Source organism: Coregonus clupeaformis, unplaced genomic scaffold (genome assembly GCF_020615455.1).
Source record: "Coregonus clupeaformis isolate EN_2021a unplaced genomic scaffold, ASM2061545v1 scaf0885, whole genome shotgun sequence".
In the NCBI taxonomy this organism is placed as follows: domain Eukaryota; kingdom Metazoa; phylum Chordata; class Actinopteri; order Salmoniformes; family Salmonidae; genus Coregonus; species Coregonus clupeaformis.
The window spans coordinates 156,371-219,700 of NW_025534339.1; the positions used below are offsets into that span (position 1 = coordinate 156,371).

At 42.8% G+C, this 63,330-nt stretch overlaps 2 protein-coding genes across 3 annotated transcripts in view; one reads left to right on the forward strand and one right to left on the reverse strand.

Moving 5' to 3' along the window:
• slc1a4 (solute carrier family 1 member 4) overlaps nt 1–1,865 on the reverse strand; it is a 27,855-nt gene extending 25,990 nt beyond the window's left edge. The window contains exon 1 of the mRNA XM_045217008.1: nt 1,232–1,865. Within this exon, the coding sequence (XP_045072943.1) occupies nt 1,232–1,743 (512 nt within the window). The 5' untranslated portion in view covers nt 1,744–1,865. The remainder of the gene's footprint in view (nt 1–1,231) is intronic.
• A 24,539-nt stretch (nt 1,866–26,404) lies between these two features.
• LOC121566163 (butyrophilin subfamily 2 member A1-like) lies at nt 26,405–59,159 on the forward strand. 2 transcript variants are annotated; one of them, XM_045217007.1, is made up of 15 exons: nt 26,405–26,578; nt 31,381–31,473; nt 32,232–32,582; nt 32,727–33,008; nt 39,621–39,737; nt 39,903–39,935; nt 42,097–42,117; nt 43,054–43,083; nt 47,041–47,061; nt 47,199–47,231; nt 48,513–48,533; nt 49,099–49,119; nt 51,049–51,069; nt 51,961–51,981; nt 58,888–59,159. In XM_045217007.1, the coding sequence occupies exons 2-15, from the start codon at nt 31,404–31,406 to the stop codon at nt 58,923–58,925; spliced, it is 1,080 nt and encodes a 359-aa protein (XP_045072942.1). In that variant the 5' UTR covers nt 26,405–26,578; nt 31,381–31,403; the 3' UTR covers nt 58,926–59,159. The 2 variants fall into 2 exon arrangements, with proteins under 2 accessions (XP_045072942.1, XP_045072941.1); XM_045217006.1 differs by having other exon boundaries at nt 26,408–26,578; nt 31,399–31,473.
• Nucleotides 59,160–63,330: the final 4,171 nt, after the last annotated feature.

The following is a 63,330-nucleotide window of genomic DNA, read 5'->3' on the forward strand; positions in this document are numbered from 1 at the left end:
AACAACAACACAGAGTTACATATGGGGTAAAACAAAACATAAAGTCAAAAATACAAACAGAAAATATATATACAGTGTGTGCAAATGTAGCAAGTTATGGAGGTAAGGCAATAAATAGGGCTATAGTGCAAAATCCAGGATACCTGGGCCAGGTCAATTAGGAAGGCATGCTCGCTAAAGTGTTTTAGGGAGCGTTTGACAGTGATGAGGGTGGTCGTTTGACCGCGGACCCGTTACGGACGCAGGCAATAAGGCAGTGATCGCTGAGATCCTGGTTGAAGACAGCGGAGGTGTATTTAGAGGGTAAGTTAGTCAGGATGATATCTATGAGGGTACGGTTGTGATATATGGTTTTGATATATGGCTGTGATATATGGCTGTGATATATGGCTGTGAACATGCCTGTGTAGGTGACATACGCCAGCTGTGGTGTAGCTTGGGATTCCCTGCAAACAACTTTTCCTTGTGCAGAACGGAATCCCTGGTTTAACTGCTGTCAGCTTTCCCTCAGACACAGACAGACTGACAGGCAGATAGTTGGACACGCAGACAGACAGACAGACAGACAGACAGACAGACAGGGAGGGAGTTAGGTAGGCAGACACAGGCAGGCAGACAGGCAGATATAGATAAACAGACAGACAGACAGACAGACAGCGAGAGAGGCAGATATAGACAGACAGACAGACAGACAGGCAGACACAGACAGGCAGGGAAGCAGGGCATTAGGTAGGCAGACAGGCAGGCAGACAGTCAAGCAGGGAGTTAGGTAGGCAGACACAGACAGGCAGACAGGCAGATATAGATAGACAGACAGGCAGGCAGGCAGACAGTCAAGCAGGGAGTTTTTTTGCAGTGATTCTTCCTGTCACCGTCTGGTTATTTTTCTTACTGCTTTATCTTGTACCATTATGCATAAACGAATCAAGTAAATGAAAAACATATGTAGTCTAATTCCCCCAAAAATATTGATCAAAGATCATTTAAATCCAGGCCTAGGTCTCTTGATTTCTGAGTGCCATGTAATTACATGTCAGTTACTGGAACAAGCATGCGCCTGGGCGCTTATGTGTGTAACCTATATACAGTATTGACCCCGGGGGAATGAGTGGAGCATGCATCTACTCCACCCCCTTCAGCCATGCTAGTTTATTTCCTTTCAAGAAACACTCTTTATCAGAATACATTTATTAGCCTATTGAAACAATAACCTCATCCCCGTAACCGTTACCTTGCAAGATCTAAAAATGAATCCGTGGTCTCCTTGTTGGTATTGACGCTCTCGAGACCTAGGTTATTGGTGTTCAGAGCCCCGGCACCGACTCCCGGTTTAATAATGAAGGCGAGGGACACACCGATTCCCGAAGCGATGAGGGTGGTCACCAAGAAGTAGGAGAACGCGATGCCTCCTAGTTTCCCCAGGGAGCGTGTGTCCAGGCTGGCGGCGCCGGAGATCAGGCTGCACACGACCAGAGGAAGGATAATCATCTTCAGCATCCTCAGAAGCATCTCACCGGGGAAAGCGAAATAAGTCATCTGCGCCCGGGTTAGGTTCATATTCCGAACCATCATTCCGAGCCCGACGCCTACTAGAACCCCAGACACCGTCATTATCACCAACATATTCCTATTCAAAAATCTCATAAACTTGTCTTTCCAGCTTTTCTTCTTCTTTCCACTCTTCTCCAAGATGTCGTCGGTGGAGACCGAATTGGTGATTGTGTATCCGTTTTTCTTCTCCATTTTGATGGAAATTGTCGGCTAGAACTCTGAATAACGGTAATTCGTGAGAAGATTGCCCGTTCCTGGAGCAGCGTGGGTGAGCACACACACTGAGTAGCAACTGCGAGGAGACTGATGCAAGCGTTATTAGTCCTGTCAAACGCAACGTGTTTCTCCACCAATGGTGAGAGAGGGGCTACACAAAAAAGAGGACATGCGCACTTTCTCCTTACACTCAATATTAAGTCCAACTGATGCAACACTGGGAGAAATTGCCTGGGTCTGCAAGTGTGCATTTCAATGTAGGAAATTTGAGAAAAATTAGAACATTTCAAATTACTTTATTAAGCATACTGAGTGACACAAACTCTCCATGAATGTCATTTACTTTAAGCAGTACCTATTTGGTGATGGTGGGTGAATCATACCTATAGGTTATTAATTAATGAAACATTTGAGTGAGACAAACTCTCCATGAATGTCATTTACTTTATGCAGTACTATTTGGTGATGGGGGGTCTGAATGGGGGATCTGAATCAATAGGGGTCTGAACCTATGTGGCTCTGGTAATGTGGTGATGGGGGGTCTGAATGGGGGTCTGAATAATGCCTATGTGGCTCTGGTAATGTGGTGATGGTGGGTCTGAATGGGGGTCTGAATAATGCCTATGCGGCTCTGGTAATGTGGTGATGGTGGGTCTGAATGGGGGTCTGAATAATGCCTATGTGGCTCTGGTAATGTGGTGATGGTGGGTCTGAATGGGGGTCTGAATAATGCCTATGTGGCTCTGGTAATGTGGTGATGGGGGGTCTGAATGGGGGTCTGAATAATGCCTATGTGGCTCTGGTAATGTGGTGATGGGGGGTCTGAATGGGGGGTCTGAACAATGCCTATGCGGCTCTGGTAATGTGGTGATGGTGGGTCTGAATGGGGGTCTGAATAATGCCTATGCGGCTCTGGTAATGTGGTGATGGGGGGTCTGAATGGGGGTCTGAATCATGCCTATGTGGCTCTGGTAATGTGGTGATGGGGGGTCTGAATGGGGGTCTGAACAATGCCTATGCGGCTCTGGTAATGTGGTGATGGTGGGTCTGAATGGGGGTCTGAATAATGCCTATGCGGCTCTGGTAATGTGGTGATGGGGGGTCTGAATGGGGGTCTGAATCATGCCTATGTGGCTCTGGTAATGTGGTGATGGGGGGTCTGAATGGGGGTCTGAATCATGCCTATGTGGCTCTGGTAATGTGCAAGCTATTGGGATGGGGCATACAGTGCCTACCCCTTGACTTTTTACACATGTTGTTGTGTTACAACCTGCATTTAAAATGGATTACATTGAGATTTTGTGTCACTACCCTACACACAATACCCCATAATGTCAAAGTGGAAGTATGTTTTTCGAAATTTTACAAATTCATAAAAAATGAAAAGCTTAAATGTTGTGAGTCAATAAGTATTCAACCCCTTTGTTATGACAAGCCTAAATACGTTCAGGAGTAAAAATGTGCAAGTCAAAATAATAAGTTGCATGGACTCACTCTGTGTGCAATAATAGTGTTTAACATGATTTTTGAAAGACTACCTCATCTCTGTACCCCACACATACAATTATCTGTAAGGTCCCTCAGTCGAGCAGTGAATTTCAAAGACAGATTCCACAAAGACCAGAGAGGTTTTCCAATGCCTCGCAAAGAAGGGAACCTATTGGTACATGGGTAAAAAATAAAAATGCAGACATTGAATATCCCTTTGAGCATGGTGAAGTTATTAATTACACTTTGGATGGTGTATCAATACACCCAGTCACCAAAGATACAGGCGTCCTTCCTAACTCAGTTGCCGGAGAGGAAGGAAACCGTTCATGGGGTTTCACCATAAGGCCAATGGTGACTTTAAAACAGTTACAGAGTTTAATGGCTGTGATAGGAGAAAACTGAGGATGGACCAACAACTTTGTAGTTACTCCACAATACTACCCTAAATGGCAGAGTAAACAGAAGGAAGCCTGTTCAGAATAAAAAATATTCCAAAACATGCATCCTGTTTGCAATAAGGCACTAAAGTAAAACTGCACAAAATGTGGCAAAGAAATTACCTTTATGTCCTGAATACAAAGTGTTATGTTTGAGGCAAATCCAACACATCACATCATTGAGTACCACTCTTCATATTTTCAAGCATGGTGGTGGCTGCATCATGTTATGGGTATTCTTGTAATCGGCAAGGACTAGGGAGTTTTTTTTTTTTTAGGATAAAAAGATCCTAGAGGAAAACTTGATTCAGTCTGCTTTCCAACAGACACTGGGAGACAAATGTACCTTTCAGCAGGACAACAACCTAAAACACAAGGCCAAATATACACTGGAGTTGCTTAGCAAGACGAAATGTATTGTTCCTGAGTGGCCTAGTTACAGTTTTGATTTAAATGGGCTTGAAAATCTATAGCAAGACTTAAAAATGTCTGTCTAGGCAAATATCAACAACCAACTTGACAGAGCTAGAAGAAAATAATAATGTGCAAATATTGTACAATTCAGGTGTGGAAAGCTCTCAGAGACTTACAGAGAAAGACTCACAGCTGTAATCACTGCCAAAGGTGATTCTAACATGTATTGACTCAGCGGTGTGAATACTTGAGTAAAATGAGATATTTCTGTATTTCAATTTCAATAAATTTGCAAAGATGTCTAAAAACATGTTTTCACTTTGTCATTATGGGGTATTGTGTGTATATGGGTGAGAACAGAAATACATTGAATCCATTTTGAATTCAGGCTATAACACAAAATGTGGAATAAATACTTTCTGAAGGCACTGTATATGCTGGGTGGTAGTCCTATTGGCTATAGGCTAGGCAACAGTTCTTAATCATATAGCCTATCTTGGATACAATTAGGTGCTCCTAAAATCTGTGCATTGATGCGTACTGTCAGACCATTCTCTCATAACTCCTATGTGCTTCATGTTGTCATTGAGACCGAAATACTTTGTTCCCAATCCCAAAATAACACGTGCAGTTGCTAAAGGAGTGGAGGGGCGGGTTTACCGCACGCCTGCTTTCCAGTCCCCCTGGCCCTGCTAATAATCCATTCAACACTGTACAGTCGTGGTCAAAACGTTTTGAGAATGACACAAGTATTGGTCTTCACAAAGTTTGCTGCTTCAGTGTTTTTAGATATTTTTGTCAGATGTTACTATGGTATACTGAAGTATAATTACGAGCATTCCATAAGTGTCAAAGGCTTGTGTTGACAATTACATTAAGTTTATGCAAAGAGTCTTCTTTTTCAAGACCTCTGCAATCCGCCCTGGCATGCTGTCAATTAACTTCTGGGCCACATCCTGACTGATGGCAGACCATTCTTGCATAATCAATGCTTGGAGTTTGTCAGAATTTGTGGGTTTTTGTTTGTCCACCCGCCTCTTGAGGATTGACTACAAGTTCTCAATGGGATTAAGGTCTGGGGAGTTTCCTGGCCATGGACCCAACATTTCGATGTTTTGTTCCCCGAGCCACTTAGTTATCACTTTTGCCTTATGGCAAGGTGCTCCATCATGCTGGAAAAGGCATTGTTCGTCACCAAACTGTTCTTGGATGGTTGGGAGAAGTTGCTCTCGGAGGATGTGTTGGTACCATTCTTTATTCATGGCTGTGTGTTCTTAGGCAAAATTGTGAGTGAGCCCACTCCCTTGGCTGAGAAGCAACCCCACACATAAATGGTCTCAGGATGCTTTACTGTTGGCATGACATAGGACTGATGGTAGTGCTCACCTTGTCTTCTCCGGACAAGCTTTTTTCCGGATGCCCCAAACAATCGGAAAGGGGATTCATCAGAGAAAATGACTTTACCCCAGTCCTCAGCAGTCCAATCCCTGTACCTTTTGCAGAATATCAGTCTGTCCATGATGTTTTTTCTGGAGAGAAGTGGCTTCCTCGCTGCCCTTCTTGACACCAGGCCATCCTCCAAAGCCCTTTTTGTGCAAAGCAATGATGACGGCACGTGTTTCCTTGCAGGTAACCATGGTTAACAGAGGAAGAACAATGATTTCAAGCACCACCCTCCTTTTAAAGCTTCCAGTCTGTTATTCTAACTCATAGACAGAGTGATCTCCAGCCTTGTCCTCGTCAACACTTTCACCTGTGTTAATGAGAGAATCACTGGCATGATGTCAGCTGGTCCCTTTGTGGTAGGGCTGAAATGCAGTGGAAATGTTTTTGGGGGATTAAGTAAATTTTCATGGCAAAGAGGGACTTTGCAATTAATTGCAATTCATCTGATCACTCTTCATAACATTCTGGAGTATATGCAAATTACCATCATAAAAACTGAGGCAGCAGACTTTGTGAAAATTAATATTTGTGTCATTCTCAAAGGTTTTCGACCACGACTGTATGCGAGCGGACAGGCCTTTTAAAGGCAGAGTAGTCTGCGTAGATCACAGTAGTTTACATCTTCAGATATTATGTAATGTCAATTATCCTATAAAATTGAAAATTGCAGCAATGTTATTTTATAGGCCAAACATGAATAAAGTGTAGGCTACAAATCGATCTCTGGTGATCTTGTGTTGTGTCGTGTATATTATGTTGTAACCATAGGCTATCATAACTTGCTACATTTGCACACACTGTATATATATTTTCTGTTGTATTTTTTGACTTTATGTTTTGTTACCCCATATGTAACTCTGTGTTGTTGTTTTTATCGCACTGCTTTGCTTTATCTTGGCCAGGTCGCAGTTGTAAATGAGAACTTGTTCTCAACTGGCTTACCTGGTTAAATAAAGGTAAAATAAAAATAAATAAAAATAATGAAATGTGAATATGGCACACAGTGCCATGACAGACGTAATGCATGATAACAGATATAGGCTAGGCCAAATAGCCTGCAGTAACTTCAGTGTATTGCCTGTAGGCTTTTTGTGAATGATTGATTATTCAGAGGTTTTTTATCTGGACTTCTGCCTACTTTGAGTGACACAGGGGCAGACTGTCATCACTCCTAGAACCCCACTAGATGGCGCCATAATAACGGTTATTATTGGGAAACGTGTGCCTTTTTTCTCAGAGTCAGTGAGATTCCTGTTCTCCTCCCAATATTCCTACTGCCAGTTTGAAAAGTTTGAAAACATGCTGCAGCTCTCTAATAAGAAGAACTAGGCCTAAATAACAGTCACTTATATAACAGAAAGTCATTTTGTTACCAAATCTGTCAGTTAGCTAAATGGCTAGTGTGGTAGGCCTACATTACTTAAATGAATGAACAAACTGAATAGGTCATTTTGATCTGCATGTTATATATTTTATATGAGACAGTCATGTTGCCTATAAATCACCTTCCAGATTTACACATAGATCATCTTGATCAGGTTGGCTGATTTATCTCCCTGTCTGATGATCATTTTTTATGTAACAGTGATTTTGTTATTTCCATATCCACTTTATATTGAATATTCATAAAAATGTAAACGCTTTATATTCCATTGTGAAATCCCCGCTCACACCCAGGCCTCTGGCGAGCTGAAACTAATACACCCTTATAGACTAGTAGGGATGGATGTTGGAATCTACAGTTTGAACTTGTGCCCTAAAGCAAGTCTACAGGCTACTACATACTGCACTGTCTTTGAGGCTACATTACATCTAGCCCTGGATCATGACTCTCAGTTCCATTACATTACACATAAGAGTCATTGGAGGAAGGTGTCTTCTGTAGGGGAGAGTTTTGTTAAGATCTCTGACACTCGGTCTGAACATTAACATGCATCACTTGTGGTACGGTTTTGAAAGCATGAGGACCTTATCTTTCATATCAGCAATAAATTATTTTCAAAAAACAAAGGGTTAAATTGATACACACCTTTTATAGGGTTAGGGTGAGTGTTCCCACTCTGCTATATCTCCATGTTACAGCACGTTTATGGATGACAGATGGAAGACAGAGGGACCACCTGTGCTAATTATCTATCTAGCATGCTTTGAACATCTGTGTGTAATGGAAGAAGGTCAGCAGAAACATGTTGTCACTGAAAAATACTGTTGGCTGCAACTGTGATAAAGCCGGTTAAAACAGTGTACTGTACGTGTATATTTAGCATTTGTGAAATTATTTTATGTGACATGACAGTAAAGGGCTTTATGTTTCTAGAACCGTATCGCAATTCAGAATCGATTCATGTTTAGATGGAGTATTTGGCCGTTTTGGCTGCCAGTGCCAGTCTGCCTCTGAAAATAACATATACTGAACAAAAATATAAATGCAACATATAAAGTGTTGGTCCCATGTTTCATGAACTGAAAATAAAAGATCCCAGAAATGTTCCATTTGCACAAAAAGCTGATTTCTCTAAAATGTTGTGCACTATTTTCTTTACATCCCTGTTAGTGAGCATTTCTCCTGTGCCAAGATAATCCATCCACCTGACAGGTGTGGCATATCAAGAAGCTGATTAAACAGCACGATCATTACACAGGTGCACCTTGTGCTGGGGACAATAAAAGGTGACTCTAAAATGGGCAGTTTTGTCACACAACACAATGCCACAGATGTCTCAAGTTTTGAGGGAGTGTGCAATTGGCATGCTGACTGCAGGAATGTCCACCACAGCTGTTGCAAGATAATTGAATGTTCATTTCTCTACCATAAGCCGCGTCCAAAGTCGTTTTAGAGAATTTGGCAGTATGTCCAACCGGCCTCACAACCGCAGACCACGTGTAACCATGCCAGCACAGGACCTCCACATCTGGCTTCTTCACCTGCGGAATCATCTGAGACCAACCACCCGGACAGCTGATGAAACTGAGGAGTATATCTGTCTTTAATAAAGCCCTTTTGTGTGGAAGAACGAATTCTGATTGGCTGGGCCTGGCTCCCCAGTGGCTGGGCCTGGCTCCCAAGTGGGTGGGCCTATGTACTGGTCGCGGGTTGTGGGTTGTGATCATGGTCACAGCTCTATCGCAATTGCCAGCTGTTGTTAGAATGCATTAGATTGACGGTAACAGTCAGTCAGATTAGGATACAGGTTTAAAAAAACTTACACTGGCTGATGTTGTCAAGCATATTCAGTTCATATTATTAATATTTGCTCAGTGATTGCAATTACGACCCCATCCTCAGTAGCCTATTCCAGCAGGCTATTGGACAACACAAATAATGTGTACCTCTAAATTGCCTTGCTATCCATGTTGAATAAAAGAGTCTGTCAATTTTAACTAAGCAAGTTGCTAAATCGTTCAGTTTACATCTTGCCTAGGCTGCTGTAGGCTATCTTAAATGATATGTAGGCCTATCAGGGGCTATTGGCTTCCTGCATCTAGCTAAGCAAACCATGGCAAAGTTTAATTACAATCATAAACCCAGATTTGAGTCAGTAGCCTATGTCTATTGAAATTACAAATCAGTCTTGCAAATAGACTTAACGTCTGGCAAATAATAAGTCACAATTGCCAGAATAACAGCCTAACATTCGTTAGGCTAAGTGTTTCTTGCGCAGAGATTTCGAGATCCTGTCCAACTTTATTCACTCAAACTCTCCTGTCGGATTTAGTTATGTACATGCCAAAAGGGATGTATTTACAATCATAGCATTCAAACAAATTAAAATGAACATCCATTGATGGAAAATTATCAGGTGAGTTTAATAAGGGCAAATTATATTTTCTCTTGCGACATATTCACATTCCTTCATTACTTCACACTAGCTCGCAATATTGATTATTTAGATGGAAAACCGAATTTTGATAATTACGTCGTTACATAGATATTCCTTCTTAATTCTCTGTATTATGTTATGGAAAAAGGTTTTATTGGGTTTAATGTGTCAACTCCTCTCTTGCTGGGCAAAAACATTTGGCCTAGTTTTCAGGGCTTGTGGGCAGGTTTTGACATGTCATTGGGCAATTTTTTTTGCTAGACTTGGCAACCCTTGAACTTCACAGAAGGATACATTGAATCATAATCTAAATTGCAGGGGGGTATTGGGGATTTTACATGCTGTGTAGTAATAGGTAATTATCACTATTTACTTCATGTTACTTAGAGAAGTTTCAGCCATATGTTCTACTGCACGGTTGTTAGCAGAGGCGCAACTTTCACTCGGGACAGGGGGACATGTCCCACCCACATTCTGAAATTGCATTCTTGTCCCCCCCCCAGGTTTATAATTGGAATGTGATAAAAAAAAACGAGGCAACGGTGTGCTTTAGGCTAAGGCGGACGCCTCAGAGCGGTCGGGTAGGCTGTTTGGAGTGTTTATCCGACTGAATAAAAAAATGTATGCCCCCCCCACTTCTAAAACCAAAGTTGCACCCCTGGATGTTAGTATTCTTTAATGTTAGAGTTGCCAATGCTGCTTTGCCTATTGTTTATCATATGTAGTAGTATTCCATACTGCCATAAGTGTTATTATTGCATTGGTTGCACAAGTACTTTTTCAGAAGTGGTTTTAATTGTTGAATTGATAAACGTAGACTTTTGCATGCACACGCTGCCACAGCATTTTCCATTGTGGCCTATATTAAGGTGTTTTATTGCTCTGCCGTGGGCGAGCTTCTAGAGTCATCCCAGACAGTTCTTGGACCTTGGTCATGCACAGGGTAATTTACGACCCTGGGTGCCAGGGCAGATCTGATAAGATCTCAGCCTGGCAAATTCTCACACAAGGCTGGAGAGAGAGGGTGCCATAGATCTTGACACTTTGTCAATCCAAGTAATTTGTTTCTCTCTCTCTCCAAGAGGTGAATGTTTGAGTTAATGTTTATATTGATGCTGTGTTTATAACCCTGTTATAAGTGTAATGCCATTTGCCATTTATTCATGTACATACATGTTTATACAATGGGTGGGTCTAATCCTGAATGCTGATTGGTTAAAACTGCATTCCAACTGGTCTAATCCTGAATGCTGATTGATTAAAACTGCATTCCAGCCGGTGTCTATTCCACAAGTTGCCACAGGCTAAATCTATGATGTTAAAATGCCTATATAGTATCTGAAGATTATGCCTTTGTTAAATGTTTTTCATGAAGAAATGGAATGTTGTTTGTGTTAGTAGCAAGAGGGAATGTTTTGGGTGTGACGCCAAATACAACAGACCGGAAGTGTCTTGTAGACAGGGGAGACTGGGGATTGGCCAGAAGAGGGAGTTTCATTGTTTATAAATAGGGGGGTTAGGCGAGGAAGACGTCAGAACGGCCATGGCAATCGGAGGAGCCGTTCTCCGGGTGTCATGTCACCTGTCATTTATGCTGTAACCTCGTGATTTTAATAAAAGCCTCTAACACGATGCAGCATAAAACGGACTCTTTGTTGACAGCAATAATGGCCACCATTCATCCGATACGACATAATGGCGCCCAACGTGGGGCTGGGTTTGCGTCTCTTCCTTGTTTCAGTCAACCGCCAGGCTAACCTGCTCTGAAGCATGGCCAAAAATGGTGAGTGTTTCTTACCGCTTCGGAGTTTGTTAGATTGGATACGACTTGTGTACACTGAAGAGATGTACCATTTCGACCTTGCCTCGGGTGGTGTTGTTGCTGTTGACTAGAGTCTGCTAAAATGTTATTCCATTGAAACGGCAGATAATTGGAATGTAGAGCATAAAACGGTAGGATTTAAGTATTGAAGTGTACGATTAAGGCAGATATGCGCATTCTTTAGGGCACTGTACCATTTAAGACCTCCAGGGGGGCCATTTTAGATGTTGGGCGGCAATCCGTTTACACGATAGAATGGGTGGACGGTGGGTTTTTTCTTTTAAAGAGAGCTCGGATTAAGGAGGTTTATCTGATTGTGATTATGATTTGACTCTCGTCCGACGGGGTGTTTGATTGGGTCTGATTTCTCGGTGTAATGGTCATTAGTCCCGGTAGCAAAAACGGTAGGATACATATGTTTAAAATTGATAGGGCAGTGCAGGTTACTTAGGGCTGGGTAGGCCGCAGTTAGCTAGAGGCTAATGCTAAATGCTAATTGTGTTGTGTGCTACATGCTAACGTATCCTTAGAGATTCCATTGCGATGGATTAAAGTCTCTTAAATTTGTCTCTGTGTGTAAGTCAGGTTATATGTTTTGTGAGCGCTGTTAAATGTTGTTTGACTATAAGGGGGAACGGGAGTTACAGCTGGAGTGTTATTCTGTCTGTTTGGGGAGAGAGAGTAGAGAATCTTCCTTCCACGGTGAAAAGGTATTTTTGAATGGATGTGCGCATGTGCTTGATTTTACGGGGCTAAAACTACGACATGAGGTTGTGCTAAGCCTACAAAACAAAATGGTGGGTACAGGTCATAGGTCCCATTTGGCGTTACCCTGCAAGGGGGAAATGGACACAGACAAAAGAGGAGAGATTTTAACACGATTATTCTAGTTTAAACTGCGATTGGTTAAAGATGAAACTTGTTTTGTAACCTATTGAATTTATAAATTAGATAATTAAATAACGGATTAAAATAAAATAATGTTTTTGAGCGATCTATTTAGTTCTGAGTTTAGTCTTAGAGTGAATAATGTAGAACGAATGAATATTGAATGGTTGGAAATACTCAGTGATGGCATTAACTACTAAAAGCTGTTTCTGTGTCTTTGTCCCTTGTCATGAGAGACAGGAGAGAGGGGGAGCGAGGAGATACAGGAAGTGATCACGTGACGCGGCAGAGGATCAAGTCAAAAAAAAAAAAAGGTTACTGTTACAAGATATGTGATGTTATGACGATTTTACATAGGCTTGGCAAATACTATTTTATTAAAGATTGCATTTTGGAGGCTCTGTGCCTCACAGGGGTTTGATGGGGGTTGTGTTGGGAATCAAAGACTGACATTCTTCTGTAAATGATAATTAGGGGTATATGATAATTAGGGGTTATAGAGCAAGGAGTTACAGGCTTTGTTTTTGGGGGATTGCTTTGAAGTTGACTAACTACATTTACTTGCATTTGATGGGTTGTGGTAAGAGAGTCAACACTAATTGATAAATTGGTGACATAGGAATAAAAATTGGTTTTAATTATTCATGATTTTTAATTGATTTATTTGGAGTTTATTTGGATTTATTTGGAGTTGTTAGGTTTATATTAATAATTTAAGGGGGGAAGCCTTAGGCTATACAGTCTAAAATAAAATAATTCACGATAAAGGAATATAAAAGGGTTTTTACAATGGGGAGAAAGGACAGCAAGGCTAGATGAAGGTGATTACACCGATTGATATAGGGGAAAAATAGTAATCCTTTAACTAAAGGAGTGTTAGAAAGTAGTGTTAGAAAAACTAATGGCAGATGTTAGTACACCTTTCTCACATACGGATTCAGCAAAAGACATTCACCTTATGAGAAGGAAGCTTTCAGTGATCATCCAGGAGGGTGATTGTTACATCAGAGATGAAGACGAATAATAGATAGAGGACAAGCAGAAACGACGATGAAGATGAATTCAAAACTCCAGAAGGAAGAAAATGTGATGTATGGAAGAGAAGAGTGAGGTTAAAGAAGACGAGGAGGATGAAGATGAGAGTGATGATGAAGAGGTCATGCATGGGTGGATATGACTCTGTGATCAGATGGAAGTTGAAGGAAGAAGGATACACGAGATTTGATCTCTGATGGAAGTTGAAGATGAAGAAAAGAGGGAGATTAAGGGTGCTTTATGTTCAAGAGGATTTTATCCTCCAATGACTGGCGAAGAAGAAATAGGAGATATAGATCGATGCTTATCATGCCTGGATAAAGCAAATAGTTTAGAAGTAACACAGCTGAAGATACAGAAGAGGAGAAACTGCTGAGAGGAGTCCAAGAATTGGAGAAGAAGAAAGAACAGGACGAAGAAACTCTGAAAACTCAATCATACAACGGGTGGAGAAGATAAGTTTTGGTTATGAAGAATCAGAGTGAACCAAATCAACAATCACTGTTACAGCTTTAACTGAACAATATCAAATGCAATTGTACCAGCCAAGGGGGTACCAGGTGATTCATATCCAAAGCCAGTTTCTGGACAGACACAGAATTGACGAGAAAAATAGAAGGAGGAGGAAGATTTCAGCTACACTTTCAGCAACTTTCAGAAGACTGTTATAATTGTGGACAGATTGGGTACTTTACCTGTGATGAAAATGAGTCGGGAGGAAACAACAGAGGAAGAGAAAGGAGCAAGTGAAGATCACCTGTTAGTGCCTAGAAGAGACGAAGGGGGGTATCAGTTGAGAGCATCGATTAGAGAAGAAGAGAAAATAGCTAACAGTTGAAACAACTGACCATTAGAAGTGATAGTGAATAGGGGAAAACTTATCTGGGTTCAGCCTAAAGAGGTTAAACATCTCACTAATTGATAACTAATTAGGATAGGGATTTGAGGTAGTAAAACAGTTACTTACTCTTAAGGTACTAATATTAGAAGATATTGTTATTGCAGTGTTGGGAAGAGATGCATTGTTTAAATTGAATTGTACAATAAGATGTACACTAGACGACTGGGTTTTTGGGAATCATTTGCTTAAAAACGATAATATCATAGGAAGGATGATAATCTATTGTTCTGTCTATTAGACAATCTGTCTGGAAAAATAAAGTTAAAAGGGGTGACTATTATTCTGGGTTACATTCTTACACTAAGAGATTTCAGGCTAGGCTAAAAGGTGTTTAGTCGTTTGCCAAGTGTGTGTAATGAGTCAGAAGCAGGTGGGGAACTTTCCAATCACATATTCTGAAATTTGGTGGTAAAGAGATTTTGTGGATAAATCAGGGGAAAAAGTTTTAAATGTTATGAGAGAAAACATTAGATTAAAATAAGTTAGGAGTAGATTAGGGTTGAAGGAACTCTGAGACAGTAAGCTAAGTTTCAAAGTTAGTAGTAAGAGAGAGAACAATGGTGAAGGACACTGTAGAGTAGGAAGATCAAGGTAATTATAGGTGTATTTTGTGTAATCAAAAGTTTGAAAGTCAGGGATTTAGAGAAAGGACTGAGATTTGGGGAAAAAGTGACACTAGTGGTGATAGATGGAAGTACAAGCAGAGACATCTTTTCTTTGGGGAAAACTAGGAGTAACTAAGGACATTAACACTTCAGTTTATTAGAACAACAGGGAGAAGCAATTTAACTCTTTCAACATTGATAGTTATTAAAGCCATAAATATATCGCATTTGATTATAAGGGAACCAATACAGCACCAATTTTAGGGAAGAATACTTATTAGTGTTAGGATGGGGACGTTCCTCCCATATGGAGAATAATATTGTTATCAGGACCAGGAGTAGAAGCTGTTGCACCTAGTCAAAGGAGGGATAGGTTGTACAACGATATGAAGTGGAAGAGGTTAGGAGTGACGGTTCACTTATTTTGCGTAATGTTACAGAGAAAGGTCAGGGAGAATAGATGTATACTTATCTAGTGCAAGCATTAAAATTTGTTCCGGTTAAGAATTATTGGTTAAAGGGCTATGTAATTCGTAAAGTGATGCCTATAATGGAAGATTTGAAATCTGTTGAAGTTCCACAGTCACCGAGGGAGTTCAGGAGTAGATTACAGTAGTCACTCCAATAGTAGATAATACACATAGGATATCGGTAGCTTTCCTACTAGAAAGAATTAAGGATAATACATCAACTACTTTAATGGTAACTTTGGAAGGGATTAATGATATGATGGCAATAGCAAATGTAGGGAGACATCGACAACAACTTTTCTGAAATTAAATGGGGAATTTTGGACTCATGGGTTATGTTACGGATGGAGAGTGCTGTCAAGGATAGTACGAATAGGGTTAAAATAGGAGAACAGATAATAGTAGAGAGAATATAGATTCATCATGGAGATACAGGATGAGGTCTTTGATTTTAATGACAGACAAGGAGAGGTATCTGATCAGTACCGCTTGTTCTTCTGTTGTGGAAATTAGAGATAGATTAACTCATTCTGTAAGATCAGTGAGGAATCTTGAGGGTCCATGTCTGTTGAGAATTCCAGCACCAGACATGTTAGACGGTTGCGCGGCCTCTATCAGGTATGGGTCAGTCTTATGCTTTGTCATGACTGTGGTATTGGCAACAGTCATTGACAGATAAAATAATGTCGTTGTCAGAACAGTGGTTTAAGCCTAGGTTTAATTGTTCTTGGTTAAATGAATTACCCTATGGGAATTGTTAAATGGGAAAGGAAAATTAGGTAACAACGGAACCCTGAAGTATTCAGGGGAAACATTGAGGGCTAAAAGTTGTTTTTGTTCTAGTAAAACATATGAGGTAAAGGGTATGTTTATGGGAATATCAGATTGTGATGATTATAGGATGACTTTGGATAAGCATGACCTTAAGGGTAGTAATGAGAAATATGTTACTTTTTATGTACCAGGTAGTAGGAACAGCAGGACTTTGAGGGTTAAAATATTAGCTTTTGCCTGACAATGTGACTATGGAGAATTTTAGAGATATTTGGTGGGTTTGTGATGATAAAATATATATTCTTACATTATGGATGGAAAGGATTTTGTTACATGTCAACGTTGAAGCTTCCATATGAGGTTTTACCATTATAAGAGGGATAGCACCGGACACAGCTAAATCTAGGGTTAAAAGGGTGACATGGCGACATGTCATAGTCTTCAAGCCTATCATTGAAGGATAAGTCTAAGGGAGAAGGGGGGACTTTATTCATGGTATGGTGTAACATTTGGGAAGATCATAGTGATAAATATTAGTTATACTTTCAGATAATATCACTGGGGTTAAATAAGGGATGCATTTGGAAGACTTGGTTGCAAAATCAGTTAGGCCCAGTAGGGGCAGTGATGGGTCAGATTTTAGTTTCAGCTTTGATAACACTGTGTGATGTGTAATTTGTTACTGACCTTTGAGAAAGCTATGATATTGAGATAGGTTGGAGAGTGATTCCTGGAGACAACACTCAGATGCCGGTGTTGACTGTTCCTGATCTGGATAAAGATGGACAAGTGGAACTGATGGATAAATATCATTTTGATTATTTGATGATTTAAAAAAAAAATATATATTCTCAATATTAGGGTGATGTTGGTATGATTTATGAATCAAAGGGGGGAATAGGTTTATGTGATTCATGCATCATTTATATATCATTGTTATATTCCTAGTGGATATTGATGTTTAATTTGAAAGGGTTGTTTTGCAAAAGATACTGTTTGGTCGTTTCTTTTCTTTTCATTCCAGAAGCATTTGGGAGAACATGTGGAGATTGAAATACTCAAACAAAGACAATATGAAGGGACAAAATGACTGGAGGAGATGAAACAAGGAGGGTGTGGCCGATTTCATCATCAACAATCCATTGGAAGTCAAGACTACAGGGAGATGAAGTGTAGTGGACTACATTCCAGTGTCTGCAATGAAATATAGACATGTGTAATACATAATTGTGTAATAGTCTCAGGTATTAATTTTTGTAGAATGATGTTTGATGTTATTGAACACATGTGAGGATCTTAGATGTTTTTGTTTATTTCGGTGAATGCTTAGGGACAGAAAGTCTAGGTAGGGAGAGTTCCACTTTTGGGGTCCAATGGGTTGACCAGCCTTTAGAGTGGATGTTTTTGGATAGGATTTTGTTTGCAGGGGCTTACATGTGTATTTAATTGCATCATAGTTTCAAAATGCATTTACATGGTTTATGAGGTTATCTGGAGTACCGACGGTGGTTGCCTGGGGCAGAGGGACCGTGAGAGAATTTTACTGTCTTGATTGATGGATGGATATCTGAAAAGATGGCTGCCGGACAGTTTTTCGCTCTTACACTCCATAGAGATTTGTTCATATGTCATAGTAATGTATTCACACTTCATAAACAGTTATTGCATAGAAAGGTATTTACACTCTAGAGGAGAATGTTTTTGGTTTAATGTTAAAGATACTCAATAAGATAAATTGTTACTAGTCATAATCCTATTCTGTTTGTTTTCGAGACGTTTAGTTCGTCTCGAAGGGGGGAATATAGTATCTGAAGATTATGCCTTTGTTAAATGTTTTTCATGAAGAAATGGAATGTTGTTTGTGTTAGTAGCAAGAGGGAATGTTTTGGGTGTGACGCCAAATACAACAGACCGGAAGTGTCTTGTAGACAGGGGAGACTGGGGATTGGCCAGAAGAGGGAGTTTCATTGTTTATAAATAAGGGGGTTAGGCGAGGAAGACGTCAGAACGGCCATGGCAATCGGAGGAGCCGTTCTCCGGGTGTCATGTCACCTGTCATTTATGCTGTAACCTCGTGATTTTAATAAAAGCCTCTAACACGATGCAGCATAAAACGGACTCTTTGTTGACAGCAATAATGGCCACCATTCATCCGATACGACACCTATTTACTCTGTTCCATCTGACTGCTCAATCCACTGTCTCATCAGCCCAGCCTGGCAACTTATAAACTTGATCTCCACTATAAAAAGCATCTAGACATTATCTCACATTTCTTTTAGACTAACATGTTGTTTTCAACAGCAGAGATTTGTATAAACCTTGCTGTCTGTCATTTGCAACATTGTTCCAATAATGACATTCGATCTCCTGCTGTCCCATAGTATTGAACGTGTCGGGAGTCGGGACGAGACAGACAGGCAGGCAGCGTTTCTCAGCCAGTCTAAATAATACATCAGCTGGCATCATTTTTATGGATATATACAACAACAAATCTTTTTTGAAAAAGGTACAACGAAGCACAGCTAATTAGCAGTCTTTCCAGCTTCAGTTTGAAGTAATTGTGTTACTGTAGCTTTGTTCTTGGCTAGCCGCTCTGAACAACAGTGTCCTGACGAGAGAGCACATTTTCTATGCCAGGCGAGATCGCGCCTCATTAGCTCCTTGTTATGGATGCATCCAAATAAATGTCACTAGAAAACAGCTTAAACAAATGCAAATGAATTTTCCTTTGCTGTTATTCTGGCTGCACTTTTTGACGTGACTTTAAGTTAGCCATAGTTGGCTAGCTAGCAAGCAAGGGATAATAACGTTGCCAGCCAGTATGGCAATGGAACATTTAGAACAAACGACTGGGTCGCGTCCATAGATACAGAACAAAAAGACTGAATGACTGGGTCGCGTCCAAAGATACAGAACAAAAAGACTGAATGACTGGGTCACGTCCATAGATACAGAACAAAAAGACTGAATGACTGGGTCGCGTCCATAGATACAGAACAAAAAGACTGAATGACTGGGTTGCGTCCATAGATACAGAACAAAAAGACTGAACGACTGGGTCGCGTCCATAGATACAGAACAAAAAGACTGAACGACTGGGTCGCGTCCATAGATACAGAACAAAAAGACTGAATGACTGGGTCGCGTCCAAAGATACAGAACAAAAAGACTGAATGACTGGGTCACGTCCATAGATACAGAACAAAAAGACTGAATGACTGGGTTGCGTCCATAGATACAGAACAAAAAGACTGAATGACTGGGTCGCGTCCATAGATACAGAACAAAAAGACTGAACGACTGGGTCGCGTCCATAGATACAGAACAAAAAGACTGAACGACTGGGTCGCGTCCATAGATACAGAACAAAAAGACTGAATGACTGGGTCGCGTCCATAGATACAGAACAAAAAGACTGAATGACTGGGTCGCGTCCATAGATACAGAACAAAAAGACTGAACGACTGGGTCGCGTCTCTAGCAACCCTAGATTTGTGTCGGGACTATATCTTGTGGGAGGATGAAATAGTATGAATAAATTAATAAGAATAACGTTTTTAATGAAAACATGTCAATCATAATTTGAATATGTTGGTAACCAGTTGTATAAAAGTGATAATTCCCTCGAAGCCAGTGTTTGGAGGATATATTGGCACGGTTTTTCTCCAGATTTAGCGACCAATAGTTTTTACAGGTATCTCTGAAGAACTGCTTTATATACAAAAAGCAGCCAATGCTGAGACTCCCAGCCAACAGAACTATACAAAATGCAGTGTACGAAAATTGTCCCCAGTGATAAAACACAGTGTTGAGTGATAGACTGTCTGAATCTAAAGGGTTTAAAGCAGAAGCTGCTGCATGCATGTACAGTTGAAGTCGGAAGTTTACATACACTTAGGTTGGAGTCATTAAAACTCGTTTTTCAACCACTCCACAAATGACAAACTATTGTTTTGACAAGTCGGTTAGGACATCTACTTTGTGCATGACACAAGTAATCTTTCCAACAATTGTTTACAGACAGATTATTTCACTTATAATTCACTGTATCACAATTCCAGTGGGTCAAAAGTTTACATACACTAAGTTGACTGTGCCTTTAAACAGCTTGGAAAATTCCAGAAAATGATGTCATGGCATTAGAAGCTTCTGATAGGCTAATTGACATCATTTGAATCAATTGGAGGTCTATCTGTGGATGTATTTCAAGGCCTACCTTCAAACTCAGTTCCTCTTTGATTGATATCATGGAAAAATCAAAAGAAATCAGCCAAGACCTCAGAAAAAAAATTGTAGACCTCCACAAGTCTGGTTCATCCTTGGGAGCAATTTCCAAACGCCTGAAGTTACCACGTTCATTTGTACAAACAATAGTACGCAAGTATAAACACCATGGGACCATGCAGCCGTCATACCGCTCAGGAAGGAGACGCGTTCTGTCTCCTAGAGATTAACATACTTTGGTTCGAAAAGTGCAAATCAATCCCAGAACAACAGCAACGGACCTAGTGAAGATGCTGGAGGAAACAGGTACAAAAGTATCTATATCCAAAGTAAAACGAGTCCTATATCGACATAACCTGAAAGGCCGTTCAGCAAGGAAGAAGCCACTGCTCCAAAACCGCCTTAAAAAAGCCCAACTACGGTTTGCAACTGCACATGGGGAGAAAGATCGTACTTATTTGAGAAATGTCCCCTGGTCTGATGAAACAAAAATAGAACTGTTTGGCCATAATGACCATCGTTATGTTTGGAGGAAAAAGGGGGTAGCTTGCAAGCCGAAGAACACCGTCCCAACCGTGAAGCACGGGGGTGGCAGCATCATATTTATTTATTTATTTTTTTTCACCTTTATTTAACCAGGTAAGCCAGTTGAGAACAAGTTCTCATTTACAACTGCGACCTGGCCAAGATAAAGCAAAGCAGTGCGATAAAAACAACACAGAGTTACATATGGGGTAAAAAAAACATAAAGTCAAAAAATATAACAGAAAATATATATACAGTGTGTGCGAATGTAGCAAGTTATGGAGGTAAGGCAATAAATAGGCTATAGTGCAAAATAATTACAATTAGTATTAACACTGGAATGCTAGATGTGCAAGAGATTATGTGCAAATAGAGATACTGGGGTGCAAAAGAGCAAAATAAATAACAATATAGGGATGAGGTAGTTATGGGCTAATTTCAGATGGGCTGTGTACAGGTGCAGTGATCGGTAAGGTGCTCTGACAACTGATGCTTAAAGTTAGTGAGGGAGATAAGAGTCTCCAGCTTCAGAGATTTTTGCAATTCATTCCAGTCATTGGCAGCAGAGAACTGGAAGGAATGGCGGCCAAATTAGGTGTTGGCTTTGGGAATGACCAGTGAGATATACCTGCTGGAGCGCAGACTACGGGTGGGTGCTGCTATGGTGACCAATGAGCTAAGATAAGGCAGGGATTTGCCTAGCAGTGATTTATAGATGGCCTGGAGCCAGTGGGTTTGACGACGAACATGTAGTGAGGACCAGCCAACAAGAGCGTACAGGTCACAGTGGTGGGTAGTGTATGGGGCTTTGGAGACAAAACGGATGGCACTGTGATAGACTACATCCAATTTGCTGAGTAGAGTGTTGGAGGCTATTTTGTAAATGACATCGCCGAAGTCAAGGATCGGTAGGATAGTCCGTTTTACGAGGGCATGTTTGGCAGCATGAGTGAAGGAGGCTTTGTTTTGCGAAATAGGAAGCCGATTCTAGATTTAACTTTGGATTGGAGATTCTTAATGTGAGTCTGGAAGGAGAGTTTACAGTCTAACCAGACACCTAGGTATTTGTAGTTGTCCACATACTCTAGGTCAGACCCGTCGAGAGTGGTGATTCTAGTCGGGTGGGCGGGTGCCAGCAGCGTTCGATTGAAGAGCATGCATTTAGTTTTACTAGTGTTTAAGAGCAGTTGGAGGCTACTGAAGGAGTGTTGTATGGCATTGAAACTTGTTTGGAGGTTTGTTAACACAGTGTCCAATGAAGGGCCAGATGTATACAAACTGGTTACACTCCTTCCGTAGCCTCCAACTGCTCTTAAACACTAGTAAAACTAAATGCATGCTCTTCAACCGAACGCTGCTTGCACCCGCCCACCCGACTAGAATCACTACTCTCGGCGGGTCTGACCTAGAGTATGGGACAACTACAAATACCTAGGTGTCTGGTTAGACTGTAAACTCTCCTTCCAGACTCACATTAAGCATCTCCAATCAAAAGTTAGATCTAGAATCTGCTTCCTGTTTCGCAAAACAAAGCCTCCTTCACTCATGCTGCCAAACATGCCCTCATAAAACTGACTATCCTACCGATCCTTGACTTCGGCGATGTCATTTACAAAATTGCCTCCAACACTCTACTCAGCAAATCCGTTTTGTCACCAAAGCCCCATACACTACCCACCATTGTGACCTGTACGCTCTTGTTGGCTGGCCCTCACTACATATTCGTCGCCAAACCCACTGGCTCCAGGTCATCTATAAATCACTGCTAGGCAAATCCCCGTCTTATCTTAGCTCACTGGTCACCATAGCAACACCCACCCGTAGTCTGCGCTCCAGCAGGTATATCTCACTGGTCTTCCCCAAAGCCAACACCTCCTTTGGCTGCCATTCTTTCCAGTTCTCTGCTGCTAATGACTGCAACGAACTGCAAAAATCTCTGAAGCTGGAAACTCTTATCTCCCTCACTAACTTTAAGCGTCAGTTGTCAGAGCAGCTTACCGATCACTGCACCTGTACACAGACATTCTGAAATTAGCCTACCCAACTACCTCATCCTCATATTATTATTTATTTTGCTAATTTGCACCCCAGTATCTCTATTTGCACATCATCTTTTGCACATCTATCATTCTAGTGTTAATACGAAATTGTAGCTATTTTGCACTATGGCCTATTTATTGCCTTACCTCCATAACTTACTACATTCGCACACACTGTATATATATTTTCTGTTGTATTTTTGACTTTATGTTTTGTTTACCCCCATATGTAACTCTGTGTTGTTGTTTTTATCGCACTGCTTTGCTTTATCTTGGCCAGGTCGCAGTTGTAAATGAGAACTTGTTCTCAACTGGCTTAACTGGTTAAATAAAGGTGAAAAAAATTAATACAATAAAAGAGTATGTGAGAAGAGTTGAGCAGTTCGAAATTCCGCTCATGGAGCGATGCTTGCGCACTCTCCATTTCCTTTCCTACCACTCTGCTAAAAACCGCTCCATGCTCACAGGAAAAGAAACTGCTGCTCCAAATTCGCTCCAATCATTAAAATCACAATTTAACCAATGTTGTGGAAAATAACCACCATACTTTATTACAAATAAGATCTTACAGAGTTTTTGTTGCATCAAGAAATGACTTTATTAAAGTTTTCAACAAAGCCAATACCCACCTGCAGAGGGGTACACATTCTTAAGGTCTTCCTCCAATCTTATATAGTCCTCTTCAGTTTTCCGCTCTTTTATTGCTCCTCCCACTTCCTTTGTCCCTGAGGACGGCTGAACTATTACTCCAACCAATCACCCGCTCCCCTGTACCTCACCCCCTCAAGCTGTAATCAATCAAGAAGATACCAAGGAGACAAAGGTCTAGCCCAAACTCTATTCAACCCTGGTGCCGCTCCTCTTCACTGTGTTTGAAGAGAGAGACAAAAACAAACGGCCCAATTCAGTTAGCCACAAAGAATGTTAACTATATGTTCATGATTAACTCAATTTAATCTGATAATCCATTAAAACTACACATCATCAACACCCATCTATTTTTGTGACTACATGTACCTACCAATTGGTTTTTAAGTATTGAAACCAAACCATATGGATTTCAATTAAAAGTATTTGAATTAACATGAAAAGGTGAACGTAAGAAGCGAACATCATTTCAAATAGGCTACAAATCATATTAAACAACATATAAACACTCTAAATAGGTCAGGAGCCAGACAGGGAGCCTAAGAAGGAACGAAAACGAATTATTTAGGCTATAATATTTCAATTATTTCAACACTATAATCTACAAAGAAATACATTGTGAAGCATTAGCGACAAAATGGGCTGGTAGGGACATAAAGGGCTCAGCATTTAAACAACATTTCGTTGTTTTAAATCATTATAGTCTATAAATTGTGCATAAAGTCTATGACTTACTGTGAATTAAATACACATTAAAACAATAAATGACTTATTAGTGCCTTTGAATTATTTTTTAGAATTCATTTTTAGAATCACCATTTTGTCCCGTCTGTGGCTTCAGGCTCGTGCGATGGATCCTGGAGAGCCGGCCAGCAGTGGATAATATCCTCTCCACCCCTGCAGAGCCACTGGGGAGAATATCCTCTCCACCCCTGCAGAGCCACTGGGGAGAATATCCTCTCCACCCCTCCAGAGCCACTGGGGAGAACATCCTCTCCACCCCTCCAGAGCCACTGGGGAGAACATCCTCTCCACCCCTCCAGAGCCACTGGGGAGAACATCCTCTCCACCCCTGCAGAGCCACTGGGGATGCTAAACACCCTTTTGGTCTCTCTCGCCAAGCTGGGAAGAGATGCAGAGTTGTTTATAAATTGTTCTATAGGTAGGCCTAAAGGTTTTTAGGAAAAATAACCCAATCAAAACGGAAAGCTCCTTGAATGTGGGAATATGCCAGGCCTATTGGGACAAAATCAATTATGGCCTATTAAATAGATAATAGAACAAAAATGAACGAAACGTTTAAGAGATCTGATTTTTAGTTTATAAATACTTTGCTACAATGACAAACTTAGTTATCTACCTACCTCGTTCCATTCTTTTAGCAGTTGCACGTAGTAAGTACACCATCATGCTTTCGGGATAAGTGTCTTCAGATTCCATCATGATTATTTAGTTGTGGACACTACATCAACACACTTCCTCTCTTGCTCTTGGTTCTCATCTTTGTCAGTCACCTTGATTTAGCACCTGTGTGTTTTATTAGTTTATTTATGAAAACATTTAGCGAATTCTGTAACGGTAGCTAAAGCAAGAGGCTATAGATAGCGGCACATAAGTAGACTACAAATGCATGTTGGGCCGGGTATGCCCTGAGCTCATGAAGTGAGTGCTACTGCCCTGAGCTCATGAAGTGAGTGCTACTGCCCTGAGCTCATGAAGTGAGTGCTACTGGCCTGAGCTCATGAAGTGAGTGCTACTGGAATGCTACTGGAGCGGGCTAAAACTCGCCCCACGCTCCAGTCATATTGCTCCACTCACATACTCTGCCACTAAGTGCCTTAGCCCATCCATACTACATACACTGTGCGGTGCTGTTCCGTGCCTGTCTATCTTCAGCGTCATTAAACCACCTCAACTGGAATCCTACCTGTCTGTCATCTGTTCCCTTACCAGCACACGGGAGAGAACACATGAAGTAAAACCGAAAGAACATACAGTCCACCAAGTCCTCATTTACAGTACAAGTCATAATAACCTAAGCATTACGAAACTTCTATTAGAGCAAATAAGCCTCATATGTACCAAAATAGCAATTTATGTTTATCTAGACTAGCTTATATTCAACACACTCTCATCGCCCCCATACAAAACTCGTCACCTCCTTAATAATGAAGGATCTGCTTAACGTGGACAGATTTTGGGACAGGTCTCTCGCTTCGCCTCCATCTCTCTGCCATATCCGCTGAAAGAGCGACGCGGCCCATTGGAGCGGTCGTTACTAGATACCACAGCCACGAAGTCATAAACCCCGCATATTTCTACAATTGATCTTCTTTAAATGTGATTTTAAACCTAACCTTAACAACACTGCTAACCTTATGCCTAAAACTAACCTTAAATTAAGACCAAAAAGCAAATCTTCGTTTTTTAAAACATTTTTACGATAGGCCTATAGCCAATTTTGACTTTGTGGCTGTGCTATCTAGTGGAAACCCATTGCAGCGTATAGGCAACGTTAGACGGTGCTATAGCTTACTTTCGGTTTCGAGGCCTAAACGCCTCCATTCATTTTCACGCTCCACACCCTTTTCTTTTCTGACGTGCTGTAAAGACAGTAAGAATATTTGTAAATACAGTTTAAAGTGGGTTATATTAAGGCTTTCCTTGTCAGCTATGCTTAAAAAACTACAACCTAAAGCAGAGCTTATAGCACAGTTAGGCCAATCATAGTTGATCATGCAAAGTTAAACATCCTGTGAAATGGCAAACTGTAAATTGCCATGTTATGTAATTTTCCAAGGTATTAATTTGATTATTTTTAAAAAGTACTACCAAACCACAAATAATTAGAATTGGATTTAGGCTACTGTATAATCACTCTACTCTAATCTGTTTATTTGAGCTGAAATGGGCTATTGTAATGTAATCAGGTCTACTGGTTAATGTCTGTTTTTGAACCATCAACCTTACCAAAGAACCTTTGAAAAAACACTATTTTCTAACTGTATACTGTTACAGTTGGTAGCCTACCTGTAAAAAAGGCCGTCCTTCTCCTCTCTACCTAAATTCCCCTCACAGTCTTACCTAAGTTATCCCTCACTCATCAGAGACCTGCCATTCCCAACCAATCAGAGCGCTTGGAAATGCTCCTCTGAACACTGCACCCGCCCACTCAGGTCAGAGTGGTATCATCGTCTGAAGGGAGAGGACGCATGTTTCTGAGGACTTTTTACTGTCACATGTCTGAATGTTGTGCGTGCATCGAAATGTAAGTTGGGGGGGTTATTGTTTTTTTTACATGCTGTGTAATAATAGGTAATTACCTCTAATTACTTCATGTTACTTTGATAAGTTTCAGTCAAATCAAATGTTATTGGTCACATACACATATTTAGCAGATGTTATTGCGGGTGTAGCGAAGTGCTTGTGTTCCTAGCTCCAACAGTGCAGTAGTATCTAACAATTCACAACATTACACACAAATCTAAAAGGCTCTGATCAGTCCCTACACCCAAACGAGGGCATTGCGTTCATCCACCTCTGGCCTGCTGGCCCCCCTACCTCTGCGGAAGCACAGTTCCCGCTCAGCCCAGTCAAAACTGTTCGCTGCTCTGGCACCCCAATGGTGGAACAAGCTCCCTCACGACGCCAGGACAGCGGAGTCGCTCACCACCTTCCGGAGACACTTGAAACCCCACCTCTTTAAGGAATACCTGGGATAGGATAAAGTAATCCTTCTACCCCCCCTTACCCCACCCCAAAGAAAAAATAAAAAATAAATAAAAAAAATAAAACATATTGTAAAGTGGTTATCCCACTGGCTATAAGGTGAATGCACCAATTTGTACGTCGCTCTGGATAAGAGCGTCTGCAAAATGACCTACATGTAAATGTAATGGAATTAAGAAATATATAAATATTAGGACGAGCAATGTCGGAGTGGAATTGACTAAAATACAGTGGAATAAAATTAAGCAATAAGGCCAGAGGAGGTGTGATATATGGCCGATATACCATGGCTAAGGGCTGTTCTGACGCATGAAGCAACTGAGGTGCCTTATTGCTATTATAAACTGATTTACAACGTAATTAGAACAGTAAAAATAAATGTTTTGTCATACCTGTGGTATAGGGTCTTATATACCACAGTGTCAGCCAATCAGCATTCAGGGCTCGAACCACCCAGTTTATAATACAGTATATACATATGAAATGAGTAAAGCAGTATGTAAACATTATTAAAGTGACTAGTGTTCCATTATTAAAGTGACCAGTGATTCCATATCTATGTATATAGGGTAGCAGCCTCTAAGGTGCAGGGTTGAGTAACCGGTTTGAAACTGGAACTTGAAGCTCTCAACCTGCTCCACTAGAGCCCCGTCGATGAGAATGGGGGCGTGCTCGGTCCTCTTCTTTTTCCTGTAGTTCACAATCATCTCCTTTGTCTTGATCACGTTGAGAGAGAGGTTCGTTTACTTCCCTGTGGCGACAGGGTAGATCTGATCAGATCTCAGCCTGGCAGATTCTCACACAAGGCTGGAGAGAGAGGGTGCCATACATCTTGACACTGTCAATGCAAGTCATTTGTCTCTCTCTCTCTCCAAGAGGTGAATGTTTAAATTAATGTTTATATTGATGCTGTGTTTAAACCCTGTTATAAGTAGTGTAATGCCATTTGCCATTTATTCATGTACATACATGTTTATACAATGGGTGGGTCTAATCCTGAATGCTGATTGGTTAAAACTGCATTCCAACCGGTCTAATCCTGAATGCTGATTGGTCAAAACCACATTCCAGCCGGTGTCTATTACACAAATTGCCACAGGCTAAATTTATGATGTTAAAATGTCTATTTACTCTGTTCTATCTTACTGTGCAATCCACTGTCTCATCAGCCCAGCCTGGCAACTTATAAACTTGATCTCCACTATAAAAAGCGTCTAGACATTATCTCACATTTTTTGTAGACTAACATGTTGTTTTCAACAGCAGAGATTTGTATAAACCTTGCTGTCTGTCATTTGCAACATTGTTCCAATAATGACATTCGATCTCCTGCTGTCCCATAGTATTGAACATGTCGGGAGTCGGGACGAGACAGACAGGCAGGCAGCGTTTCTCAGCCAGTCGAAATCATAAATCAGCTGGCATCATTTTTATGGATATATACAACAACAAATCTTTTTTGAAAAAAGGTACAACGAAGCACAGCTAATTACCAGTCTTTCCAGCTTCAGTTTGAAGTGATTGTGTTACTGTAGCTGTGTTCTTGGCTAGCCGCTCTGAACAACAGTGTCTTGACGAGAGAGCACATTTTCTATGCCAGGCGAGATCGCGCCTCATTAGCTCATTGTTATGGATGCATCCAAATAAATGTCACTAGAAAACAGCTTAAACAAATGCAAATGCATCTCCTTTGCTGTTATTCTGGCTGCACTTTTTGACGTGACTTTAAGTTAGCCATAGTTGGCTAGCTAGCAAGCAAGGGATAAGAACGTTGCCAGCCAGTATGGCAATGGAACATTTAGAACAAACGACTGGGCCGCGTCCATAGATACAGAACAAAAAGACTGAATGACTGGGTCGCGTCCATAGATACAGAACAAAAAGACTGAACGACTGGGTCGCGTCCATAGATACAGAACAAAAAGACTGAATGACTGGGTCGCGTCCATAGATACAGAACAAAAAGACTGAACGACTGGGTCGCGTCCATAGATACAGAACAAAAAGACTGAACGACTGGGTCGCGTCCATAGATACAGAACAAAAATACTGAATGACTGGGTCGCGTCAATAGATACAGAACAAAAAGACTGAACGACTGGGTCGCGTCCATAGATACAGAACAAAAAGACTGAACGACTGGGTCGCGTCCATAGATACTGAACAAAAAGACTGAACAACTGGGTCGCGTCCATAGATACAGAACAAAAAGACTGAACGACTGGGTCGCGTCTCTAGCAACCCTAGATTTGTGTCTGGACTATATCTTGTGGGAGGATGAAATAGTATGAATAAATTAATTTAAAAAACGTTTTTAATGAAAATATGTAAATCATTATTTGAATATGTTGGTAACCCGTTGTATAAAAGTGATAACACCGCTTCTCAGGCATTATCACTTAAATATTGTATAGTTATAACCCTTAACTAATACTGTTTACATGTGTGCATATCTTTGTCTTATAGAACCACAACAATAAGATACCAAGTCATTCAGATTACCAAAATCATTTAAACATCCTCAAATGGAAACAGCTGTGTCTGTGAGGTGGTGACTATCAAGAGTACAGTGATGGACCTCAACATCATGTTCTAACTGGACAGCACTATAGAGGACATAACCAAACCAATCAGTTATAAGTACAGTGAGGGAAAAAAGTATTTGATCCCCTGCTGATTTTGTACGTTTGCCCACTGACAAAGAAATGATCAGTCTATAAATTTAATGGTAGGTTTATTTGAACAGTGAGAGACAGAATAACAACACAAAAATCCAGAAAAACGCATGTCAAAAATGTTATAAATTGATTTGCATTTTAATGAGGGAAATAAGTATTTGACCACCTCTCAATCAGAAAGATTTCTGGCTCCCAGGTGTCTTTTATACAGGTAACGAGCTGAGATTAGGAGCACACTCTTAAAGGGAGTGCTCCTAATCTCAGCTTGTTACCGGTATAAAAGACACCTGTCCACAGAAGCAATCAATCAATCAGATTCCAAACTCTCCACCATGGCCAAGACCAAAGAGCTCTCCAAGGATGTCAGGGACAAGATTGTAGACCTACACAAGGCTGGAATGGGCTACAAGACCATCGCCAAGTAGCTTGGTGAGAAGGTGACAACAGTTGGTGCGATTATTTGCAAATGGAAGAAACACAAAAGAACTGTCAATCTCCCTCGGCCTGGGGCTCCATGCAAGATCTCACCTCGTGGAGTTGCAATGAACATTAGAACGGTGAGGAATCAGCCCAGAACTACACGGGAGGATCTTGTCAATGATCTCAAGGCAGCTGGGACCATAGTCACCAAGAAAACAATTGGTAACACACTATGCCGTGAAGGACTGAAATCCTGCAGCGCCTACAAGGTCCCCCTGCTCAAGAAAGCACATATACAGGGCCGTCTCAAGTTTGCCAATGAACATCTGAATGATTCAGAGGTGAACTGGGTGAAAGTGTTATGGTCAGATGAGACCAAAATCGAGCTCTTTGGCATCAACTCAACTCGCCGTGTTTAGAGGAGGAGGAATGCTGCCTATGACCCCAAGAACACCATCCCCACCGTCAAACATGGAGGTGGAAACATTATGCTTTGGGGGTGTTTTTCTGCTAAGGGGACAGGACAACTTCACCACATCAAAGGGACGATGGACGGGGCCATGTACTGCACTGAAATGCAGTACCTAAGAACGCTGCACCACTCAGGATGCCAGCAGGATTTATTTCTATAAAAGAAATCCTAATTCTCAGCTTTTTTGGCAGTTTTTCAATGTGTGTTTTAAAAGAGAGCTCATACGGGTGAGGGCATACCAGCCAACTGTTTTTACATGGTCCTTCTAGACGGATTTAGTGACCAACAGTTTTTTACATGGTCCGTAATTTCTCCGGATTTAGCGACCAATAGTTTTTACACTACCAATATTCAGTCAGACTATAGTCTAATCTATTGGTTTTAACTGAAAGGAGCCATAGTAAGCTACTGAAGGTCTATTGGTTTTAACTGAAAGGAGCCATAGTAAGCTACTGAAGGTCTATTGGTTTTAACTGAAAGGAGCCATAGTAAGCTACTAAAGGTCTATTGGTTTTAACTGAAAGGAGCCATAGTAAGCTACTGAAGGTCTATTGGTTTTAACTGAAAGGAGCCATAGTAAGCTACTGAAGGTCTATTGGTTTTAACTGAAAGGAGCCATAGTAAGCTACTGAAGGTCTATTGGTTTTAACTGAAAGGAGCCATAGTAAGCTACTGAAGGTCTATTGGTTTTAACTGAAAGGAGCCATAGTAAGCAACTGAAGGTCTATTGATATCTGGTTCTGATCTTTATAATTTATATTTATTTGTTAGACCAATTGTCTCTTTCAGGAATAATGGAGACTGGACCAGACAGTCTGTTTGTGACCCTCCTGCTTCTCCTCCACAGTTCACACTCTGAGTCTGGTAACTACAGTGCTAATTCCCTCTGAGTCTGGTAACTACAGTGCTAATTCCCTCTGTGTCTGGTAACTACAGTGCTAATTCCCTCTGTGTCTGGTAACTACAGTGCTAATTCCCCCTGAGTCTGGTAACTACAGTGCTAATTCCCCCTGAGTCTGGTAACTACATTGCTAATTCCCTCTGTGTCTGGTAACTACAGTGCTAATTCCCTCTGAGTCTGGTAACTACAGTGCTAATTCCCTCTGTGTCTGGTAACTACAGTGCTAATTCCCTCTGTGTCTGGTAACTCCAGTGCTAATTCCCTCTGAGTGTGGTAACTACAGTGCTAATTCCCTCTGAGTCTGGTAACTACAGTGCTAATTCCCTCTGAGTCTGGTAACTACAGTGCTAATTCCTTCTGAGTCTGGTAACTACAGTGCTAATTCCTTCTGAGTCTGGTAACTACAGTGCTAATTCCCTCTGAGTCTGGTAACTACAGTGCTAATTCCCTCTGTGTGTGTGACTCATGCAGCAACTAGTGCTTCCTTTTTGTGTGTGTGTGTGTGTGTGTGTGTGTGTTTGTGTGTTTGTGTGTGTGTGTGTGTGTGTGTGTGTGTGTGTGTGTGTTGTGTGTGTGTGTGTGTGTGTTCGTGTGTGTGCATTATTACTTAGATCTTTGGATGTTTTGAATGGCACATTTCTATGAATTCCATTTGACTGTCTGTGTCTCTTTAGTAATGGGTAATGTCCTAAATGCTCCTTAATGTCTGTCTTCTCTTCAGAGAGGTTTAAGGTTCTTGGTCCAACTGATCCCATTTTGGCTGTGGCTGGTGATGACATCATTCTGCCCTGTTACATCAAACCCAACATCAGTGCTGAGGAGATGACAGTGGACTGGCTGAACCTCGACTTCAAAGACGAGCGTGTCTATCGTTACCAAAACCACAGAATCATACAAGAGGATCAGATTCCCTCCTATAGAGAAAGAACTTCACTGTTTAAAGAGGATCTGTGGAGGGGCAACGCCTCTTTGAAACTGACCAGGGTACAAGGCACTGATGAGGGAACTTACAAATGCTTTATTAAGGCACTGAGCTGGTATGATGATTTGACTATTCAAGTCCGCGTTAAAGGTGAGGTTGATTTTCATGTTAATGTAATAATATATCTACAGTACAATGACATCACCTCTTTCCTTCATATTACTGGATACAGTATGGGTCTATTTGTTCACAGCCTGTCACCAGTTAACATCCAGTCTATCTGTGTGTCTGTAGCTATAGGATCCAAGCCAGTGGTGTCCATTGAGGGACACAGAGAGGGAGGGATGGGTTTGCTGTGTGAATCTGAAGGCTGGCACCCTGAGCCTGAGCTGGTGTGGCTGGACAGTAAAGGAGTCCATCTCTCTGCTGGACCTCCTGAGACACACAGAGACTTCAAGGGATTCTACACAGTCAAACAACATGTCATTGTCCAGGAGACTGACGCCAACCACTTTACCTGCAGAGTCCAACAGAGGCGGATCAATGAGAAGAAGGAGACAATGGTTCACGTCCCTAGTGAGTAACACAACATAATATTATTTAGACATGAAACACTGGAATCATTCATGTTTTAACATATAGTATATGTTTTAACCAAAGGCTTTGAGACAACAATACAAAAGGATAGTGTTTATTATGATACACTCCACTGATGTGTGGTAGTATTAGTACCAAACCCTGTTGTTGATGTGTAATGATGTGTGTGGTAGTATTAGTACCAAACCCTGTTGTTGATGTGTAATGATGTGTGTGGTAGTATTAGTACCAAACCCTGTTGTTGATGTGTAATGATGTGTGTGGTAGTATTAGTACCAAACCCTGTTGTTGATGTGTAATGATGTGTGTGTGGTAGCATTAGTACCAAACCCTGTTGTTGATGTGTAATGATGTGTGGTAGTATTAGTACCAAACCCTGTTGTTGATGTGTAATGATGTGTGTGGTAGCATTAGTACCAAACCCTGTTGTTGATGTGTAATGATGTGTGGTAGTATTAGTACCAAACCCTGTTGTTGATGTGTAATGATGTGTGGTAGTATTAGTACCAAACCCTGTTGTTGATGTGTAATGATGTGTGTGGTAGTATTAGTACCAAACCCTGTTGTTGATGTGTAATGATGTGTGGTAGTATTAATACCAAACCCTGTTGTTGATGTGTAATGATGTGTGGTAGTATTAGTACCAAACCCGGTTGTTGATGTGTAATGATGTGTGGTAGTATTAGTACCACACCCGGTTGTTGATGTGTAATGATGTGTGTGGTGGTATTAGTACCAAACCCTGTTGTTGATGTGTAATGATGTGTGTGGTAGCATTAGTACCAAACCCTGTTGTTGATGTGTAATGATGTGTGGTAGTATTAGTACCAAACCCTGTTGTTTATGTGTAATGATGTGTGTGGTAGTATTAGTACCAAACCCTGTTGTTGATGTGTGGTAGTATTAGTACCAAACCCTGTTGTTGATGTGTAATGATGTGTGGTAGTATTAGTACCAAACCCTGTTGTTGTTGTGTAATGATGTGTGTGGTAGTATTAGTACCAAACCCTGTTGTTGATGTCTAATGATGTGTGTGGTAGTATTAGTACCAAACCCTGTTGTTGATGTGTAATGATGTGTGTGGTAGCATTAGTACCAAACCCTGTTGTTGATGTGTGGTAGTATTAGTACCAAACCCTGTTGTTGATGTGTAATGATGTGTGGTAGTATTAGTACCAAACCCTGTTGTTGTTGTTGTGTAATGATGTGTGTGGTAGTATTAGTACCAAACCCTGTTGTTGATGTCTAATGATGTGTGTGGTAGTATTAGTACCAAACCCTGTTGTTGATGTGTAATGATGTGTGTGGTAGCATTAGTACCAAACCCTGTTGTTGATGTGTAATGATGTGTGTGGTGGTATTAGTACCAAACCCTGTTGTTGATGTGTAATGATGTGTTGTCAAGGGGTGCTGAAGGTGGGTGTGGTGCATGAATCAAGCGCAGGACGCAGAAGCTCAGTCCAAAATACTTTAGTGCAATATTGACGTAGAAAATAAGCACAATAAGCCCGAAGGCGAAATAACGGCGCACACAGGCGTCAAACAAACGGCGCACTAACATGTGCGAAAAACCTCTCCAAAACACTGGAGGGAAGTACGTAGCTCCCACACGAAACAGAAGAGCAATCACACACAAAGACAAACACACACAAAGAGAACTAAATAGGACACTAACGAGGACTAACGAGACACAGGTGTACAACATCAAGACAAAACCAAACGAACATGAAACATAGATCGGTGGCAGCTAGTACTCCGGGGACGACGACCGCCGAAGCCTGCCCGAACCAGGAGGAGGAGCAGCCTCGGCCGAAACCGTGACAGTGCCCCCCCCTTGACGCGCGGCTCCAGCCGTGCGCCGACCCCGGCCTCGGGGACGACCAGGAGGACGCGGAGCAGGGCGCGCGGGATGGTCCCGGTGGAACTCCGACAGGAGAGATGGGTCTAGGATGTCCCTCCACGGCACCCAACACCGCTCCTCCGGGCCGTACCCCTCCCACTCCACGAGATACTGGAGACCCCCCGTCCGGCGTCTAGAGTCCAAGATGGACCGAACGGAGCCCCCTCGATGTCCAGTGGGGGCGGAGGAGTCTCCCCTATCTCATTGTCCTGGAGTGGACCAGCTACCACCGGCCTGAGAAGAGACACATGGAACGAGGGGTTAATATTCTTATACTCAACAGGTAGATGTAACCTATAACACACCTCGTTCAATCTTCTCAGGACTTTAAAGGGCCCCACAAACCGCCGACCCAGCTTCCGGCAGGGCAGGCGGAGGGGTAGGTTTCTGGTAGAGAGCCAGACTCGATCTCCGGGTGCGTACACCGGCCCCTCACTGCGGTGGAGATCGGCGCTCGCCTTGTGACGAAGGGACGGCCCGCTGCAGGTGGACGTGGGCAGCGTTCCACGTCTCTTCCGAGCGCCTCATCCAATCATCCACCGCAGGGGGCCTCGATCTGGCTCTGCTGCCAAGGTGCCAGAACGGGCTGGTAACCTAACACACATTGGAAGGGGGTTAGGTTGGTAGAGGAGTGGCGGAGAGAGTTCTGGGCCATCTCGGCCCAGGGAATGTACCGTGCCCACTCCTCCGGCCGGCCCTGGCAATACGACCTCAGAAACCTACCCACATCCTGGTTGACACGTTCTACCTGCCCGTTACTCTCCGGGTGGTACCCTGAGGTAAGGCTAACCGAGACCCCCAAACGCTCCATGAACGCTCTCCAAACACGGGAGGTAAACTGGGGGCCTCGATCAGACACTATATCCTCGGGTACCCCGTAATGCCGGAAGACGTGGGTAAATAGGGCCTCAGCGGTCTGTAGGGCAGTAGGAAGACCCAACATAGGGAGAAGACGACAGGCCTTAGAGAACCGGTCCACAACGACCAGGATGGTGGTATTCCCCTGAGAGAGGGGAAGGTCTGTCACAAAATCCACCGAGAGGTGGGACCATGGTCGTTGTGGAACGGGCAGGGGTTGTAACTTACCCCTGGGCAGATGTCGGGGCGCCTTACACTGGGCGCACACCGAGCAGGAGGAGGCATAAACCCTCACATCCCTAGCCAAAGTGGGCCACCAGTATTTAGTGCTAAGGCAATGCACGGTCCGGCCAATACCCGGATGTCCAGAGGAGGGTGACGTGTGAGCCCAGTAAATGAGTCGATCCCGAATCTCGAGTGGAACGTACTTCCGACCCTCAGGACACTGTGGAGGGCTGGGGTCGGTACGCAACGCTCGCTCGATTTCGGCATCGACCTCCCACACCACCGGTGCCACAAGGCAAGACTCCGGTAGTATGGGAGTAGGCTCAACGGACCTCTCCTCCGTGTCATACCGCCGGGACAGCGCATCTGCCTTACCATTCTGGGACCCAGGGATGTACGTGATTTTAAATACGAACCTGGTGAGAAACATACTCCATCGAGCCTGGCGAGGGTTCAGTCTCCTCGCTGCCCGGATGTACTCCAGGTTCCGATGGTCAGTCAAAATGAGGAAAGGGTGTTGAGCCCCCTCAAGCCAATGCCTCCACACCTTAAGGGCTTGAACTACAGCTAACAGCTCCCTGTCCCCAACATCATAGTTACGCTCCGCCGGGCTGAGCTTTTTTGAGTAAAAAGCACAGGGGCGGAGTTTAGGTGGCGTGCCGGACCGTTGAGAGAGAACGGCCCCTATACCAGCCTCAGACGCGTCTACCTCAACCTGAAAGGGTAATCGGGATCCGGATGCGCCAGCACCGGAGCCGACGTAAACAGGTCCTTCAGTCTCCTAAAGGCCCTGTCCGCATCAGCTGACCACTGCAGGCGCACCGGACCCCCCTTTCAGAAGGGACGTGATGGGAGCTGCCACCTGTCCAAAACCCCGGATAAACCTCCGGTAGTAATTCGCAAAGCCCAAGAACTGCTGCACCTCTTTTACAGTGGTTGGAGTTTGCCAATTACGCACAGCGGACACACGATCCACCTCCATTCTCACCCCTGACGCGGACAACCGATAACCCAAAAAGGAGACCGACTCCTGGAAAAACAGACATTTCTCTGCCTTGACATATAGGTCGTGCTCCAACAGCCTCCTCAATACACGACGCACCAGGGTTATATGCTCGGCTCGGGTAGACGAGTACACCAGAATGTCATCAATGTACACGACCACCCCTTGTCCCTGCATATCCCGGAAAATGTCATCTACGAAGGATTGGAAGACTGATGGAGCATTCATCAACCCATATGGCATGACGAGATATTCGAAATGACCTGACGTGGTACTAAACGCTGTCTTCCATTCGTCGCCCTCCCTAATACGCACCAAGTTATACGCGCTCCTGAGATCCAGTTTTGTGAAAAACCGCGCTCCATGCAATGACTCCGTCATGGTCGCAATCAGAGGGAGTGGATAACTGTATTTCACAGTAATCTGATTGAGACCACGGTAATCAATGCACGGGCGCAACCCTCCATCTTTCTTCTTCACAAAAAAAGATACTCGAGGAGGCGGGAGAAGTGGAGGGCCGAATGTATCCCTGTCTCAAAGATTCGGCTATGTAAGTCTCCATAGCTTTTCTCTCCTCTTGAGACAAAGGATACACGTGGCTCCGTGGGAGCGCTGCTCCTGCCTGGAGATCAATCGCACAATCCCCCTGTCTATGAGGAGGCAACTGCGTCGCCCTAGTTTTACTAAACACGAGAGCTAAATCCCCATATTCAGGCGGAATGTGCAGTGCGGGCACTTGGTTAGGTCTTTCCACCGAAGTCGCCCCCACGGAAACACCCAGACATCGCCCCTCGCACTGAGCAGACCACCCATCGAGAGCCCTCTGTTGCCACGAAATAGCAGGGTTATGGGTGCTTAACCAGGGAATTCCCAGCACCACTGGGTACGCAGGAGAGTCGATCAGATACAGCTGTATAGTCTCTTCATGACCCCCCTGCGCACACATCCTAAGTGGTGCTGTGATCTCCCTAATCAACCCCGACCCCAACGGGCGGCTATCTAAGGCATGAACGGGAAAAGGTTTGTCAACAGGTAGGAGAGGGATCCCTAAATCTAAGCAAAACTTCCGATCAACAAAATTCCCAGCTGCGCCTGAATCTACTAGCGCCTTATGCTGGGAATGAGGTGCAACCTGTGGAAAACACACAGGTATACAAAAGTGCGCAACAGAAAGCTCTGGGTAAGTGGGACGTCTACTCACCTGGGAGGCCCCCCAGTGCGTGGCCTGTTGTCTTCTCCCCCGGAGAACCCTCCCCAGCACCTGGCCGCAGTGTGCCCTCCACGACCGCACTTGGTGCAGGAGACAGGCCCCCTCGGGCTCTTCCTCCTCCTTTCTCTAGCGCCGGCACCCCCGAGCTCCATAGGGCTCGGCTCGGAGGTGCCGGAGGGCGGAATGGACGGACCCCCTCGGGACGTCCACGGGTGGCCAGCAGGGTGTCCAGACGGATGGACATATCGACCAACTGGTCGAAGGTGAGATGGGTATCCCTGCAGGCCAACTCACGTTGAACGTCCTCCCGTAGGCTACATCGAAAATGGTCGATGAGGGCCCGTTCATTCCACCCTGCGTCCGCCGCTAGAGTCCGGAACTCTAGAGCAAACGCCTGTGCACTCCTCCTCCCCTGTCTCAGGTGGACTAGACGCTCCCCCGCCGCTTTGCCCTCAGGTGGATGGTCGAACACGGCCTTGAAGCGGCGGGAGAACTCGATGTAGGAGATGGTGTTGGCGTCCATCTTCCTCCACTCGACGTTAGCCCACTCCAACGCCTTGCCCGTGAGACAGGAGATGAGGGCGGAAACGCTCTCGTGTCCCGAGGGCACCGGGTGTACAGTGGCCAGGTAGAGCTCCACCTGCAGGAGGAACCCCTGACACCCGGCAGCTGTTCCGTCATACGCCCTCGGGAGCGAGAGCCGAATCCCCCTGGGTTCCGGACCTGGGACTGGTGGACCGGCCGATGGGGTTGGCAGGGATGGTGGAGGTGTGGGTACCCCGCTGGCCTCCCATCGGTGCAGGGTGTTGATGACGTCCTGTAGAGCGGTCCCCAGTTGTCGTATCTGGTCATCTTGGCCGCGAACATGCTCCTCGAGCGACTCAGGCGTAACTGCAGATCCTGCTGATTCCATTATGGTGTGTGATTCTGTCAAGGGGTGCTGAAGGTGGGTGTGGTGCATGAATCAAGCGCAGGACGCAGAAGCTCAGTCCAAAATACTTTAGTGCAATATTGACGTAGAAAATAAGCACAATAAGCCCGAAGGCGAAATAACGGCGCACACAGGCGTCAAACAAACGGCGCACTAACATGTGCGAAAAACCTCTCCAAAACACTGGAGGGAAGTACGTAGCTCCCACACGAAACAGAAGAGCAATCACACACAAAGACAAACACACACAACAAGAACTAAATAGGACACTAACGAGGACTAACGAGACACAGGTGTACAACATCAAGACAAAACCAAACGAACATGAAACATAGATCGGTGGCAGCTAGTACTCCGGGGACGACGACCGCCGAAGCCTGCCCGAACCAGGAGGAGGAGCAGCCTCGGCCGAAACCGTGACATGTGTGGTAGTATTAGTACCAAACCCTGTTGTTGTGTTTCAGATGAGCTGTTTCATCACACTAGTCCATGGATAATGTCCTTCATTGTGTTATGCTGTCTGGGAGCCATCACTGTGATTGGGTTAGCTCTGGCTATCTACTGGATATACAAGAAAAAAGGTAATGGAGAGATTATATGAATGTTTCATTGTTAGAAATAAATGTTTCCAATGCTTTTTTCAACCTCAACACATTCACAGTGGTTCTATTCTATGGACACAGGATAATGTACTAAACCTGCAGGTGATTAACATGTTGACACTGATGACTGACTTTAATCTGCAGGTGTGATTATAGATCAACTCAGACTGCAGCGGGGTAAGTAGTGGTTTTAGTGTCCCAGTCCTTAACCCAGATTACACACACGAACGTAAAGATTCACTAAAAAGACTACACCTTATAATTGCCATGTTTATTGAATGAAATTAAGAGGTGGTGGTGATAGGGTAGGAGATCTTTATTGGAGAAGTTGTCTCACAGAGGTACGCTGGACTCATTTATACGCGTGGAACTCAATTAGGATTTGTGACATTAGAGAAGTGATATGAGACAAGGAGTCCCAGAGAGAGACTACATCTTCTAGTGTTCATGTTTATGATGTTCTCACTGTCTTCCATGTGGTGTCCATACAAACTTGACTCTTGAAGTGGTGTCCATACAAACTTGAAGTGTCCATATGCCTTATTAGTGCTAGTATCTTGAGACCAAAGGTGACTCGTTTCAGGAAACTAGCCGTATGTCGCGGGTCACTACTTCACAGGAGAGCCATTTGAACATAAACTTTTATTTTGTATCAAAATGCGTTTTTTGGCAGAAATGCCTTCTCGAACATGTGAACTTTCATGTGCCTTAATAACAAACGTGTATGCCATCTGTAAATACGAATACAACATTTAAATGACGAACCTAGTTGGTTAAGCCACAGATAATGAGTGGGCTGGACATGCCGAGAGAGGAGTTCGGATTGGTCTGCCATATAGAAGGTTTCTGTCTATTTGAGCTGGTCAGTATGTGTAGGTATTCCTGTCTAACGCGGCTTTAAAAACATTTCATTGTGTAGTGGAGCTGCATAAGTGTTGCTCTCCACTTTCTGGAGGATCGAGTTTTAAAATCAGTGGAATTAGAGTATGATAACTAAAGAGATGGAGAAAACCCCTGTCTCGGGATTACATCTTCAAACTAAGGGTAACCATGGCATCCGTAACAGGGAGACACGTCCATCATGCATGATGATGTATACGGGTAAGATAGTCTAGCTAGCTACAGTTTCTAATTTTGACAGAACGTGGTTTCAAGTTAATGTGTACTGTTAGCTAGCTAGCTAATGTTAGCTGGCTGGCTCGCTAGCTAACATTACGTGTATGATGTTATTATTCGTATCTCAGAGCCGTTTGCTTGGCTAGTTAGAGCCTAATGTTAGCTAGCTAACATTGAACCTGGTTGGTTAGCTACCACTACCAGCAGATTCATGCAAGGGTAGTAACGTCATGAGTTGGCACTACGGTTCATTGTTTAACTAGCTAACGTTAGCTGTTAGGGTGGATAAGTGGGTGAATATAGGTTGTAAATGCATTGATTAACGTCTCAACAAAATATTACCCAATGATCTACACTGAAATGACGTAGTGTGCCCAGTAGGTAGTTTCTTATACACCTGGATCACTGATGGACCAGTCACATTTATTCAATTAACTTAAGAGGTGGTAGGGTGGATAAGTGGTCTAAGGCACTGCATCGCAGTGCTAGCTGTGCCACTAGAGATCCTAGTTCGATTCCAGGCTCTGTCGTAGCCGGCCGTGACCGGGAGACCCATGGGGTGGCGCACAATTGGCACAGCGTCGTCCAGGGTAAGGGAGGGAATGGCCGGCAGGGATGTAGCTCAGTTGGTAGAGCATGGCGTTTGCAACGCCAGGGTTGTGGGTTTGATTCCCAGGGGGGGGGCCAGTATGAAAAAAAGAATGTATGCACTCAATAATGTAAGTCGCTCTGGATAAGAGCGTCTGCTAAATGACTAAAATGTAAATGTAAATGAGAAGTTGTCTCACAGAGGAACGCTGGATATTATCTTCTATATATGTAACTTCTAGTGAACACACATTAATGTTGATGTTCTAGAACAGGATGTGTTGAGACTGTAGAGGCCCACTAGACTAGAGAGAGGTAGTCTCTGATACACCTGGATCACTGATGGACCAGTCACATTAATGTTGATGTTCTAGGTAGTCTCTGATACCAGTCACATTTATTGAATGAAATTAAGAGGTGGTGATAGTGTGGGAGATCTTTATTGGAGAAAGGATGTCTCACCTACAGAGGTACGCTAGACTCATTTAGGTGTGTGGAACTCAATTTAGATTTGTCCCATAGTGTGACATTAGAGAAGTGATATGGGACAAGGAGTCCCAGAGAGAGACTACATCTTCTAGTGTTCATGTTAATGATGTTCTCACTGTCTTCCATCTACTCTACATGTTTACAGATGACCTCAGGACGGAGAATGGTAAGTAGTGTCTTCAGATCATCACTTTGCTAGATTTACGTAAATAATTTCATGTTTATTTTTTGTTGTTGAGCACAAAAGGGCAATCGGTAGTTGCTACATTCATTTTTTGACTTATAAAGGAATAAATGTACCCATTGATTCTTGAAGAATATAACTTATAAATGATTAAAGAGCTTAGTTTAACTGTTGTACCCCATCAGAACCCAACATATAACCTTGTTTTATCTCAATGTTTGTAAACAAAGTAAATGTAAGCTAACACCATATAGCCTCAACACATATTTAAAACTATAATTCTGATACAGTATCATGGATGATCATGTGGTCCTCTGTAGCTCAGCTGGTAGAGCACGGCGCTTGTAACGCAAAGGTAGTGGGTTCGATCCCCGGGACCACCCATACACAAAAATGTATGCACGCACGACTGTAAGTCGCTTTGGATAAAAGCGTCTGCTAAATGGCATATTATTATTATTATTATTATCATCCATAGCTCTGTCTACGAATTTGAGAGTGATATTATTTATCCAGCCCCTCCCTCAGCTTTTTACCAAAACAACAGTGGCGGGAATCACGCTTTGTCAATGTTTCAACTTCTGATTGGTGCTAGGTGCTCCTTCTGATGTTAGAACAGTGGTATGAGACAAGGGCCGGGATTCAATTCAAGGCACATTTGTAACGCAGCATACTATAACATACTTTTAAAGGTATTTTACGCTTGAGTCGACATGTGCAGTGTTTACCATGAATGCGATCTCCCTGAATGCCAGTGGAAAATGTATTTAAAACATGCATTGTCAGTTGTGAAGTGCCCTGCGGTATAGCGCACATTGGATTGAATCCCGACCAAGGAGTCCCAGAGAGAGACTACATCTTCTAGTGTTCATGTTAATTATGTTCTCACTGTCTTCCATCTACTCTACATATTTACAGAGAAAGTCAAGAACGACTTGGACCAGAAAAGTAAGTAGTGTCTTCAGATCATCACTTTGGTAACATTATTAGAAACACAAAAGTTAAAATTTGTCTGATTTCAAATCAAATCAAATTATATTTGTGACATACATGTGTTTAGCAGATGTTATTGTGGATGTAGCGAAATGCTTGTGCTTCTAGCTCTGACAGTGCAGTAATATCTAACAAGTAATATCTAACAATTTCCAATACACACAAATCTAAGTAATCTTAATTTAAGAATATATATATATATATATATGGACAAGCAATGACAGAGCGGCATGGACTAAGATACAGTAGAATATTATAGAATACAGTATATACATATGAGATGAGTAGTGCAAGATATGTAAACATTATTAAAGTGACTAGTGTTCCATTTCTTTAAGTGGCCAGGGATTTCAATAGGCAGCAGCAGCCTCTAATGTGCTAGTGATGGCTATTTAACAGTCTGATGGCCTTGAGATAGAAGCTGTTTTTCATTCTCTCGGTCCCAGCTTTGATGCACCTGTACTGACCTCGACTTCTGGATGATAGCGGGGTGAATAGGCAGTGGCTCGGGTGGTTGATGTCCTTGATGATCTTTTTGGCCTTCCTGTGACATCGGGTGCTGTAGGTGTCCTGGAGGGCGGGTAGTTTGCCCCCGGTAATGCGTTCGGCAGACCGCATCACCCTCTAGAGAGCCCTGCGGTTGCGGGCGGTGCAGTTGCCGTACCAGGCGCTGATACAGCCCGACAGGATGCTCTCAATTGTGCATCTGGAAAAGTTTGTGAGGGTTTTAGGTGCCAAGCCAAATTTCTTCAGCCTCCTGAGGTTGAAGAGGCTCTGTTGCGCCTTCCTTACCACACTGTCTGCGTGGGTGGACCATTTCAGTTTGTCAGTGATGTGTACGCCAAGGAACTTGAAGCTTTCCACCTTCTCCACTGCGGTCCCGTCGGTGTGGATAGGGGGGTGCACCCTCTGCTGTTTCCTGAAGTCCACAATCATCTCCTTTGTTTTGTTGACGTTGAGTGAGAGTTTTTTTTACTGGCACCACACTCCCAGAGCCCTCACCTCCTCCCTGTAGGCTGTCTCGTCATTGTTGGTAATCAAGCCTACTACTGTTGTGTGGTCTGCAAACTTGATGATTGAGTTGGAGGTGTGCTTGGCCACGCAGTCATGGATGAACAGGGAGTACAGGAGGGGGCTGAGTACGCACCCTTGTGGGGCCCCAGTGTTGAGGATCAGCGAAGTGGAGATGTTGTTTCCTACCTTCAACACCTGGGGGCGGCCCGTCAGGAAGTCCAGGACCCAGTTGCATAGGGCAGGGTACAGACCCAGGGCCTCGAGCTTAATGATGAGCTTGGAGGGTACTATGGTGTTGAATGCTGAGCTATAGTCAATGAATAGCATTCTTACATAGGTATTCCTCTTGTCCAGATGGGATAGGGCAGTGTGCAATGTGATGGCGATTGCATCGTCTGTGGAGCTATTGGGGCGGTAAGCAAATTGAAGTGGGTCTAGGGTGACATGCTGCGCATGCTCTGAGGATGCGGCTAGGAATGCCGTCTGGGCCGGCAGCCTTGCGGGGGTTAACATGCTTAAATGTCTTAATCACGTCGGCCACGGAGAAGGAGAGGCCACAGTCCTTGGTAGTGGGCCTCGTCAGTGGCACTGTGTTATCCTCAAAGCGGGCGAAGAAGGTGTTTAGCTTGTCTGGAAGCGAGACGTCGGTGTCGGCGACGTGGCTGGTTTTCCTTTTGTAGTCCGTGATTGTCTGTAGACCCTGCCACATACGTCTCGTGTCTGAGCCGTTGAATTGCGACTCCACTTTGTCTCTATACTGATGTTTTGCCAGTTTAATTGCCTTGTGGAGTGAGTAGCTACACTGTTTGTATTCTGCCATATTCCCAGTCACCTTGCCATGGTTGAATGCGGTGGTTCGCGCTTTCAGATTTGCGCGAATGCTGCCATCTATCCACGGTTTCTGGTTAGGGTAGGTTTTAATAGTCACAGTGGGCACAACATCACCTATACACTTCCTGATAAACTCAGTCACCGTTTCAGTGTATTCGTCTAAATTATTTTAGGAAGCTACCCGGAATATATCCCAGTCTGCGTGATCAAAACAATCTTGAAGCGTTGATTCCGATTGGTCAGACCAGCGTTGAATAGTCCTAAGCACGGGTATTTCTGTTTGAGTTTCTATAGGAAGGGAGGAGCAAAATGGAGTCGTGGTCAGATTTGCCGAAAGGAGGGCGGGCCTTATAACCATCCCGTAAGTTCGAATAGCAATGGTACAACAGTCGATATTTTACTAGACGCTCTTATCCAGAGCGACTTACAGGTAGTGAGTGCATACATAATTTTTTTTTCATACCCCCGTGGGAATCGAACCCACATCCCTGGCCATTCCCTCCCCTACCCTGGGCCAATTGTGCGCCGCCCCATGGGTCTCCCGGTCGCGGCCGCCTACGACAGAGCCTGGATTCGAACCAGGATCAGAATCAGGATCGTCACTCGGGAGACTACAATATGTTGATAGAACTTTGGCAGCTTAGTCCTCAAATTAGCTTTGTTAAAATCCCCGGCTACAATAAATGCAGCCTCAGGATATGTGGTTTCCAGTTTGCATAAAGTCCAGTGAAGTTCTTTGAGGGCCATCGTGGTATCGGCTTGAGGGGGGATATACACGGACGTGACTATAACCAAAGAAAATTATCTTGTGAGATAATACGGTCGGCATTTGATTGTGAGATATTCTAGGTTGGGTGAACAAAAGGACTCAAGTTCCTGTATGTTACTACAGTTACACCATGAGTCGTTAATCATGTAACACACACCTCCGCCCTTCTGCTTCCCCGAGAGATATTTATTCCTGTCTGCGTGATGAACTGAGAACCCCTCTGGCTGGACCGATTTCGACAGAATATCCCAAGAGAGCAATGTTTCTGTGAAACAAAGTATGTTACAGGCCTTGATTTCTCTCTGGAAAGAAATCCTTGCCCGGAGTTCGTCGACCTTGTTAACTAAAGACTGAACATTAGCGAGTAGTATGCTTGGAAGCGGTGGGGGATGTGCGCGCCTCCTAAGTCGAACCAGCAGGCCACTCGGAGTGCCTCTCCTCCGCCGGAGATGTTTTGGTTCAGATGCTGGAATCAGTTCAGTTGCCCTGGGGAGAGCAAACAAAGGATCTGCTTCGGGAAAGTCGTATTCCTGGTCGTAATGCTGGTGAGTTACCGCCGCTCTGATATCCAGCATGTTGAAGATAGCATGCATAGGTCATTGCAGGTCTGTGGAGATCTTCACAATTGCTGTTATAATCTGTCAGAACCTCGAACGGCATTGATCACTTGCACCATATAGTTTTAATGTAATCTCAACTGCAATCCAGGTCATTTGGTTCTGCTATTAGATGAAGAACAGGGATATTCACATTAATCTGTCGTATAAAATAAACAACATATCTGACATTGTATTCCCATTTGAACTTTGCTGTGCTTTAAATTTGTTGAAACCACAGTGATAGACATTTGGGTGACAACAAAACCAAAAATCCAACATTGTTTTTCCACTGGAATTTGGTTGTGCTTTTAGATGGTTGAAAGCATAGTGATAACACATTGGAAATTCAACTAACTTTTGGCTGTCTTTTTGAGTGGGTGAATATAGGTTGTAAACGCATTGATTAAAGTCTCAACAAAATATTACCCAATGATCTACGCTGAAATGATGTAGTGTGCCCAGTAGGTAGTTTCTGGATCACTGATGGACAAGTCACATTTATTCAATTAAATTAAGAAGTGGCGGTATGGTGGAACATCTTCATTGGTGAAGTTGTCTCTCAGAGGTACACTGGACTCATTTAGATGTGTGGAACTCAATTAGGATTTGTGACATTAGAGAAGTGATATGAGACAAGGAGTCCCAGATAAATAAATGTTGATGTTCTCACTGTCTTCCATCTACTCTACATATTTACAGATCGCCTCTGTGAGCAGCGAGGTAAGTACTATCTTCAGATCATCACTCTGCTAACATTATGTAAACCAATGACTCTTCCATGTAACTTCTAGAGAAGTAGAAAACATGTTGTTCACATTAATGTTCCCTGACTTCTATCTTAATATCTATGTCTACAGATGATGTTGAAAAGAATCTCACTAGTCTACTGGGTAAGTAGTGTCCTTCATCTCCCAGTGTCTTCAGACCATAGAATTATGTTCTAGAACAGGATGTGTTGAGACTATAGAGGACCACTAGACTAGAGAGAGTTAGTCTCTGATACACCTTGTTACGAACCCCGTGGCTTTAAAAGTCTAGGGTGGATGGAAAAGAGACCCGTAACATAACTCATGCAAATTAGGATAGTGACACAGAAAAACAGTGAGGACAAAAATAACACCGACAACCATAAGCTACCATCAAACACAAAATGTTTATTATGAACACACTGTAAATGTTTGGGAAAAAGGGCTGAGCAGGACCCAAGGAATGAAACAATAATGTCAAAAAACCCTAAACTGATCTTGCCTGCCTCAAGAACAGCTAAGCTACTGCTAACCATACAAAAATACAGTGGGTGGTCCGCTCAGGTCTAACTAGTGTTTTTAGACAATGTTCTTTCTATGGGTAATGTATGCCCAAGGGCAACTTGCTAAATCCCCCTTTTCCCAGGAACACACAACATAGTTACCATATAGAGTAACCAGCATATGAGTGAGTACACAAAAAACAGGACACCACAGTATCCATACTCACAAACGAAAAGAGTCTCTGTCAGCAAACACAACTGACTGGCTTTTAAAACAATGGGATGTGTGATGTGAGTGAAAAACCAGAAACAGGTGGTGCAATACAGAGGAATGTCCACTGATTGGTCCACCTCAGCAATCAGATGTCGGACAGGTGGGACACCCCAACGACCACCAATCAGGAACACAAAGGACACCTGTGATTAGGGCAGAAGGAGAGGAAAAACACAAAAACACATACAGGATACCTGTATCCGTAACAACCTGGATCACTGATGGACCAGTCACATTAATGTTGATGTTCTAGAACAGGATGTGTTGAGTCTGTAGAGGACCACTAGACTAGAGAGAGGTAGTCTCTGATACACCTGGATCACTGATGAACCAGTCACATTAATGTTGATGTTCTAGAACAGGATGTGTTGAGTCTGTAGAGGACCACTAGACTAGAGAGAGGTAGTCTCTGATACACCTGGATCACTGATGAACCAGTCACATTTATTTAATTAAATTAAGAAGTGGTGGTATGGTAGAATATCTTCATTGGTGAAGTTGTCTCTCAGAGGTACGCTGGACTCATTTAGGTGCGTGGAGCTCAATTAGGATTTTTGACATTAGAGAAGTGATATGAAACAAGGAGTCCCAGAGAAAGAAATGTTAATGATGTTCTCACTGTCTTCCATCTACTCTACATATTCACAGTTCGCCTTACTGAGGAGCGAGGTAAGTACTGTCTTCAGATCATCACTCTGCTAACATTATGTAAACCAATGACTCTTCCATGTAACTTCTAGAGAAGTAGAAAACACGTTGTTCACATTAATGTTCCCTGACTTCTATCTTAATATCTATGTCTCACTAGTCTACTGGGTATGTAGTGTCCTTCATCTCCCAGTGTCTTCAGACCATAGAATGATGTTCTAGAACAGGATGTGTTGAGACTGTAGAGGACCACTAGACTAGAGAGAGGTAGTCTCTGATACACCTGGATCACTGATGGACCAGTCACATTAATGTTGATGTTCTAGGTAGTCTCTGATACCAGTCACATTTATTGAATGAAATTAAGAGGTGGTGATAGTGTGGGAGATCTTTATTGGAGAAAGGATGTCTCACCTACAGAGGTACGCTAGACTCATTTAGGTGTGTGGAACTCAATTTAGATTTTTCCCATAGTTTGACATTAGAGAAGTGATATGGGACAAGGAGTCCCAGAGAGAGACTACATCTTCTAGTGTACATGTTAATGATGTTCTCACTGTCTTCCATCTACTCTATATGTATACAGATGACCTCAAGAAGGAGAATGGTAAGTAGTGTCTTCAGATCATCACTTTGCTAGATTTACGTAAATAATTTCATGTTTATTTTTTGTTGTTGAGCACAAAAGGGCAATCGGTAGTTGCTACATTCATTTTTTGACTTATAAAGGAATAAATGTACCCATTGATTCTTGAAGAATATAACTTATAAATGATTAAAGAGCTTAGTTTAACTGTTGTACCCCATCAGAACCCAACATACAGTGGGGGAAAAAAGTATTTAGTCAGCCACCAATTGTGCAAGTTCTCCCACTTAAAAAGATGAGAGAGGCCTGTAATTTTCATCATAGGTACACGTCAACTATGACAGACAAAATGAGAAAAAAAAATCCAGAAAATCACATTGTAGGATTTTTAATGAATTTATTTGCAAATGATGGTGGAAAATAAGTATTTGGTCAATAACAAAAGTTTCTCAATACTTTGTTATATACCCTTTGTTGGCAATGACACAGGTCAAACGTTTTATGTAAGTCTTCACAAGGTTTTCACACACAGTTGCTGGTATTTTGGCCCATTCCTCCATGCAGATCTCCTCTAGATCAGTGATGTTTTGGGGCTGTCGCTGGGCAACACAGACTTTCAACTCCCTCCAAAGATTTTCTATGGGGTTGAGATCTGGAGACTGGCTAGGCCACTCCAGGACCTTGAAATGCTTCTTACGAAGCCACTCCTTCGTTGCCCGGGCGGTGTGTTTGGGATCATTGTCATGCTGAAAGACCCAGCCACGTTTCATCTTCAATGCCCTTGCTGTTGGAAGGAGGTTTTCACTCAAAATCTCACGATACATGGCCCCATTCATTCTTTCCTTTACACGGATCAGTCGTCCTGGTCCCTTTGCAGAAAAACAGCCCCAAAGCATGATGTTTCCACCCCCATGCTTCACAGTAGGTATGGTGTTCTTTGGATGCAACTCAGCATTCTTTGTCCTCCAAACACGACAAGTTGAGTTTTCACCAAAAAGTTCTATTTTGGTTTCATCTGACCATATGACATTCTCCAAATCCTCTTCTGGATCATCCAAATGCACTCTAGCAAACTTCAGACGGGCCTGGACATGTACTGGCTTAAGCAGGGGGACACGTCTGGCACTGCAGGATTTGAGTCCCTGGCGGCGTAGTGTGTTACTGATGGTAAGCTTTGTTACTTTGGTCCCAGCTCTCTGCAGGTCATTCACTAGGTCCCCCGTGTGGTTCTGGGATTTTTGCTCACCGTTCTTGTGATCATTTTGACACCACGGGGTGAGATCTTGCGTGGAGCCCCAGATCGAGGGAGATTATCAGTGGTCTTGTATGTCTTCCATTTCCTAATAATTGCTCCCACAGTTGATTTCTTCAAACCAAGCTGCTTACCTATTGCAGATTCAGTCTTCCCAGCCTGGTGCAGGTCTACAATTTTGTTTCTGGTGTCCTTTGACAGCTCTTTGGTCTTGGCCATAGTGGAGTTTGGAGTGTGACTGTTTGAGGTTGTGGACAGGTGTCTTTTATACTGATAGCAAGTTCAAACAGGTGCCATTAATACAGGTAACGAGTGGAGGACAGAGGTGCCTCTTAAAGAAGAAGTTACAGGTCTGTGAGAGCCAGAAATCTTGCTTGTTTGTAGGTGACCAAATACTTATTTTCCACCATAATTTGCAAATAAATTCATTAAAAATCCTACAATGTTATTTTCTGGATTTTTTTTTCTCAATTTGTCTGTCATAGTTGACGTGTACCTATGATGAAAATTACAGGCCTCTCTCATCTTTTTAAGTGGGAGAACTTGCACAATTGGTTGCTGACTAAATACTTTTTTCCCCCCACTGTATAACCTTGTTTTATCTCAGAGAGAGACTACATCCCAGAGAGAGACTACATCTTCTAGTGTTCATGTTTATGATGTTCTCACTGTCTTCCATCTACTCTACATATTTACAGATGACCTCAGGATGGAGAAGGGTAAGTACATTACCATCCTCAATTCAGCAATTTATAAACATTATGTAAACCAATGTCTCTTATATAGATGTAACTTCTAGTGAAGTAGAAAACACATAGTTGTTCACATTAAAGTTCCCTGACTTTTGTCTAATGTTGGGAACATTGATATGAGAAGGAGTGCCAGAGAGAGACTACATTTGGTTCTGCTATCAGATGAAGCACAGGGATATTCACATTAATGTGTTGTACAAATAAACAACATATCTGACATTGTATTCCCATTTCAACTTTGCTGTGCTTTATATTAGTTGAAAGTGCAGTGATAGACATTTGGGTGACAACAAAACCAAAAATCAAACTTTTTTTCAGCTGGAGATTTGTTGTGCTTTTAGATGGTTGAAAGCATAGTGATAACACATAATTGAATTAACTAACTTTTGGCTGTCTTTTGGAGTGGGTGAATATACTGTAGGTTGTAATCTCAATGATCAACCAAATATTACCCAATTATCCACGTTGAAATGACGTAGTGTGCCCAGTGGTTAGTTTCTGATACACCTGGATCACTGATGGACCAGTCACATTAATGTTGATGTTCTAGAACAGGATGTGTTGAGGCTGTAGAGGACCACTAGACTAGAGAGAGGTAGTCTCTGATACACCTGGATCACTGATGGACCAGTCACATTAATTTAATTAAATTAAGAAGTGGTGGTATGGTAGAATATCTTCATTGGTGAAGTTGTCTCTCAGAGGTACGCTGGACTCATTTAGGTGCGTGGAAGTCAATTAGAATTTCTGATGTTAGAGAAGTGATATGGGACAAGGAGTCCCAGAGAGAGACTACATCTTCTAGTGTTCATGTTAATGATGTTCTCACTGTCTTCCATCTACTCTACATGTTTACAGATGACCTCAGGAAGAAGAGGGGTAAGTACAGTACATACAAATATGATATCCCAGTGTCTTATCATTGTCAATCTCTTCAGACCATATAGAACAGGATGTGTTGAGACTGTAGAGGCCCACTAGACTCTAAAAATAAAAGGTTCCTGGAGGCACCTTTAGGGGTTCCTCAGATTGCAACACCGGTGGAACCCCTAAAGGTGCGTACAGGTACCTTTTTCGCTGAGGAACCTTTTTAAGAAGGGTGTTCAGTATATCATATGATGTGGTTAGTTGATCGTTAAATATATCATCAGATGGCTATATCATATCATCTGTCACATGTTTTCTGTTATGAATAATAATAATTCTACTTGATGGTAACTTTTTAGTAAAGTTTAGGGGCTTGCTTAAGCTCTTTAAAAGTATTTTTGTGATAGTCGTAGAAGTTTAAAACATTTTACTTGACTATTTAAAGCAAAACAGTTTTAAAGTATGTATGGTTTTGAAAAACATTATAGTAATGGTAGTGACTGGTTATATTTATAGTAGTGGTAGTGTCTGCAGTAGTAATGGTAGTGACTGGTTATAATTATAGTGGTAGTGACTGGTTATAGTTATAGTAGTGGTAGTCTGCAGTAGTAACGGTAGTGACTGGTTATAGTTGAAAAAGTGTGGGTAGATGAAAAGTTAGAATAGCCTGAAAATATGAAGGTTGGTTTGCTGTATCTAGCTTGAACGGTTCATGAGTTACTGTTGGTGGGTTGTTTTATGCTAATGTATGGTAATGAGGAGTTATTAGTTAATAAAAGTTAAAGAATTTGAAGTTAGCATAGCCTGAACATGTGAAAGTTGGTTTGGTTGAAGAGTTACTGTTGGTGGGTTATTTTTAGCTAGTGCAGACCAGAGCTAGCAAGCTACTCCGAGGACAAGAGCTGGACCAGAGCTAGTGCAGAACAGAGCTAGCTAGCTACTCTCAGGACCAGAGCTGGACCAGAGCTAGTGCAGAACAGAGCTAGCTAGCTACTCTCAGGACCAGAGCTGGACCAGAGCTAGTGCAGAACAGAGCTAGCTAGCTACTCTCAGGACCAGAGCTGGACCAGAGCTAGTGCAGAACAGAGCTAGCTAGCTACTCTCAGGACCAGAGCTGGACCAGAGCTAGTGCAGAACAGAGCTAGCTAGCTACTCCGAGGACCAGAGCTGGACCAGAGCTAGTGCAGAACAGAGCTAGCTAGCTACTCCGAGGACCAGAGCTGGACCAGAGCTAGTGCAGAACAGAGCTAGCTAGCTACTCCGAGGACCAGAGCTGGACCATAGCTAGTGCAGACCAGAGCAGTAATTGTGCTCAGTCGTTGTGGTCAGTAGTTGTGTAGTTATGGTCAGTAGTTGTGATCAATAGTTGTGTGGTTGTGGTCAGTAGTTGTGGTCAGTAGTTGTGTTCAGTAGTTTCGGACAGTAGTGTTGAGGTTGTGGTCAGTTGTTATGCTGTATAAGGCCATAATCAAACAAGAAAATGCTCATCCAGAAGCGGCGCTCCTAGTGGCCGGGGACTTTAATGCAGGCAAACTTAAATCCATTTTACCTCATTTCTACCTGCATGTCACATGTGCAACCAGAGGAAAACAAACTCCAGACCACCTTTACTCCGCACACAGAGATGCATACAAAGCTCTCCCTCGCTCTCCATTTGGCAAATCTGACCATAACTCTATCCTCCTGATTCCTGCTTACAAGCAAAAACTAAAGCAGGAGGTACCAGTGACTCGCTCAATACGGAAGTGGTCCTATGGATGCTAAGCTACAGGACTATTTTGATAGCACAGACTGGAATATGTTCCGTGATTCATCCAATGTCATTGAGGAGTACACCACATCAGTCACCGGCTTCATTGAGGACGTCGTCCCCACAGTGACTGTACGTACATATCCCGACCAGAAGCCATGGATTACAGGCAACATTCGCACCGAGCTAAAGGCTAGAGCTGCCGCGTTCAAGGAGCGGGACACTAATCCGGACACTTATAAGAAATCCCGCTCTGCCCTCAGACGAACCATCAAACAGGCAAAGCGTCAATACAGGACTAAGATTGAATCCTACTACACCGGCTCTGACGTTCGTCGGATGTGGCAGGGCTTGCAAACTATTACGGACTACAAAGGGAAACCCAGCCGCGAGCTGCCCAGTGACGCGAGCCTACCAGACGAGCAAAATGCCTTTTATGCTCGCTTCGAGGCAAGCAACACGGAAGCATGCATGAGAGCATCAGCTGTTCCGGACGACTGTGTGATCACGCTCTCCGTTACCGATGTGAGCAAGACCTTTAAACAGGTCAACATTCACAAGGCCGCGAAGCCAAAAGGATTACCAGGGCTTGTACTCATTAATACCCAGAAGTGCTTTGAAAGGCTGGTCATGGCTCACATCAACACCATCATCCCGGAAACCCTAGACCCACTCCAATTCGCATACCGCCCCAACAGATCCACAGATGACGCAATATCAATCGCACTCCATTCTGCCCTTTCCCACCCGGACAAAAGGTACACCTATGTGAAAATGCTGTTCATTGACTACAGCTCAGCGTTCAACACCATAGTGCCCTCAAAGCTCATCTCTAAGCTAAGGAACCTGGTACTAAACACCTCCCTCTGCAACTGGATCCTGGACTTCCTGACGGGCCGCCCCCAGGTGGTAAGGGTAGGCAACAACACATCTGCCACGCTGACCCTCAACACCGGTTCTGTCACGACTCCCTCCGAAGCTGCCTCATCTCCTTGTTCGGGCAGGCTTTGGCGTTCGTCGTCACCGGCCTTCTAGCCACTGCCACTCCTCTTTTCATCATTCCATTTGTTTTGTCTTGTTTTTCACACACACCTGGCACATATCCCCTCATCAGTCTCTGTATAATTATTCCCTCTACTCCCCCATGTCTTTGTGTGTTATTGTTCCATGTGGAGGTGTCGCTAGCTCGTGTTGAGCATTATGTTACTCTTATCACCGGGATATTCACCTGTGTGTTTTGTTTTCCCAGTATGCATTTAAGTTGCACTGTATTTGGTTTACACGTTGCTGCGGACTGCTGTATTGGCCAAATAAACCCTATTCTATGATTCACACCTCCTGCGCCTGGCTCTGTCCTACTCACCTTTTTACTGGTTCTCCTCAGGGGTGCGTGTTTAGTCCCCTCCTGTACTCCCTGTTCACCCATGACTGCGTGGCCAAGCACGACTCTAACACCATCATTAAGTTTGCTAATGACACAACAGTGGTAGGCCTGAACACCGACAACAATGAGACAGCCTATAGGGAGGAGGTCAAAGACCTGTCAGTGTTGTGGCAGGCCAACAACCTCTTCCTCAATGTGAGCAAGACAAAGAAGATGATCGTGGACTACAGGAAAAGGATGGCCGAACAGGCCCCCATTTACATTGACAAGGCTGAAGTGGAGCGGGTTGAGAGTTGTGAAGAGGGCCCGACAACACCTTTTCCCCCCCAGGAGACTGAAACGGTTTGGCATGGGTCCTCAGATCCTCAAAAAGTTATACAGCTGCACCATCGAGAGCATCCTGACCGGTTAGATCACTGCCTTGTATGGCAACTGCTCGGTATCTGACTGTAAGGCACTACAGAGGGTAGTGCGTACGGCCCAGTACATCACTGGGGCCAAGCTTCCTGCCATCCAGGACCTCTATACCAGGCGGTGTCAGAGGAAGGCCCAAAAAACTGTCAAAGACTCCAGTCACCCAAGTCATAGACTGTTCTCTCTGCTACCGCACGGCAAGCGGTACCGGAGCGCCAAGTCTAGGTCCAAAAGGCTCCTTAACAGCTTCAATCCCCAAGCCATAAGACTCCTGAACAGCTAATCAAATGGCTACCCAGACTATTTGCATTGTCCCCCCCCCCCTCTTTTACGCTGCTGCTACTCTCTGTTTATTATCTATGCATAGTCACTTTAACTCTACCTACATGTACATATTACCTCGACTAACCTGTGCCACCGCACATTGACTCTGTACCGGTACCCCCCTGTATATAGCCTGCCTACTGATATTTTATTTTACTGCTGCTCTTTAGTTATTTGCTTTTATCTTTTACTTATCTATTTGTTACTTAACACTTATTTTTCTTAAAACTGCGTTGTTGGTTAAGGGCTTGAAAGTAAGCAATTCACTGTAAGGCCATCACCTGTTGTATTCGGCGCATGCTTGAAGTAAAATTCGATTTGATTTATGCCAGACTAATACTTTGGCTTGTAGTGTATTGATCAGTTTGGACCAGATCAACAGGACAGTGAGGAGGACACTATTCCTCCCTAAAATACAGCTAGAGTCACATAGTATAAAACACACCTGCATGTCTTCTGATGATTCCAAAATCTGAAATATAGAGTAAGAGTCTGTTGGTTATGAAAATGAGCAACATACTGATGGATATCACAAACTATTGTAAGTGTTCATTTATGTTGTTCAATCCAGACCTCAAACTATGCAGACCTATAATAACTTTAATCTTAGTTGACATATGGTGAGAGACACTGGCTTACAGGACACCCCCGCAGCCCTCGCAAGGTGGGGAGCCCACGAGCCTATTTTTTAAATGTATGTACAGTGGGGAAAAAAAAGTATTTAGTCAGCCACCAATTGTGCAAGTTCTCCCACTTAAAAAGATGAGAGAGGCCTGTAATTTTCATCATAGGTACACGTCAACTATGACAGACAAATTGAGAAGAAAAAAATCCAGAAAATCACATTGTAGGATTTTTAATGAATTTATTTGCAAATTATGGTGGAAAATAAGTATGTGGTCACCTACAAACAAGCAAGATTTCTGGCTCTCACAGACCTGTAACTTCTTCTTTAAGAGGCTCCTCTGTCCTCCACTCGTTACCTGTATTAATGGCACCTGTTTGAACTTGTTATCAGTATAAAAGACACCTGTCCACAACCTCAAACAGGCACACTCCAAACTCCACTATGGCCAAGACCAAAGAGCTGTCAAAGGACACCAGAAACAAAATTGTAGACCTGCACCAGGCTGGGAAGACTGAATCTGCAATAGGTAAGCAGCTTGGTTTGAAGAAATCAACTGTGGGAGCAATTATTAGGAAATGGAAGACATACAAGACCACTGATAATCTCCCTCGATCTGGGGCTCCACGCAAGATCTCACCCCGTGGGGTCAAAATGATCACAAGAAAGGTGAGCAAAAATCCCAGAACCACACGGGGGGACCTAGTGAATGACCTGCAGAGAGCTGGGACCAAAGTAACAAAGCCTACCATCAGTAACACACTACGCCGCCAGGGACTCAAATCCTGCAGAGCCAGACGTGTCCCCCTGCTTAAGCCAGTACATGTCCAGGCCCGTCTGAAGTTTGCTAGAGTGCATTTGGATGATCCAGAAGAGGATTGGGAGAATGTCATATGGTCAGATGAAACCAAAATATAACTTTTTGGTAAAAACTCAACTCGTCGTGTTTGGAGGACAAAGAATGCTGAGTTGCATCCAAAGAACACCATACCTACTGTGAAGCATGTGTTTACCACATCATGCTTTGGGGCTGTTTTTCTGCAAAGGGACCAGGACGACTGATCCGTGTAAAGGAAAGAATGAATGGGACCATGTATCGTGAGATTTTGAGTGAAAACCTCCTTCCATCAGCAAGGGCATTGAAGATGAAACGTGGCTGGGTCTTTCAGCATGACAATGATCCCAAACACACCGCCCGGGCAACGAAGGAGTGGCTTCGTAAGAAGCATTTCAAGGTCCTGGAGTGGCCTAGCCAGTCTCCAGATCTCAACCCCATAGAAAATCTTTGGAGGGAGTTGAAAGTCCATGTTGCCCAGCGACAGCCCCAAAACGTCACTGCTCTAGAGGAGATCTGCATGGAGGAATGGGCCAAAATACCAGCAACAGTGTGTGAAAACCTTGTGAAGACTTACAGAAAACGTTTGACCTGTGTCATTGCCAACAAAGGGTATATAACAAAGTATTGAGAAACTTTTGTTATTGACCAAATACTTATTTTCCACCATAATTTGCAAATAAATTCATAAAAAATCCTACAATGTGATTTTCTGGATTTTTTTTTCTCATTTTGTCTGTCATAGTTGACGTGTACCTATGATGAAAATTACAGGCCTCTCTCATCTTTTTAAGTGGGAGAACTTGCACAATTGGTGGCTGACTAAATACTTTTTTCCCCCAACTGTATATATATATAATAAATCATTTTGACAGTAACCCTCCAAAAAGTCATTCATAAACCTTTTTAATTTCCATATGTACTAGGAAGCTAAATGTTTGTTTCTTGGGCTTCAGGAATGTGACAATAAAAAATAAAAAATTAACTGATTGATAGTATGAGGGGATAATCAGTGAACAAATGCTGTTGTCAAGGCTACCACAGCGCCAGAGTAGAGCTTTCTTAGGTGTTCAAAAGCGCATATCAGACCAAGAGCCTAATGCTTCTTTGGTAGTTCTTTATGAGTTGCATGTTCGAATCTCATCACAGAGAACTTTAGCATTTTAGCAACTTTGAACTACTTAGCTACACTAACATAGTGTATTATATCACTGATGTTGTTGTCATTGTGTTTACCATAGTGTATTATACCACTGATGTTGAAGTCATGATGTCATTGTGTTTACCATAGTGTATTATATCACTGATGATGATGTCATGATGTCATTGTGTTTACCATAGTGTATTATATCACTGATGTTGTTGTCATTGTGTTTACCATAGTGTATTATACCACTGATGTTGATGTCATTGTGTTTACCATAGTGTATTATACCACTGATGTTGATGTCATTGTGTTTACCATAGTGTATTATATCAATGATGTTGATGTCATGATGTCATTGTGTTTACCATAGTGTATTATACCACTGATGTTGATGTCATGATGTCATTGCGTTTACCATAGTGTAATTTTCTCTCCACAGTGGATGTGACTCTAGACCCTGATTCTGCATCTCCCTAGATCATCCTCTCTGAGGACAGGAAACAAGTGAGACATGGACACACGACTGCACCTTCACTGAGAAACTCGATCCATTCTTCAGCCCTGGTGGTTCAGATAGTGTCTCACTGGTCATCTGTCCTGTAGATGTCACTGATTGACTGTTTGTGAAATGCTTGTTATTCTGCCAATGTGCTGTAAATATATGGAATGAAAAAAGTCTTTAAAAAAAATAAAAATAACAAACAAACAACAGTTTAACAAGAATTATGAAATAATGAGTTTATATGTGACATGAGTTATCTCAGTTAATAGATTTCTTGATAATCCGCTCCTTGGACTGTTCTGTCTTCAGGAGAAGGTGGTATATCTTTTTTGATTCTGTGTTTTCTAACAGTATTTGTTGTGTATCCATTCTGTTGTGTGCTTCTATATTTAGTTAAGAATGTAGCAGCAGACAGCAACGACAAACTGGGCATACTAGAGTTGGTCAGTAATGATGTAAAAGAGTTGAAGGCGAGTCTTGAAATGAGTGACGGAAAAGCTGCGATAATGGAGAACGATACAAAAAAACTAAAACGGACAGTCACTAAGAAAGAAACGGACGTTAAGGAACTTTAAAAGGAGAACGACTTTTTCTGAGAGAAGCCTTACTAGACATACAAACTACAGTCGGAAGTTTACATACACCTTAGCCAAATACATTTAAACTCAGTTTTTCACAATTCCGGACATTTAATCCTAGTAAAAATTCCCTGTCTTAGGTCAGTTAGGATCACCACTTTATTTTAAGAATGTGAAATGTCAGAATAATAGTAGCGAGAATTATTTATTTCAGCTTTTATTTCTTTCATCACATTCCCAGTGGGTCAGACGTTTATATACACTCAATTAGTATTTGGTAGCATTGCCTTTAAATTGTTTAACTTGGGTCAAACGTTTCGGGTAGCCTTCCACAAGCTTCCCACAATAAGTTGGGTGAATTTTGGCCCATTCCTCCTGACAGAGCTGGTGTAACTGAGTCAGGTTTGTAGGCCTCCTTGCTCACACACGCTTTTTCAGTTCTGCCCACACATTTTCTATAGGATTGAGGTCAGGGCTTTGTGATGGCCACTCCAATACCTTGACTTTGTTGTCCTTAAGCCATTTTGCCACAACTTTGGAAGTATGCTTGGGGTCATTGTCCATTTGGAAGACCCATTTGCGACCAAGCTTTAACTTCCTGACTGATGTCTTGAGATGTTGCTTCAATATATCCACATAATTTTGCTTTCTCATGATGCCATCTATTTTGTGAAGTGCAGAAGTCCCTCCTGCAGCAAAGCACTCCCACAGCATGATGCTGTCACCCCTGTGCTTCACGGTTGGGATGGTGTTCTTCGGCTTGCAAGCGTCCCCCTTTTTCCTCCAAACATAACGATGGTCATTATGGCCAAACAGTTCTAATTTTGTTTCATCAGACCAGAGGACATTTCTCCAAAAAGATCGAACTTTGTCCCCATGTGCAGTTGCAAACTGTAGTCTGGCTTTTTTATGGCGGTTTTGGAGCAGTGGCTTCTTCCTTGCTGAGCGGCCTTTCAGGTTATGTCGATATAGTACTTGTTTTACTGTGGATATATATATTTTTGTACCTGTTTCCTCCAGCATCTTCACAAGGTCATTTGCTGTGGCACCAAAGTACGTTCATCTCTAGGAGACAGGACGCGTCTCCTTCCTGAGCGGTATGACGGCTGCGTGGTCCCATGGTGTTTATACTTGCGTACTATTGTTTGTACAGATGAACGTGGTACCTTCAGGCGTTTGGAAATTGCTCCGAAGGATGAACCAGACTTGTGGAGGTCTACAATTTGTTTTCTGAGGTCTTGGCTGATTTCTTTTGATTTTCCCATGATGTCAAGCAAAGAGGCACTGAGTTTGAAGGTAGGCCTTGAAATACATCCACAGGTACACCTCCAATTGACTCTAATGATGTCAATTAGCCTATCAGAACCTTCTAAAGCCATGACATCATTTTCCAAGCTGTTTAAAGGCTCAGTCAACTTAGTGTATGTAAACTTCTGACCCACTGGAATTGTGATACAGTGAATTATAAGTGAAATAATCTGTCTGTAAACAATTGTTGGAAAAATTACTTGTGTCATGCACAAAGTAGATGTCCTAACCGACTTGCCAAAACTATAGTTTGTTAACAAGAAATGTGTGGAGTGGTTGAAAAACAAGTTTTAATGACACCAACCTAAGTGTATGTAAACTTCCGACTTCAACTGTAGATCGATGAGAGAAAATCTAGTATTTACGGGTATCCAGGAAAAAGGAGAGATTACCGAAAAAATTGTTAAGGACTTCCTCTTACAGCGCTTCAAATCCCACTCGAGGCTGTCGATAAAATCCAACTCGAATGTGTACACCGTTTCGGACAAAGAGGACAGAGATATGAGCGTCTAATCGTTGCCAAATGTGATTTTTTTAATGATAAAGTAATGGTTAAAAGCCTAGGTAAAAGACTTGCTGGCACGAAAATAGGCATGAATGATCAGTTCCCGAGGGAGATTGCAGAACGGCGCAAAGTTCTGTACCCAATCTTCAAGGAAAATAGATTAAAAGGGAAGCGTGTTGCTCTCGTTGTCGATAAACTGTATATTGACAACCAAATGTTCCGCGACACAAAGACTACTCCATGGCTATTCTGAAAGTTCTAATAGAGGAGTCGAATAATGGAACACCCAATACTAGTCATGGTAGGGATTGTAATAATAAAGCACATTTATAGTATGTATAGTATTTTATAAAGGGATAAGACGGTATTACAAGAAAAGATAACAAGCAAAATAATAAATCTTCAAATACAACTAAATTAGAACACAAGTACTCAATCAACATAGTGGAGATAAAAACATATCAAACAGAAGACATAGAAGGCACAGTATGTGGGTATGTGTGGATGAATTGTGATGGAAGGTGTGGTGTGCGTTTTTGTGTTTGAAAAAGTGTTGCGTTAAATGAGTGAGAAAGGAAATGGTTGCATATCCCAGAACCAACGTGTGTCTGTGAGCAGGGGTTGTGAGAGAGAGCTTTCAATTTTGTGCAGATGAGGGATATACATTTAAAAATATAGTATACATCTAATCTATTTCTTTATTGTCCTATCATGATGGAACGATCCCCAACCCTATATCCTAGACACCCACCTGAGCGACCCATACACCAAAGAGAAGTCCCCATCTGTTTTATGGACCTGCTGTGAGTTGCCTATATGCAGCTAAAACAGAAAAATAAATGCGGTCAGAGACCTACTTGAGCAGCACCGCCCCCTCAAGATTCTGAGCCTGCCTGGCAGGGTTGGTCCTACAAAGCCAGAGCCCCCTGATGGGAGAGCATAATATACAAGGAAATTATCAAAGCTGCTAATGAGAACCTTGACGACCTTGTACCTAGCCGGTGGAGATTCCGGTGGGGTACCCCCACCCAGGTAGTGGCAGTGCTGGCAACACGGGTTGCAGTAACCCATGGGGAGGGGGTCACACTCGGACAATCACAGAGGGGGCTTATTATTGTGGCCCAGGTGGCACAAAGTAATCAAAGGTCTGACTGCACAGAGATGCTTGGGGAAAAAGGTTACAACGGGGGACCAGAGTGTTTGTGTCTCAGGTGAAGAGGGTGGATCTGATCTCCATCACCTAGGACGTGACATAGATTAAATAGATTAATCAAATCTCACATTGTTGTCCATTTTTGCTCAATCTTGCATGCTTTCTCAAACAGCGGTAACTGTATATGCATTCGTTAATCAGGTCCTTTCTTGAGTTGGGCTCTGGGATGTAACAACCGTTGACCATCTGATCTTATGGTTGATCGTGGAGGAAATGTTTGAGGGTGTTAGAGTATGTGCGTGTGTGTTTATCCCACATCTGTTGCAAGGGGGTAAGGATATTAGGGAGAATATAGGATGAACCACAATAATTGTTTGCTAAAATAATAATTGCTTGTCAAAAATGTAATGTAATGCAATGGCAATCTGGGTTATAGGTTAAAATCCTACACATGAACTGCCGACAAAATAAGATATGCAAGATATTTGAATAGATATATATTTATAAATAGCTATATATATATATTGAGGTGAGCGCATTGGAAATGCTTTTGGTGGTTAACCTGCTTCTGTTTTGTGGGTGGCACTGTGTGATGTTTTCGATGGATGGGTCCTGGCCTCTCGGGGGCCTAGGGATCCGGGGGGACGGGGGTGGGATGCCGATCACTGGGATGACGGCCGAACTTGGGACGGGGAGGGGCTTTAGCGGGGGAATTAGTGGAGAACAATTGGAGGGTTACTTAGTAGCAATGCAAATATCATGGTACAGCTATATGGACACTCAATCATTATGGTATTTTTTATTGGTAAATTTACAAACATATATATAATGATAAA

Excerpts from the sequence above, each read along its gene's own strand:
- LOC121566163 (XM_045217007.1), top strand. The coding sequence starts at position 31,404 with ATGGAGACTGGACCAGACAGTCTGTTTGTGACCCTCCTGCTTCTCCTC. Across the intron at positions 43,084-47,040 it reads GAACGACTTGGACCAGAAAA|ATCGCCTCTGTGAGCAGCGA; the intron begins GTAAGTAGTGTC and ends ACATATTTACAG. Across the intron at positions 49,120-51,048 it reads TGACCTCAAGAAGGAGAATG|ATGACCTCAGGATGGAGAAG; the intron begins GTAAGTAGTGTC and ends ACATATTTACAG.